Raw genomic sequence first — 50759 nt, 5'->3', positions numbered from 1 at the left:
ACTTTTATGCATTTCTTATTGAATCTTCCACTGTCCAATAATACAAATGGGCTAATTTTATATTGACAATCAAACGAAGCCCAAAGTTATTATTATGTATGATTATTTATATTTTTTTGCTTCTTTTTTCTTTACAAAATAATTCCTCCACATTTCTTCGCGACAATTGAATAATTAAGTAAATACTAAATAGATTGAGTTAATTATAATTTGTAGAAAGAAAAAAAAAACTATTAATGATGGAAAATCTCTTATATTATGGGAAAAATATAATCCAAATATGTGAAATTGCAGAAATAATTAATTAGAAAGAAGAATGAAACGTGGAGGGGTTGTTCTTTTAGGGTTTTCGGTTACTTGTTAGGTATAAAAGTTTGCCATAAAAAAATTGCATTTAAGATCTATTCACATGCATATGATAGTTGATGTTCTTCTTTTTCACTTTTCTTTTTCTTTTTCCTTTTTCCTTTTTAGCAATTGATGTATGCATTTAATAACTTCATATTCATGTATAATCACATAATGTGAACCGTAGTTATAAATAAATATAAATATATTATATATATAAATACATATATAATTGACTCACCATGCCATAAATAAATGCAAATCATTATCCATTCTTTAATTGGAAAACTACAATGCACTTCTTAGGAAAGATCGACAGGGAAATGGATACATTTTTGTCACAGCTATTTTGCTGATAAGATATATTAATTAATTAATATTGTAAAATTGTATATCAGAAAATGATAGGAAAATAAATATTAAATTGTATTATTATTATAGATTTGATGGCACAACAAACAAAAATTCACTTAGTAATTGATGATAAAATACCGACATGGTGAAACGACGTCGTATGTAATTTATGTTTGTAAAAAATAAAATGAAGAATTAATCCTAATTATAACGTCATCATCATTTGTCCAATTGCGTCTCAGTTTACGTTATGCATTTGTATTGTGTTATACGTAACAGGAAGCATTCAATCAGTTTTAAATAAATATATAATAATAATACTAATTATAAAAAAAAAAAAAGAATAATTCAAAACTCGAACCTGTGATCTTATCTGTGTATATATTTCAATTATCAATAAGTCTATTTTTGTTTTATATTGGCAATAAATTATCTCTAGAACAAGTGATACATAGTAATCTTACAAGTCTGACAAATTCAGTTTTTAATATTTAAATTCAAGATTAAAAATACTAACAATATCATAACGAATGATGAAGAAATTGTATAACTACACTCAACTACAATAAAGTGTTTGCTTTTTAATTAATTATGCTTTATTAACATAAGCATTAAGGACTATGAAATTGTGATAGTAGAAGTGGATGTAATTAACTGTGGTGGGTGAAGACTAATGACACAATTAAGGCTCACTAAGCCATGGACTCATGATTACGTCTTGGTGTTAGTCCCACTAAAGTTTCTTCTTAATTACACTATAACTTCCCAAAAAACATTTGACAAATGAAAAATAAAAAGAATCATTTTGTAAAGTTTAATAATAATATTATATATAATCAAACCCACTCATCAATTATAAATTCTCATAAAAATAATTCTGAAATAGTTAAAAACTAAAAAATAAATTAAGTAATTAAAATTGGGTTGGGTAGGTGGTTAGCAATTAAGCCCCAATAATTAACGGCCCACATCCAATTTGGAATAAAGGGAACGCGTGGAGAGCTGTAATTTGACGGTAACCGTAGCGCCCGATACCGACACTTCACTTTTGGCGGTGCACACTCTATTCGTACAGCCACGCGTCACACCCTCGTCTTCACCTAACAAACTAAAAATAATAATTAAATTAATAATAATAATATTATTATTATATTATTATTGGTTATTCATTAGCCGCAGCAAAACGAATTCGGTGAGATGATGATTAATAACCAAGGGAATGTTTCAACACGGACAGAATATTTATTTGATTATTTGTGCAGCTGTATATTTGTATTAACCACCTTTTTCTCCAAATTATATTTATATATTTTTTTTGAAGTATGATTACCAATGTTGATACTTTAAGCAAATGATAAACTATATTATTGGTTATTAATCATATGATTAGACATAAGCCGGACTTTAGATCTCAATTTAGCAACCGACACACGAAAAAATGGTTTTGATACTCTAATTATTTTATTTGCATCTCGGAATCACGAGTTTCTACTTTTGCCGGACTATGTTTCTTTCTTGTTCTTGCTTCTTACTAATTTACATTTTATTTGTTTTAACTATAATTAAACAACATTAACAAAAAAAAAAATTAATGGAGTCTGGTCTCGTTACGTCTCTAAGTCAAAGATAAATGGAAACATAAAATTTGTGTTTAGAATTGAATACTTGAATATTAATCGATTATTGGAAATTAGAAGTGGCGAACAAACTCTAGTCTGGTCAACTGTGTAAGTCATTGAATTTGTGGAAAACAAAGTGCCGACTAAAATCTCATAAATATTATTTTGTTATTTATTTAAAATATCAGAAAGATATTAATTTGAAGACAAATGGAGATTAATGTTTTTCATCAAAATCACCGTACAAATGCCATCTGGTGATATCTTTTTGAATCCTACCTATCATAGAATTGATGCGGCGGTGGACCAACATAATTATTATAATCAGGGTAAGTTACAATCACCCCTTGAGATACGGTCAAATTACGAGACCCTCCTCTTGTTTGGATAATTACAACCACCCCTCAACTCCTCAAATTTAGTGGAATCTTCGAAATTATATGAAATATTATTACTTTTGTACCCGTTTTATCCCATTCGAACTTTACATTTTGAAGTAAGATGATCATAATATGTATTTTTTGGCTTATATATATCAGATTGTGGTGCATAAGAAACTGTATTTTTACACAAAACGAGTACAAACTAGAGCACATTTCACGAAATCTAGATGATTATGTTGAATTTGACACCATAAACGTGGACGTGTAAGAAAAAACATAGTTAACGGTAGATATAATTATCCAAACAAGAGGAATTTTTTTCGTAAATTGACCATACCTCGGGGGTGTTTGTAATTTACCCTTATTAATATTATTGGATAAAATATTAAAATTTAAAAACTAGCAAATTGGGTGATTTAATTTAATTTTAATTTATAGTGGGCCAGGCCAGTGTAATAGTCCAGTCCAAATGGTATTGGCCCGTTACATACATGTATATTTGCTTTAAGCCCAATTATCAGTTTACACTTAAAAATTAAAATTAGGGTTTGCCCCCACAGTCGTCTCCATTTCATTTTCTCAGAGAGCGAAGCTTTGTTCCAGCGGCGGCGATGGTGAAAGGGAGGCAAGGTGAGCGAGTCCGGCTCTATGTCCGTGGAACAGTCCTCGGATACAAAAGGTACAATTTTTGTTTTTTCCCGATTTTCATTTTTAAGCTGTGTTTGGTTGAACGATGTAAAATTGACTGATGCCTTCGTTCGATTTTGTGATTTTAGGTCGAAGTCGAACCAGTACCCAAACACGTCGCTGATACAGATAGAGGGAGTGAACACACAAGAGGAAGTGGCGTGGTACCTTGGGAAGAAAATGGCGTACATTTACAAGGCCAAGGTTAAGAAGAACGGATCTCACTACCGTTGCATTTGGGGCAAGGTTGCTCGCCCTCACGGTAACAGCGGCGTCGTTCGCGCCAAATTCAAGTCCAACCTCCCCCCTAAATCCATGGTAACTTTTAATTTCTGCAGAAAGAGTTAATTTTTATTTTGATTTATTGATTTCATGGTGAGATAATAATCTGTATTTTGCCAAACAGGGTGCTAGAGTGAGGGTGTTCATGTACCCGAGCAACATTTGAGGTGAGTGTTCGTTCTCAAACTCTGTTTTGTTAGTCCTTGTTAATTGTGATTATGAATGATAGTTATACATCACTATATCTCGATTGTAAAATGGATAATTGAATTGCATTGTGTATGATTTTCGCTACTCTTTTAGTTTTGTCTTGTTGAACAAATTTTAAAATAATAGTAATGAATTAGCTTGGTTTTGACCACCAGTTACTCTTTTTTGTTAGTTCTGGTTTAAGTGATTATGAATGATAGTTATACATCACTATTTCCATTGTAAAATGGACAATTGATATGAATGATAGTTATACATCGCTATTTCGATTGTAAAATGAATAATTGAATTCCACCATTTTGGATTGTTGTGCATGCCTTTTTTTTTTGTGGAGACAACCTATTTCATATTATAATAACTGAATTAGCTTTTGACCATCAGTTGCGGTTTTGTATCTAAATAATTTAAGAGCTTTTTTTTAAGCTGAATATTTTACGAGTTGAAAAATACTAAACTCCATTCCTTTCTTCTTTGCCTTGTATTGGTTTTCAAAATATAAGTGCGAAAGTGATCAGAGTGTTGAAAGTAACGCACGTCTTCTGATCCAAATGTAGCCACAAGTATCGAGTTATATATGTTTGTCAATGATGTATAATATGGTCATTCCATTACGAGTTTTGTGTTAAATTATCTCCACAAGTTAACTTTTTGCTTCATAATCTTGGTGTTAGCATCAAGTTTCTAGCTAATTTAGCTTTGCCTTCTTATTTCAGTGACTGGGCGTCGTGTAGGCTTTACCAGGAGCACTGCATGAAGAGAGACCATCGAGATTTTAACTTTTTTCTTTTTTGTTTTTTTGGGTAAGAAAATTCGTATAACGTGAAGTTATGTACACTTTCGGCCGGTAAAGCTTGATAATTTATGATTTATTTGTCGGATAATATGTTAGCTTTATATCTTTGAATGGCGATCCGCTGCTCTCTTATGCTAGTTCGTATTTATTTTTACCTTACCTCATGTTGATTGCACTTTGTTTGGTCTTAAAGTTGATTTACGAAAGATTGAAACTGATTTAAACTATGTTAAGTACTTGAATTTTAAGAGAAGTGAGGTTTCATCTCGAAAATAACCATTACATAAGTACAAGTCACTTTTTTAAAGTCGGATTTCCGAACACACCAAAACAGCTTATTATTCTTAATTTAAATAAGTTTACAGACTTAGTTTACAGACTTAATTAAAGGATAACCAATTCCACGTGTTGAGGTACTCGGGCTTCAATTTGTTGCTTCGCATAACTCCTTGCAGTTTGTAGTCTCTCCAAATCGTCTCTCCAAATCTTCACCGCATAGTTGGAAACCGCACATAATTGGATCGAATGTATCGATGATTATTTTCTCAAGCACAACGGAGTTCTTTAAAATGTATGTAACTAATTCGACATCACTCGAGCGGCCGTAGTAACCACGTAACTTAAACACTCTAAGGTGATGGTGAGGCAACTCTGTAATATTCTTCTTCACTTTTCTATCTGATCTTGAAGGTTCCATTATCAGTAACTGCACATGCGAAAAAAACCGAGACAATAAATCTACTGCTGCCAAGTAAAAGAAAGAAAATATAGGTCTATTATGGACAGACCAAAACGAAAGAGGGGAGATGAGTTAGAAATACGAAAGCAAGCTTACCTCTAAAACAAATTCCTGCAAGTTTGGAGATGCCTTTATCAAAGGGGTGAGTCCCATAAGACTTTCGTCACCGTCTGTTCAATATTCTACGACCAACTTCTTCAGCTTAGTCAGTTCAGGAAATGTGGGTAGAACAATTTTCTTCAAAGGCATCCCGAACTAAATAAATCATTGTACACAGCATCATTTTATTATTATTATATTAAAACGAAAAACAGGAAACAAATAACAAAACTCAATTCCATTGTCTAACCTCTTTCTGGTGGGACTTCAGCATCAAGGTAAGAATCTCCAATTGGGAATTGCAGCAAGAAAATGTAGGAAGAAATCTTCCGATAGAGTCGTAGTAATGCATGCAATTAACATATACCTCTTTAAGCATCGGAACATTCTCAAGCAAGAGAACCTAGATATTCGGGCCAATAAGTGAAATAAGATTTGGCGTCAAAACCTGAACATATTTCAAATAGCTGCAGTGCATCAATTCCAAGTGTTTTAGAACGAGGGATGGCCCACAAACTTCAAGTATTTTCGCCTCTCTTCACTGCATAAATCATAGTTTTCTCTAATCCTGGCTAGTGCAGCGTCTGCACGAAAGTCGAGAGAAGAGGTAGTGTGTTTCCACAAGTTCATCCAACGAGATGAAAGAACACTAGTTTGTGCAGCTTCCTTCATCGATAGATGAGATAGGATATTGACGAGAATATCATCCGGCAACTGACTAATCCGGTCATCATCACCTTTCGATCTCTTGTTACACTATCAAAACAAACATAAATTGCAAATTGCAAATCATCAGAACTAAGGAACAGCAACAAGAATTTTGCAACTCACTATCCCAATTCTAAACAACCCTAGCTATAATAATCCCTAATCACTTTCTCATTGGCTAAGTTATAATAATCAACACAAAACCTAATTTATTGTTGCAAATTATTGAGGAAAAGGAAAAAAACAAGCCAATTGAAATTATAATTCATCAAATAAGATTATTAGGGATTTCATGCCGAAGAACACATACAACATATTATGTTATGAGAAAATACAAAAATAAAATAAAAGTTGCGATGAGCTAAACTAAATACAAATTACCTTATGAGTTTAAATTATAAACGGATGCTCCGTTCTAAGAAAGAAAACGAATTCCATTAGTTGAAAGACACGTGTTATCATGGTTATATTAATTTTTTTTTTGTACTTTTTTCATTTTTCTTTTTTCTAAAAATCTTGTGAATTGATGAAATTGCCCCTCCATTCTATCGCGTGTTCAAATCTCATTCCTGACACATGGTTAATTTGTATGAAGTCTTTCTTTATTTTATAAATGAATTGATACGAAGGGAGTATCGGTTCGAATCTGGATCATAATATTTTATCAATCTTGGTGAGATAGACCCCATCTATTTTATAGATGGGTAGAGTTTCTGAAATTTGAAACGACTTATTCCATGGCTGATCCTCCAAATTGTACTCGTTTGTACATTCATCTTCAAAAACAAACAACGACTTATTCGATGGCTGATCCGAATAACTTTTATATGGTAAAAAGAAAGAAAAAAAAATTAAAAAATGGTGTAATCGTGCTATACAGCACGAGAAGTATCAAAAAAAGAAAAAAAAATGGAGTTACCCGTGCTGTACAGCACCGGAACTTGGGTCTGAAGTTTTAATTTTTTTTTTTACTTTATTCCTTTGTATTATTAAATTTTATAATTTGGTAGGGTGATGATGGTGATTTTGACGAAAAAATTGAAGATGAATGTACAAACGAGTACAATTTGGAGGATTCAAGCCGTTTGAATCTCCCGTTCTGCATAGCACGGAAACTCGAATGTTCTTCGAGTTTCCGTGCTCCATAACACGGGAGCTTTAAATTTTTATTTATTTTTTTTCGAAATTTTGCTAGATCTAATCCTAAACATGTGTTTTTACCTAAATTCGAAATAAAATTAATTAAAGGTAGTAGGATATTGAAAATTTACCGGAATCGAGCCTCATTTGCTACGGTTAGAATGTCGAAAAATTTACGAAATTCGAATTTCTAGAGAGAGTTTGGGAATAGGAGAGAGAAATTGAAAAAAAAATTAAATGAAAAAGGTACCGCTGCAAATAAGCCAATTTCAGTAAAAGTCCGGCTGCAAATAGTAACACCCTTACTTTTTTTATCCCAAATTTGCCGTCAACCTAAATCCATAAATTATACGCATTTCTTCCAAATCTATTTTTCTTATTTTCTTTTGTTTTATGTTTCTCTCTCTCTCTCTCTCTCTCTCTCTCTCTCTCTCTCTCTCTCTCTCTCTCTCTCTCTCTCTCTCTCTCTCTCGTCTCTATTTCTCTCGCTCTCCCTCTCCATCACTTCTCACCATTGCTGAGGGGGCGATGACTATGGCGTAACTATGGTGGTGGAGGCGGTCTTAATAAGGGGATGGTGATGGAGGCAGGAGGGGACGAGTGACGATGACTATGTGGTGGAGGTCAGGTCTACGACAGATGGTGGCGGCTATAGCGACTAGGTTTTAATTTGGTCGACAGCTAGGGTTTAATTTAGTCGACGGCTATGGCGGCTAGGGTTTAATTTGGTCGATGGTTAGGGTTTAATTTGGTTGATGGTTAGAGTTTAATTTGGTCAGATCTACGGCGGATTGTGGCTGGGTTTTAATTTGGTCGACGGCTAGGGTTTAATTTGGTCGACGGCTATGGCGGGGTTTAATTTGGTCTATTGCTAGGGTTTAATTTGGTCGGCGGCTAGGGCTAGTGGACGACTAGGTTTTTGCAGGTAGGGTAGGGTTTAATTTAGTCGACGGCTATGGTGGCTAGGGTTTAATTTGGTCGACGACTAGGGTTTAATTTGGTCGGCGGCTAGGGTTGGTGGACGACTAGGTTTTTGCAGGCAGGGTTTGGCGACGGCTGAAATTTTTTGGCTGCTATGATTTAAAGCTGGCTGGAAGATGTTGGAAGTTAGGGTTTGGCGGCGGCTGGGAGTTGGTGAATGATAGAGTTCAGAAAGTACACCACGGAATACCGAAGTATACCATAGTGTACCATAGCATACCATAGTATTTTTTAAAATCCGTATATTATTTGACATAAACGAAACTACGGGTGTCTGCAGATGACTACGATCGACAAAAAATTAAAAAAAAATCATAATTTTCAATATTATGTAAAAAAAAATAGAAAAAAAAACAGATTCTTATAGTAATGAAAAAAACAAAAAAATAAACGTATTCCACGTAAAAAATAAAATAAGAAAAATGATAGATGCAAATTAAAAATGTTAAATAATACCATAGTACACCATAGTACATTATCTGATGTAATTCGAATTGTGAGTGGAAGGACATTTTTGGAATGAGTTTTGATAAATGATGTGAAGCAAATTTTAGTTATGCTTGTCATTTAATTCTAATAAGTTTTGTAACACAGGACTTATATCTTAAGACCCCTTGAATTTATTAGTATATGGCCATATGGGTAACAACGTCAACATTATAACATGAATTTAATAATACAAACTCATTTTAGAAAAAAAAAATTATATACACTTAATTGTTATAATAAGAAATTGGCCATTAAATAAATGAAGCAAATAAGAATTAGAGAAAATAGGCTGAAAAATAGAAGATAAAAAATAATAACAAGTTAAAAATATATATAAAAAAGTGGATAAGAATTGCTCTAGTCGAGATTTGATATGAAACTAATTAGGAAAAAAATAGTACATAGTAATTTGTTGAGTCATTTATTGGCTGAAAATATCGAACAACTTTAACTTAAATAAAAATATAGTAAAGCTTGTTGTGGCGCGATCTCTCCCTTATTGGCTAAAGGGGATGACAAAAGTTAGCGGGAGTTTTTACCATGCATGCATATTAATTATGGTAAATTACGAATCCCCTAAACTGAAATCAAAATTATGAAAAACAAATCCATTTATTTGTAATTATTAAAATCTTATCATATTTGTTGTCGTCATAAAAAAAATTTGACTTGGAAACTTTATATAATCAGGCCCAATTTGGAACCCATTGGACTGCACGTAGGACTCAAGACTCACAAATTTAAGTGTACCCGTGAATGTTTTACTTTTATTTATCATTTTATATTTCAATTAAAATGTATTAGTTCGAATTTTCTTATGTCAAAAACAAGTAGCGAGAAATATATAAACTTAAAAGACATTAATTGAAATCGAGAAATAATAATTCATATATAATAAACTGATTAAATGGGCCCGAAGTTATCAAAATATATCTGGGATTGTAATTGTACATCACATATTCCACAAACTTGTATTATTGTCTATTTGTTTATTGATTAAGAACTATCCAAAATCATGAATTCTTATAAGATCAAAATCCCACTCACTTTTTTTCTTCTGATATATTATTATTATTATTATTATTATTATTATTATTATTATTATTATTATTATTATTATTATTATTATTATTATTATTATTATTATTATTATTATTATTATTATTATTATTATTATTATTATTATTATTATTATTATTATTATTATTATTATTATTATTATTATTATTATTATTATTATTATTATTATATCACACAACTTATAATATGCATTTCCAAATTTAGATTTTGATTAATCTTCAATTAATAATTTTGGGGCTAAAATGTCGACAAAATTAAAATGATTATTAAGTTTCTAATAGGAGCATCAATCAAACACACACTATATACATTCATCAAAAAAACACACAATATTTGATCCGACTATGAAACAGTAAGATAGGAAATAAATTTCCTACAGCATATATGACTCAGACTCAGAAAATGACTCTGTAAATGACTCAGACTCAGAAAATGACTCTGTAAATGACTCGACAGAATGAATTTGTAGTCAGCAGCAATCTGAAAGAGGACTTCAATCTGAAAGATTGAGCCTAGCAATATGAGCCTCATCAAGCAGATGGCGAGCAGCAATCTGAAAGAGGACTTCAATCTGAAAGATTGAGCCTAGCAATATGAGCCTCATCAAGCAGATGGCGAGCTATCTCGTGATCCCCAACTCGACCGGGGTCAATGTTTACACTGCCTTGAAAACCGTAGCCATTGTTCAGATATATGACGGCCCTCAAATCGTCGAGCGTGTCGACAGTGATGACCGAATATTGCTGAAGCTCGCCGGCGAGCCTCTTAAGGCTCTTGCGGTGCCTCGTGCATTTGGTTCGCATGTTGTCGCGCTTCTTCCACCTCCACACTTTCTGATGATCTCTGCAATTAAGGGTTGTCATCCATCATAATATATCCAAATTTATTGAATCATGGTTCGCCGGGAAGATTGTTGAGGCTGCATGGAGACCACTGTTGCAGAACAAATGCAATGTCGTTCAAACATGATTCATTTCAAATCTCACTCTCAATTTATATTATTCTCCTTATACTATGTCATGGTTGGTCTACTCGTATCTATATCACTCCACCTTTAACGGAGGATGGTGATTGATTTAATCATACCGTTGTCGGTGGCTCTCTAAATTATTCCATAAAAGTTCTAGGTACATTTTAGAAAATAATTAACTGCATGAAATGTTCTGAGGAGTTTCTTTAAATTTCTCTAACTTTGTAATAACTTTGTACATATTTCTAGAAGAAGTATACCTCGGAGATTTGTTTTGTATAGCCGCAACAGACATTTTTTCATTTACAATGCAATAACGGAAACAAAAAGTTATTGCAACTCAAAAACAAATTAAATGCTACATTAATTTTTCATTATTATATTAATATTTTGGATATGTTTCTCTCGTTGTACATTACATCCTTTCGATACAAATTTACCACTCTGATTTTCATAGGCAAATGACTAGAGTATATGTAACACACTAATGTAACACACTAAGTGAATTTTTATTTTTAGCCGATTTATTTTTCGTTCCAGCCGATTGATCACCCGTTCCAGCCGTTCCGACTAATTTCCCCTATTTTATTATTTAGCAATGAATTTGTATTGATACCTGGATTTCCCTTATATATGGGTGAATTACCTATAATTGCGGGCTACAAATACGAAATATGATTTCTCCCTTATTGTAAAATGACACAATCAGCCCTCTCTATCTCCTCTCGTCTATTCATCATCATCTCCACCTGGAATCTGGATATATGCCAATTGAATTTCTCTTACTTATGGAAAAATTACAATCAAGTCCCTAACTTAAGTTTATAAAACTTAGCATAAATTATAATTTGGCCCTATTTGTTTTTTATTCAAATTGGCCTCTATGTTATGTTATTCTGATTTTATATAATTTTATTGAAGGGTAGACTTGACCTTTTACCTTTGGTCAACAAGTAAATTACAATGGGTCAACTGTGTTATTTAAAAAAAGGGGCAATTTGCTATAGGTCCTCCTATAAGAGATTATATGTGTTAAAATCCATCTAATAAACTCTAATTTTCAGCAAATTTTTGTATTTATAATTTGTCAAAAGTACCCCTATCAATATCTCTAGTAATATACGGTAAAATATATCTTCAAAATCAAATCCCCCATTTCTCTCCCTATTATACTGCAAATCCGAAATTCCAATTGCAAAAATCTTGAATTCGATTTCTCCTCTTATTCTTCAAATCGAAAATCTCACCACGAATTTTGATTCCTTCAAGAGGTTTTGGGTGTTTGGTCGTTTGCAGTTTTACCAGGTCGTTTGCATTTTGTCTTCGTTTTCGATTTGCTGTTCAATTTTTTGGTTCTTGGTCGTTTGCAGTTTTGGGTGTTTTGGTTGTTTGCAGTTTTCGATTTGCTGCAGTTTGCAGTTTTCGATTTTTGGGTTCTTGATCGTTTGCAGTTTTCGATTTGGTCGTTTGCAGTTTTCGATTTGCTGTTCAATTTTTCGATTTGGTCGTTTGCAGTTTTTGATTTGCTGCAGTTTGCAGTTTTCGATTTTTGGGTTCTTGATCATTTGCAGATTTCGATTTGGTCGTTTGCAGTTTTTGATTTGCTGTTCAATTTGCTGTTCAATTTTTGGGTTCTTGGTCGTTTTACCAGGTCGTTTTGGGTACCAGGTCGTTTTGGGTGTTTGTCATTAAATATGTGTTTGAAATTATTTTTGTTATTTTACATTTATGTTTATTGATCCAAGTCAATTAGAAAAATGCATAAAAATATTAAAAAGTAGAATAAAAAATAATAAATGTAAATGTTTATTGATCCAAGTCAATTAGAAAAATGCAGAAAAAAATTAAAAAGTAGAATAAAAAATAAGAAAAATGAAAAAGTTGGGAAAGAGAGAGAGAGAAATAGACGTGAGAGATGAGAGAGAGGAGAGTGAAAGAGGGGGAGAGGAGAGAGTGAGGAGAGTGATATGTGGGATTTGCTCCGTAATTTTCAAATTGTATTGCATATAAATATTAATTAAGGGTATTTGTGTCTATATAATAATATTTTAATTTAATTAATATTAATTATATTGGCCAAAGGACCTACACCTATATTCATCTAACAATTTGGATATCCACCTATATAAGTCCAAAATTAGGGGTGTCTAGCCAATTTCCCCTTAAAGAAGGTGGGGATTTTGCTAGTTTAACTAAGTACAATTACCCTAATAATAATTCATGAAAAACATAGGAGTAGAACACCATATACACAAAACACACAAAACAATACGTTAATATAATATATTAAAATAAGTTATACCAAATAATCTTTTGATATTATCTTTTAAGACGTGTTTTTTAACATATTCAAAATAAATTTTATCATTAATAATCAATTTGCAATTGATCACTAAATTATGAAAATTATTAGGGAAACAATAAAAATATTTGAAAATTCGTTATTCAAATATGTTTCTAAGTTTTTAGAAATTAGAAAATGAACCATAAAGTTTTCGACATGTGTTTTCGAGTTTCCGACACGAAACGTTTTCTAAATATGGAAATTGTAAGAAGGTGAAGTTTATGTGGTACAATAGCATATACATAGTGTGGTAAGAGGTAAAAATGTCCAGAAAATTAAAATTTGTCTACGTGCCACATTAGCGTTGACTAACATAATAACTAACAATAGGGGATTTTTGTAATTTTCAATACCATAGAGGGGTAAATGCAATATTTTCTATAGTATATGTGTGCAAAATTTATTTTACCCTTAAATTTTATTTCAATCTCGTGCATCTACTCAAAAAATTAAGAAAATGCTATTTGCGGTCACAAAATTGCTATTCGCGGTTTCTAACAAAACCCCCAAAACTTTTAAAAATATCAAAACCCCCCCAAAACTGCAAATAGCAAAAAAAAAGAAAAAAAAAATTCGAAAATTCGAAATCAAGCTTGAAGAAGGGTTGGGCTTCGATTTTTTGATGTAATTTCGACTCTTATATGTGTAATATGCATTGGGTAGGTCGATTACGGGACCAATTTCATGTTAAAAAGCCCTACAAATCGATTTGTAGGGCTTTTTTTTTTCGCAAAAAAATGGTCGAACGCCCAAGATGGGCGCCCAAGGCGTGTACGAACGCCCGTTCCGGGCGTTCGTACACGCCTTGGGCGCCCATCTTGGGCGTTCGACCATTTAAAAAAAAAAAAAAAAAAAAAAAAAATTTTTTTTGCACTGGACGCCCAACTCGGGCGCCCAAATGCAACTTGCACGCCCAACTTGGGCGTGCACTGCATAAATGGGCGCCCAAGTTGGGCTTTTACGCGTTTTGGGGGGGTTTTTGAATTGTTTTGGAAAGTTTTGGGGGTTTTAGTGTAATAAAATATTTTTTTGGGGGGTTTTGTTGAAAACCGCAAATAGGGCTTCAATTGGGGGAATTGGGAAATCTGACAGCAAACGGTGACGTATTGGAAGGCTGACCTGGGCTTAGGGGTAAATAGTAGTTATTGGACCTTTACTTATTAATAAATTAAATGGACTAGATTTGGACTTTTATGGGCTGGAGAATGTTTTGTGGGTTATCTTTAAATTTTCTTTTAATTACAAATTGAATTTAACTCGTTACAAAATATTTTATTTTGCTGCCCAAACTATTTTTAGAAAAAAAAAAAATAATAATAATAATAAGCCAGAGATCATGATTAATTGATTATTGTTAATAATAATAATAATAATAATATTGGAAAATAATCACATTCTTTGGAATGGAGTAAATCAGCTTTATTAGCATGGATTTGTGAAATACATTAATTTAATTTATTTGCCTTAGCATATTATTTGTGTAGAAAAATATCGCATGTAAAAAAAAAAAAAAAAAAAAAAAAACACTAGAGATTCAACCAGTCGAAGCACGAGCAAAGCCCCCAGCAAAATCTCGAAGGGTAAGAGTCCTTAAAATAAACCTGTTTGCCAGTTCCGACGATATAAAAACTGAATGAACGGTGTACGTTAGTCATGATTACCTTAGTTATTGGAATAACGGAGATATTATGCCTTTCGCGGATTGTCTTTGCAGTAGCAGGCAGTGGGGCCCTCGCAGCAATTATTTCCGATGAAAACTGATTGAGGAAATTCGAGTCAGCGAAAGTAGCAGGACTACACTTGCGTGATTGAGTACTGAACAACTCCAATCCTTTTGCCTTTTCGAACACATTATCCGGAACGAATGCTCCTCCTCTAGTTGCAATTACTTTTCTTGCTACTAACGTTTCCCTGTCAACGCCAAAAAAATAAAATAAAAAAAGTTTGTTTCCTTGATGTGTTTACGAAAAACTTATGTTCTAGATGTATTCACTAAAGCCGTAGCAAGTGAATCAATACGTACCACCTAACAACAGCCACATTGCGTCTCCGAACATAGCAAAGTCCTAGACAGGTATCACAGTCGATCAATCCTAGGTTTTCACATGTTGGACAAGTTTGTACAATGGACCCCAAAAACTTACATTTTTTACATCTGCAAATAAAATTCGTACGAATAGCAATCATGAAAAAGGGGCACATTTCTTTTACTTTTTTAAACATTATCCCGTATTATTAGTTAGTAAAACTTAATAAACGCATCAGTTGTGACTCGAGCCAAAAAAAAAAAAAAAAGAAACATAAAGGCCATTCTTGAAACTTAAATTCATCCAGCCGTAAACTATACGAACAATATTTAGACACTTACACATAATCCGATCCATCCACACCACTCCCATTACAAGCAGGGCATTTAACCTTCAGCTCCCTGAAAAGTTTGTCAGCATTGCAAGTGGGACAGAACTTTTTTCCTAATGCTCCACAAGAAGCACAAGCTACACCACAAAATGAAATGAATAATTAAGAAAATACAAAAAAAAAAAATACGATTTTTTTTCTTTTTTTATTTTCGATGGAAAACACGAGGAGCATATTTATCTAGTTTAGTAGTTGCTCGTACCTGGACATCTGACACACTCTTCAGACTCAGGAATCACTGTCCTTGACTCACCACGAGGTGTAAATAGTACAGGAGCCTCGGACTTTGTGTCTACGGCATTAGGTAATAGCCGATCTGGTACAATTTCTGTTACTGTTTCTCTCTCTACAATAAAAGTTTCCAGTGTTCCTATATAAACATTGCAGTCTTCCACCGAATGAATATGCCAAGTCCTAGCTGGACGACTTCCCCAACAACAACGATGCCCGACGTGTTCTATTAGCAGCTCTCGTATTTCTACCTCATCCAATACTTGCCTGTTTAGATTATTAAAAAAAAATATTGGGTTGCCAAAGCTATTTTTAGTGGTATGCTAATAAAAATTACAAGTATCATATAGTTAACTGTTGAAGCAGTAAATTCAAGACTGACCTATGTACATTAGATACATGCTCTGTATAAAATCCGCGCAATACGCCCACAATATAACCAGTCGTTTGCTCTGCAACAAGGTAACTATGTCTCACAATACAACCAATATTGCAAAAAGTACGGATCGAAAAATGAAGTAAGTAAGCAATTGAACCTTTTGAATGACTAAAATGATTACACAAATACGAGTTAGTTTTCAATTTTTTTTTTTTTTTGTTCTCGAATTTTCCACAATAAAAACAACTCAAGCGATTGAGACGATCTTGACAATACGCCAGAATGCACTGTTTGACTACTTCCTACACAGATCTGGATAAAAAAAAAAAAAGTCAACTTGAAACAACAGTACAACACAAACTAAACAAAACAACAAGGCGAGTACTAAATAAATGGATCTACCTGCATACATAATTTCTCGGATAATTGAACTAATATTTCAGGGAGAAAAAAAATAAAATATAATATGATAGTGAAATTACCACCAGGACGAAGACGGAGTTCAGGAGAAGACAGATAAGGGGCACCAAAAGAGGAAAGATAGAGGTCGGAATCATAGGGTATTAAACCATGTTCATCGACTACGATATTAGTTCCGCCGACGGAAATCGTTTCAATCAAACGTGATACCTCACTTACTACGTGTTCCCGGATAGAATCGTCGAGATCAGAAACTGGATCTTCACCTGCTGAAACATAAATATTATCAAGAACACGTCATACCCTGCTTTCTAGGAGGTGCCGGGTATAAGCTGGGAGATCGGAAACTGGATCTTCACTCACTGAAAGCAAAGGCTGCTCCATTTTCTTTGGTTTTCTGATTGACTAGTGAAAGTGAATATCTGAGATATAACAAATGAATAGCTACATGGAGTTGTGTGTGTGTGTGTCCCACTCTTCTTCTTTATCCGTCGTAGTGGTGTACGTACAAACCTGTCTGTCTGTGAAAAAAAAACAAATTAAACTCCACACCAATTAGATTAACACCTTTATTTTATTTTATTTTGAGCCGCCTTGCATTTCTCTCTCTCTCTCTCTCTCTCTCTCTCTCTCTCTCTCTCTGCAGCCCTTTTATATATATTCATGCTCATGCAGATTCTTGAAAATATATACAACTGTACGCGTGGGTGGAAATCCACTATTCTCTCGTAGATGCAAAAACTGGTTTGCTGGATGATCGGCCCAAATCGTAAGGAATCCAGTTGATATATATTAAATAAGTTGCTATATCATACAATCTTTTGATATTATCTATTATCATGTGTTTTTGAACATTTACAAATAATATTTAGAAGTATATTACACTAAATCTATATACCGATTTATTTCTGATTTATCTCGATTAATCAATCACCACCGCACCGATTTATCGTCGTGTGTCAGTTCCTAACCGCCTCGGAACTGATAACCATTTTTTTTATTGAAAGTGAAAAAATTCATCCCAAAAGTATACAGAAACACTCAAATGTTAATAGAGAAAGAATATATTACATAACAAAAGCACACCGACAGCCACAAACCAAAAAGAAAAAAACTTTGGTAAGAAAATCAAACAAACTTACAGATTCAACCAGTCCAAACAAGGGCAAAGCCCCCAACAAAACCTGGAAGGATAAGAATCCTTCAAATAAACCTCTCTCCCGGTTCCAATGATATAGAAACTGAACGAACGACTGCGGTTAGTCATAGTAACCCTAGTTACCGGAACTACCGATATAATATGCCTCTCACAAATCACCCTTGCAGAAGGAGGCACCGGGGCTCGCTCAGCGATTATCTCCGAAGAGAACTTGTTGAGAAAAAACGAGTCAGCGAAAAATGCAGGAGTACACTGCTGTGCTTGAGTATTGCACAACTGCACACCTTTTGCTCTGTGGAACACCTCATCCGGAACCGAAGCTGCTCCACTTGTTGCACTTACTTTTCTTGCTTTAAATGTTTTCCTGTCAATTAAAAAAAGAAAATTGAGCATTTACAAATTAACCCCCGAAAGATTCTCTAAATTCCATCCCTCAAATCAGTATCCATGTTAACGGCGTTTGATGGATATTGTATTCGACTGAGGTGGCAACGGAAACTAGATAGATATATGTAAGTGGATAGATACGTACCATCTAACAACAGCCACTTTGTGAGACAGCAGAGAGCCGCTACCTCGACACGTCTCACATTTGATTAATCCACTGGATCCGCATGTTGCACAAGGAATCTTCCCCTTACCATTACACTGTTTACATCTACAGATAAATATTCGGGCATCTCGTGTGAATAAGACTCACCTAAAGTTTTGATATATTTTTTTTCCCTTTCATTTTTGAACCGAAATTAAGATTTGATATAAGAATCAGTTATGACTTAGAGCTATAAGGGCAGACAAAGTACGAGTCGATATAAACAAAATAAAAAACTCACATTTGAGTAATTTAGCACTGTAGACTATTTATTACACGTGTAATTCCGAAATTTAGAACACTTACATTGAATCTGATCCATCATCATGCGCAATCAAACCTCTCCCATAGCAAGCAGTACATGGATTCATCTGATTCTCCTTATACAACCCGGATTCTTTATCTGCATTACAAGTGGGACAAGCAATATTTCCTTTTCCTCCACAACCTACACAAATGACAGAATTAGAGTATGTCTATTTTTTTCTTTTCTTTTGGTATACAAAACAAGGTGATAAAAAACAGGCTGCATATATATTTTGACTAGCTCATTACCTGAGCATTTCTCAACAGCTTCTGAATGAGGAATCACAGTCCATGACTCTTTATGAGGTGTAAATAGCACCGGAAACTCAGACCTTAGATCCAATTCCCATATTCCGAGTTCAGGGCCCTGTTCTTTTCCATCCACTTCGCCAGAAAGGTAGGGTTTCTTTTCGGTTACTGTTTCTCTCTCTTCAACGAAACTTTCGAGTGTTCCGACATATACATTGCAATCCTCCACCGCGCGAATACGCCAAGTCCTAGCTGGACGACTTCCCCAACAACAACGATGACCAACGTGATCTATCAGTAGTTCTCGTATTTCTACGTCATCCAATACTTGCCTGTATTAGTAACTTGAAGAATTAATGACACTGTAAGAGATAATCTTAACATAAAATTTGACCTTTTAAGGGTTTGTATATTTGAATTTGTGATGTAATACAGATGATTTAGAATAACTGCACCAATAAGTTCTTTTGCAACATACGATACCAAGCAGAAGTTAAAAAATAATACGATTTCAGAAGCTGCTTAAGAATTTCCTTTCTTATAATTCAATATTGAACAAGCTTCCAAAACCAAGTGGCTTTCAGGTAGAGCATCGAACTACAGTTTCAATTTTGAAATACATAGAATCACACATTATGGAGATGAAAAATGCAAGATACGTGCATTGAAATATTTGAAGGATTTTATTGGAATTCTGCGGTTGGACTCACATATTAAGGTTCGAGTTAGGAATTGTGCATTCCTTTGTTATTTATGTGGAAAACATGTATTGCATCACAAATATCAATCCATGAAATTATATTATTTGTTCGAGTAAAAGATCAAACTTCAAGCACTGATGTAGCAAAGTAAAAGCAATGAAGCCTTGCAGCACCAGGACAAAGTATGCATATTAGAGTAGCTTAAATCAATTGCAATACCAATAAAATGCTATGACATATAACATCAGAGCATACTGAGTGGTATGTTAATAGAAAAAGAAAAATCAAGTTTCAACTAGTAAAATGCTGAAGCAGCAAATTCAAAACCGACCTTTGTGTGTTAGCAGCATTTTGTGTTAAATGCCCGTAATATTCGTCCCCGTGATTTCCAGTCACTTGCTCTGCAACAAAGTTAACCACAAACCACCACAGAATCAATATGCATTGCCACTAAAAAAAATGCTCATAAAACGGCTCTACATTAGCCACATATTAACCATATGTAACAACTGAAACGAAAAAATAAGAAAGAGGAAAAAAATCTCAGCTAGAAACAACACAAACAAGAAGAACACTAAATGGAGTTGCACACAAGTAATATCTTGGACAATCGAAAAAATAATCGGGGAAACAAAGTTTCAAAATTCAAATTACCAGTGGGATAGAGGGGTTCAGGAGAACTGAGCAGAGCAGCATGAAGAGAGGGGGGGTAGGGATTAGAATAAGCAGCTGCTGACCGAATTTCATCGACGTTGACTTCAGTTCCGGTGAAGGAAGCTGTCTGGATCGCTGAGCCTGCACTTCCCACGTGCTCGTACGAACTCCATATCTTACTTTCTTCAATGAATCAATAAAAGTAGTGTTAAGTTTTTAAAATAATCTGCATAAAACAGATACATACATACATGTATTGATTACTAATTTTGAATTCGAATTTGACAACACCAACAAAATCAGGAACAGATAGACCAAATTAAAGCAAATCATAAATCAATATTTGTATCCAAAATGCAAAGTGCATTAGTATATTTTCATTTCACAGCTCCAAATCAATTAATCAAAACCAAAAAAACAATCAATTAGAGTAAGAATACACGAATTAAAACAACGTTGACAAAATTTAAAAAATGCTGCGAAAATGCTTCAAACGGAAATTCTAGTAATTTTGCAGAAGTTGTTTAGCGATCAAAACTCCTATCGATACAAAAACAGCAAGCCCTAGATTTCTAAAATTAGGATTTAAATTCAAAGATTTATAATCCAGAAACTCAGCGAAAGACACGATTTTTCCGAAGCATAGAATTGCTTGAAAATTGGAAACGCGACTATACCTGGTGATATCAAAGGCTGCTCCATTTTTTTCTCTCTCTAAAATTTCTCTTGATTTGAATTGAGTTGATGATCCGATTGATGAAGGCAAATGAAGGTATTAAAAATGGCAATTTCTACCTTAATGAAGAAGGAAAACGCAAGACTTTGTTTGTCTTCGACTGGGTCGGGGGTGGGTGGGGGGTGGGGGCATAATTTTGGCAGCCTGGATTTTATTTGCAAAACGTGAAGCTAATAATTTCTCATTTACGCGCTAAACACACACCTTGCTTATAACCCCCTAAACTACCATTAATATCATTTCGTACCCTATATTTTTGAGTCGCAGTAATAATCGACAACCAATTTGAACTTAATGTTCACTTGCTTCAACTACTAAACCACGAGTTCACTTGCTTCAATTATTATAGGGTAAATTACAATAACCCCTGAAGTATGGTCAATTTATGAAAAAACTCATTTTGTTTGGATGATTGCATTTACCCCTTAATTATGATTTTTTCTTACACCTCCACCCTTATAGTGTCAAATTCAACATAATCATTTAGATTTCGTGGAATGTGCTCTACTTTGTAGTTTGTACTCGTTTTGTGTAAATATACAGTTTATGGTGCATCACAATCTGATATATACAAGCCAAAAAACACATACTATGATCATCTTGCTTTAAAACGTGGAGTTCGAGTGGGATAAAACGGGTACAAAAGTGATAATATTTCATATAATATCGAAAATTCTACTAAATTTAAAACCGCAAGAGTGGATGTTTAAGAATATTTATATTTGATGGGTGGTTGTAATTACCCAAACATGATGGGAGTTTTCGTAATTTGACCGTAGCTCAGGGGTTGGTTTTAATTTACCCATTATTATAATTACATGTTAAAAAATAGGGCAATGAACAACCGTGCATGAAATTATTTCCACATTATTTATCGAGGAAGAAAGATAAATTAATTAGGATTACATTATGAATTTTACATGATTTTCCACATCTACTATAAGCTATAGTGGATTTGTTGACCTTAAATTTTATTTTGTTGACCTTCATTTAAGGTTTATTTATACTGGGCCTGCCCTAACAAAGCCCAATGTTTAGTAGACACAAAAAAAAAAATTAAAAAAAAAAAATCAAAGATTGTTATTTGGGCTTCGAATATATATATGCCCAATATCCTTCTTTTATAACCGTGAGAATTAGGGTTTAGCTACAATCATTTAATTCGACACCTCAGTTCTCAGAGCGCCGTAGAAGCTTTTTCGTTCAGCAAAAATGGTGAAGGGAAGGCAAGGCGAACGCGTCAGGTTATACACTCGAGGAACAGTTCTCGGATACAAGAGGTAATTATAGATTTAATTTATTTTTTGGGGGTCTGATTTTCGTTTTTTTAAGCCGTGTTTGGTTGATTTTACAAAATAATAATGGCGTGTTCGTTCGATTTAATTTGAATTGATTGTAGATCGAAGTCGAATCAGTACCCAAACACGTCGCTGATCCAGATAGAGGGAGTGAACACACAAGAGGAGGTGCAGTGGTACCTTGGGAAGAAAATGGCGTACATTTACAAGGCTAAGGTTAAGAAGGACGGATCTCACTACCGTTGCATTTGGGGCAAGGTTGCTCGTCCTCACGGTAACAGCGGCGTCGTTCGCGCCAAATTCAAGTCCAACCTTCCCCCTAAATCCATGGTAACTTTTAATTTCTGCAGCAAAGAGTTGATTTTTAATTTTTGATTTATGGATTTCGTGGTGTGGTAATAATCTGTATTTTGCCAAACAGGGTGCTAGAGTGAGGGTGTTCATGTACCCGAGCAACATTTGAGGTGAATACTCATTCTCAAACTCTGTTTTGTTAGTTTCGACATTTCAATTGTAAAATGGATAATTGAATTGAATTTGATTGTGTATGAGTTTCTCAATTTTTTGACAGTTAGTTTTTGGATTGTTGCAACAATTATCCGTAATCTCTTTTTTCGAGAGTACACATTTTAAACCACTGAATGAACTTAGTTTTGAACACATTGCTGTTATGTATCTGGCATGTTATGAGTTGAATGTACTTTTAATCCCATTCCGTTCGTCTTTCTCGTGTATTGGTTTCAAATTAACTACAAGTTATCCCTTCGACATGGAAATCAGAGGGTTGAAATTGTAATGCACGTGCCATAACTTTGGAGTATTCGATGTTTGTGCAAGATGCATACTCTGGTTTTTCAATTAGAAATTGTATGTGTTAACTAGCTTCGCCTTCTTTTTTCAGTGATTGGTCATTGTTTAGACTTTTTCACGAGCACTTAATGAAAGAGTTATGCATACTAATGTAAATTTCTTTTTCGAGTGTAACTGAGTTTCTTGTTGCCAAACCCACTGAAATGGTTGTGTGTGTAGGCATAATGAACATCATCAATTAAGCTACTGCATGAGAAAGTTGCATTTGCCTTCGTTATAGTCTTTGTAATTTTCAGCTGATTTTTTGTTTCGTGTTGTTGCAGGGTTTGTGAAGCAGAAGATTTAGCCAAGTAGTTGATTTTGAAATTTTGTTGAGTTGGAAACAGTTTGTATTGGATAATTGAAGTACCTTTCTTTTCATTTGAGTAATTATAAGTGTTTGAACTTGCATTTTGGTATAATTATTCAATTGCTTTTCATTTGCTTTACATTTGAAGTAGTTTTCATTTGGACCAATACTCCCCATTTCTTGTGATTACATTTTTGTTTATTGTTCTGGATAATTTTTGAAAGATTATAAAATTTCATGCGCTAAATGCAATTAGTTTTGAGAATAATAGCCCGTTCGGTTACCTATCTTGTATTAAATGATCCTATTCGGTGTATACGAAAGGGATCTATATTAGACTATATATAGTTAAATTTATAAATTAATACAGTCGGGGCTAGTAAAAAAAAAATTAATTTAGCAAAATATTAATTAAATTATGGAACTAATAATTTAGTAAGTTTATTCCGAGTCGCGACAGAAAGAAATTATTATTTTAATGGATTTTATTGTACTTCAAAAATTAATTTAGGTGCGTGTGTTGCAAGGTCGTTTAGACACGACCACGGGCCACGTCGGGTCCGGGTCCGAGTTCGAGTCGGGTCCGGGTCCAAAACCGGTCTTTTGATTTTTTATTTTTTTTTGAATCTTGACCGTTGGGAAAAAAAAAACTGAATTTAGTCAGACCGGGTTCGGGTCGGTTCCGGGTGGACCCGAGTTTCTAGCCGTTGAAAAAAAAATTGAATTTACGGACCGTGTCCGGGTTGGGTCTAGTTCGGGTTCGGTTTATAGCCGTTGCATTTCCAAAATAAAAAAAAAACATTTTTTTATTCGGGTGGACCCGACGGGTCCTCGGGTCCCCCCACCGGGTAGACCCGTCGGCTCTCGGGTCCAATAAATCGAGACCGAAACCGACCCATGTAAAGTCGGGTCAAGGTCCGGGTACAAAGGATGCCGGTCGGTTCCAGGACGGGGCAGGTCCAAATCCGGGTCGGGTCCGGGTCTAAGCCGGCCTGGCCGTGTCTAAGGTCGTGTATTCGTGTAATAAAACAATTTAAAATAAATAAATAATAAACTTGAACACTCGAGTTTAAGAAAAAATAATAGTTGTTACATAAGATAAAATGTAAAACTTGTTAATATTCCTTAAGTTAAGGGTTAGGACCCAATTGCAGAGGCTAAAAGCCCATCTCCTTATAAATCGAGGCCCATCAATCCTGCGTCATCTCATATCGTTAACGAAGACGAAATAACGTGATTATCAATTTCCCCCCTTTCTCAAAATCCCTAGGGCTAACCGAAAACTATTTGGTTCTCGATTCAAATTTCCTTTCTGGTAATGTATTCTCATGATTGTTTTCAGTTATGGATTTCTTTACTGCTATGTTTATTTCTTCTTCTTTTTCATTGTCTGTTTTTTGTATTCCGGAAGAAATTTAATATGCCTGAATCCCGAGTTTATTTCTTGTCAAGTAGATTGATTAACAAAGTTCAGAATCATGTATTGTCGAGTGTATACCTTTCTCGTAGAACTTACTGCTGTTCGTGTATGTTTGATGTGCCGTACGATTGATTTCATCGGGAAATGAATATATATACTTCTGAAATATCTGGATGGTGGCTTTTCCTGAATATATCAATTGCTTTCATGAATTTCTTTGCCCATGGTAAAACTGCGTAGTTTTATATAATCAGTTAACTATTTTTATTCGTTTTTTCAAGTAGTTGATAGACACGAATGTGAGCATTGTGTGCATTAGACAAGACCTTCGTCTCCTCATATGTATCCTAGTCAACCTAGTTTCTGAAGTTTGACGAAAATGTTGCGAGGGCGTTTTTTTTTTTCTTTTTCTTTTTTGTCACTTTGGATCTGTGTGCGATAAGTTAGATTTTGACCCCATCTGATATTTCAAGTTTAGTAGATCAATATTAATAAATAAGCTGGGTCCATCTGCAATAAAACCAGTTTTTCGTTGTTTCTTGTTCGGCTTTGTATTTCAGAAATCTTGACGTGTGTGTACTCCTAACTCTCTACAGGAGGAAAGATCAACATTTATTTTCTGTTGAGAAAAAAAAATAGTGAAAGCCACCTAGATTTCTGCAAAAGAAAGATGCTGCAAATTCGGCTTAGCAAGCCAGCTAATGAAACTGGCGTTAGTGCAAAACCTGCGCCCACGGATAGTGTCACAGTTGCGTGCCCTGATCACCTTGTCTTAGCCGATCTTCCAGTAGCCAAGAGTCTTGGTTCAGCAAGTGCCAATGCTGTTATAAAGACTATTGGCCGTAGGTCCCGCCGCCATCTTGGGGAACGTGTACATTTTTGTGTCAGATGTGATTTCCCTATTGCTATCTATGGCCGTCTCGTAAGTGTTACATTTACTAAACATTGTTTATCTTGTAATATACGTTCGTACCCTTTTGCATGATTTATACCTTCCACAATAATACATGGCTGGAGAATGAATTTACGGTGGTATGGCATGAGCCAGAGGAGGATCTCTTGTTGTGTATATTCTCTCAGAAATATTCCATTAGGCTTGTGAGTGTTGATGTGTGATTAATCTTCCAGCTTTGATACCAAATTACCAATACTTGTGGTCAACTGTGTCTATTATATACATGTTTCCGTTCCAGAGTTGGCTTTGTCGTAAACTACACATCAGTGCCAATATCACTTCAAAGCTAGATTTCTTCGTACATGCTTTAGGATTTTGTTATTTATCGTTGCTATTGTAGGGTCGTTAGTTACTGGAAGATATTTTAGTGATAAGTTAATAATTTCTTTCAGTTGTCTTCATTGCAAGCTTATATAAAATTTATGCACAAGTACCTATTTTTCTGATTGAAGCCATCAAGAAAAAGTAAACACATTTTCCACATGCAGTTATATATCCTCAGCATGGTTATTTCATTAGTGCATTAACAAACTTATCTTATTGCAGAGCCCCTGTGAGCATGCTTTCTGTTTGGATTGTGCTAGGAGTGATTCTCTCTGCTACCTGTAAGGCTCTTACATATTCATTCTGTTAGTTATTTTATCATGATAGTGTTATGTTCGAGTTTTAGCTGCTTGATTTTGTATAAGATAAAGAAAATCCAGCGTAAAAAGCACAATTTATTTATTCAGTTGTCCGGTAAAGAAACAAAAACACAGTTGGCAGTTGCCATTACCGTATTGAATTATGTTGCATTCAATAGCATCCAGGAAATAAATTATGCCTGTCTTGTGATGCTAACTTGTACATGCATCAAATCATTAATGATTGAAGCTAATGAATGTCATCCGTCTTGCTACACAGCTGCGATGGACGTGTACAAAAAATCCAAACAATCAAAATGATGGAAGGGATCTTTATATGTGCAGCACCTCACTGTCTCAAGTCTTTCTTAAAGAAGAGTGACTTTGAGTGGCATATAAACGAGACCCACGCCGACCTTCTTCACCCTGGCAAGGAGAGAGAAGGAAACGAGACAGAGGCTATAAGTGCCAGAAAATCTTCAGCATCAGATTCCACAGTTCAAGCACCTTTAAGGCAGGTTTTTTCCCCTGGTTCGAATTCTCAGGTTCATGAAGACAAAACACAGCAGAGACCCCAAACGAGGGACCCACAACCACCTTTAAGACCCGTCATGCAGCAGACGAGGCCAATGCCACCTTTTTCAGGACAAGCTCCAAATTATCCATCAGAGCAACAACAACAACACACCGACACCAATCAACCCCATAACCGCTTTCCTCAGCAAACTTTCGATCCCCAAGGGCAGGGTGGCTTACGTCAAGAATCAGGTCAGTTTCTTGATTTATAAATAAATAAATAAAATCTATATCTGAAAAATCTGTTAATTGATCCTTTAATTATTTTTTACCAGTTAATAATCCAAATTCAGCTATGGTTCCCACTCAATTCGGTTACCCTCCTTACGGAGGCGATGGAGCACAACAGTTCTTTGGTGCTCAATACGAGATGGGAAGAACGGATTCGACACCAGAAGCTGGATCTGGACAGGGTTTAATGTCAGGTTTCATGCCGGGTCCCACTGGTCCCGTGAATTTCGGACAAAATTACCCTCAGCAGTGGAACATGGCCCCCACTTCTTTGCCTATGAATGTGGATCCACCTCAAGGAGCTAATACAGATGGGTTTATGAATGTTGACCCTCAAGGAAGAGGGTTTTATCGAGGGGATTATGGACAGAATGTGGGGCCTACTCCTCCGACAGGCAATTATATGGACACGAGGGACGGGAAGGGAATTTTGGCACCACAGCCAATGTCTAATCCTCCACCACCTCAATCGGCACAGATTCAGCGGGACAGGTCGTATTCTGGTGATGGGAATCATGATGCTCCGCCTGGCTTCGGGTGGCAACAGGATTAGCCTTTGTTTTAAAAATAAAAATTGGTTTGCTGATATTTGTGCCAAATTGAACTACTTAGAACAGTCCTTGCATTTGATTATTTTGTTGATATGTTGTTGTGCTACTTTTTTCTTTCTTACTGTTGTAGGGCAACACTGGTTGGTGGTGATTCTAATGATAATACACACAAGATTTTGATGTTTAAATTATGTTGTCTAAAACATCTGAGTACATTATATTAGGTTTGTAACATATATTATTACAAGAAAATGCCATTTTATCCGTCTCAAGAGTTCTACTGCAGATTAAATATTGCTTTTGGCACTGGCAAAGGCAGCAGAATAATGAGCAGCCTTTGTTCCATCAAAAATCAAACCGCAATCAAAGCGAAAAGGGAGCCAAAAAATGAGTAATCGGATCAAATCTTCGTCTCCAAAATCCATCTACGAATATTTTATCACTCGTCAATTCAATTTCTTCGTCTCCAAAATCCATTTATGAACCTTTGTGACACATTCTTCATCAAATCTTACATATACGTGCTGAAGTTTCCTGTGCCAAACTTGACCATATCGACAAATACAATCTTTGTATCTTTCACAAAGTGCTGGAACTGTAAGAACGATAACAAGGCCTGCCACAAAACAAAGAGGGATGTAAACGGATTAGCAAAAACGGATATTGCAAAAAGAGATTCATGCAAACAAATTTCTGATCTTAAGATGATATATATATCTATCTTTTTTATACTCACAAGTATAGCACAAGGTGAAGAAATCGGTTAGGCTCCCGATTACGGAAATCATCAAAAGACTAATAGCCACTTTTACAAACATTCTCGAGTCCCTTCCATGGGCAATATCCTCCGATACAGACAGCACTACGTTTATATGACCGCGAATTGTATTTGCTGCTTCGTTCACGGTTTCTTCTGAGAGATGGAAATGCGGTAAAGGTGGAGCCGGTCTGTTTCGAATTATTCACACGAAAAATCCATTACAAGGTCTAATCTTAACATATTTAAGTCATAAAAAAAGAAGAAAATAAGGTAAGTCACCTGTTCAAAATTGCTGCTGATTTTGCCCATAGAAAAAGAATTGTGAAGAGGAGAAAGAACACACTTGAGAATAGTGATAAAAGAGTATAACCAGATATCTCAAATACAACCCAAACAGCCAAAGCTACAACTAAAATCCCCACTGTTAGATTCTTCTGTCTCCATAGTATTACATCTGCAACTGTTTCTCAACAGGAAACAGATAATTCAAATTCTTGGATCCAAATATCAAAATTTCAACTTTTCTTATATGGATTGTTTGGATTGAAAAAAAAAAAAAAAAAAGATTAATGATGAAATTTTGGTCAAAATAGACTTACCAAGACCTCCTCCAAAAATCTGATGAATTTCTGTACCCCTGTTAGATAACTTTTCTGATGAACCCATTTTCAAGAATTCAGAAACAAACAGAACCCATCAACCAATCCAAATGTATTCACTTCTTTAACAGAAAAAGGAATGATCTTTGTCTGGAAAAGAAATTAAAAAATTGATCTTGATATTTTTTTAAATGGAAGTAACGACCAGTTTTGTTCTGTAAAGCTCTCAATATATCTTTTTTTGATTTAGTGTTTGTGTTGGTGCTTTTATATATACAGAATATACATTTGTGTAGAATGATGTTGACATGTGGGGTTAGTGGTTCTCAAATTACAGCTTGAAAGATTGAATTTTTTTTTATAAGCTTGAAAGATTGAAATTACTTTTCCATTGTTTCTTCTTCAAATCCACAAATTAAAAAGCTTTGATTAAATAAAGTTGCCACTGGGCCCACTGGGGGTGGGGGGTGGGGGGTAGTAGTGGACTAGTAGTGCTTGGGCTTGAGGTATTTGGTCGGTGTTTCTTGGTCTTGAGATAGAGACATTAGCTGGCATTTCGTTTATCTTCTTTACTGAAATCTATGTTTTGAAGTAATGTTTGGTGTGTGAAAATAATTATTCAAACAGAGATATTAGTGAATTGCGTAATGTGTAATCTTTGACTGCAATTGTAAAGAAACTTCTTTCAAATATTATGTCAGCAATCAAATAATGTCAATCAACACTAAATTAATAATTATCAACATTCAATTATGATGGGGCCATTTATTACAAAAGAAATGTACTATAATCCCCAGTAATCAAAACAGTAAAATCTCCAGTTCTTTTTTGTCCAAACAAAGGAGAAGAAAATTGTACATTACACACAATTAAGAGGGGAGGTAACTATAAATAACCTTAAAACATGTCTCTTTTCCTTTTTCACGCCTTCTCTGCGCCGCTGTTCTTGTTTTCCTCGGACGAAGTACCAGGTTGCTCACCGCCAATAGTTGGTGGTGGTGGTGGTGGTGGAGCAGAATCCAACAAACTCGCAGCTATAGCAGCTTTCAAATCCTCGTCTTCATCGTCCGGTACAGCTTCCACGTCAGCGTACGGAACAAGTGCTCTTCTAGAAGAAGCCGAGTTGCACGATTTGGTGATCCTCTCAGCGTCTTCGGGCGAAAGCCACTGCCCGTATCCATTGGAAGCTTCCGAAGAAGAGATGGGGCATTCCTTTGGGAAATTCCCCCTAACGAGAAAAATGCTCCAGCCGAAGCTCTTGAGCGAGTCCAGATAGGCTGAGAGGTAGAATCTCGAAAGGTGCTCGGGTGCTGCTAATAGGCTGTCGAAATTGTACCACTCACCGTTCAGTTTTCGGATGCAGAACCAATGGTCCTGTAAATGGCAGATGAATGCGTTTTCCTTTTCGGGATCTATCTGAGCTGGCTCGGCCACTGGACTGTTCATCGGAATGACTTGCAAATCCCATACTTCTAGAGCTTTCTGTAGAACCTGCACGACGAATTTAAAAAAAAAAACAAATCATATTACTAACGAAGCTGTATTTTCAGAATCAAGAATCAGAGGCACTTTCGGTTAAACAGGGATTCCCGGGCATAGTTTGACGTGTAGCTTGTTAAAACATGCTTGTCCTAATTAAAGTTCGACATACTTATCCCTGAATCTATCACATAATAATTTAAATATCGAGCAATCTCCTGAAAACACAAAAAAATAACAGCTCCATAGGAATGAAGTTTCCGAGTTAAAATGCGTGTTTTCAGCTACTTCTCAGAAAATGTTATCCAGACAAGACAACTGGCGACACTGGTTCAAATTTGAAGTTAATTGTCTACAGTGTAATAATAACAACAGTAACAGATTAAATGCAAGGCCGCTATAAAATTAAATTATCCGAAAATTTTAAGATTCTTTATCCATATTCAGACATGTTCCTTGCCTTTGGCAGAGGTCTATGAATTGACTAGGCGTTAACCAGAAAGTTTGACGGAGGTGGATCTTAGTAAACGGGGTATGTTTCCTATAGAGAGATCTTACGAGTAGTTGTGAATACTAAAGAACATCTTCATGGCACATGCATTGATGAAAATGGTTGTTCTTGCCTCAGAACATAACACATTGAAGGGCACTGAAAATGATTTTTAAGTATAAACAAGAGCTTAAAATTAATCCAGTCATAACCAAATGTTAAAACCCATAAAAGTCTCAGCTTTTCACATGTAACGGTACCAATATCGTATAATATCATACAAGTAAGGATTCACATTTGCAAACTACCTACTCTATGTCATATGAAGGCACACGTCAAATCATTATTACACGATAATGTAAGTTAAGCTCGATGCACGTATACATTGCTCAACATGAATTCTAATTTCCTAGCACTTTAACTTGCTCGTTATGCTTCAGAAACTACTTGAAAATAAAATATCCAAACCCCTTTGGTCAAAAGCCGTAAACGGGAGCTCGTTTAAGTTGAAATGCAATGAAAGTGGAAAAAAGATAATTCCTTTTCCAAGATACACAGCTCAGATGTATGCCCACACTTGCAAAGAAGCAAAATAAACTCATGGTAGTAACGGCGTACATTAAAAATTTCTTGCTTAAAGGTAAACCGTAAACTATAACAAATTAATTCCTAATTCGATCAGCCACCAAAAAACCCTAATTATATCATTTTTCTACCACTTTGTACTGTGTGTTTTTCAGCTAAAAATCCATTCTTTCGTGAAACACCAAAAAAAAAATAAAAGAAAATCACATTCTTGGAAAAAAAACAAAAATCATCCTTTGCAAGAATAGAACGGCAATTCAACTTCAGAAATAATAGTGTACCAACATAAACACTCACACATAAATTAATTCGTTAAACTAACCGAAACAATAATAATAAAAAAAAAATAATAGAAATCGTGAAGAAACTGAAATTAAAATTAATGTTAAAGAAACTTAAAAAAAACAAACCTGGATGCTGAAGTCTCCATCTAGAGAAACGTTGTGCGAAAGCTCCGGGAGGTAATCTCCGGTGACGGAGCCGAGCATCATCTGCCGCTCCGTCCGATCGAGATCCGACGCCAGCGCCGCCAAATCGAACTCCGAGAAAAACGGCCCCTGCAACACCGTATTCACGCAATGCACCGCGCACAGCTTCGACTCTTGTACCTCGTGGTACAATATCCCCCCATTGCTCGCACCTCCTCCTTCAGAACTACTATTCATTGCCCTATTTTATCAATACGCGCCCTAACCTCTTAACTTTTAATTGGGATTTTTCCGCAGAAATTGGGGAGTTTGGTGGAGAAGATGAGAAACGATCGAGGGATTTCAGAACGAAAGTTGAAGTCTTGAAGAAAACGAAACGTCAGCGTTTTGTCAAAGAGTGGACCTTCTGTAATATAAGACACACCGGATATGTAATAAGTGGGTTCTTCTTTGGGCTTTTATTATTGATTTTTTTCAGCCCATCAAAATTACTATATATTTAGCTTTCATAAAAATAATAAATTAGATTGTGACAAATAAAAATAGGGTTTTGCTATTTGCAGCGGGACTTTTACTGAAATTGGCTTATTTGCAGCGGTACCTTTTTCATTTATTTTTTTTTTTCTTTTCAATTTCTCTCTCCTATTCCAAACACTCTCTAGAAATTCGAAGAAAATTCAATTTTCCGTGCTCTGCAGAACGGGAGATTCAAACGGCTTGAATCCTCCGTTCTGCAGAGCACGGGAACTTGAATTTTCTTCGAGTTTCCGTGCTCCAGAAAACGGGCGATTCAAATTTTCGTGCTCCAGAAAACGGGACCTTCAAACTGTTTTTTGAATTTTTATTTTCGGAGAAAAAAAAATTTGAATATGAATCACCCGTGCTGTAGAACACGGGAACTTGAATAATCTTCATGTTCCCGTGTTCTGCAGAACGGAGGACTCAAAAAATATGAGGTTCCCGTTCTGCAGAACACGGGAACTTGAAGATTATTCAAGTTCCCGTGTTCTGCAGAACGGGAACTTAAAGTTTTAATATTTTTTATTTTTTTTTTAATATTTTTTTCTAAATATCGAATTTTCTAATTATTTAAGGAACATGATAACACATATTCGGATTATTGTACTCGTTTGTACATTCATCGTCAAAATCACCATCATCACCCTACCAAATTATAAAATTAATAATACAAAGGAATATAAAAACTAATAATACAAAAAAAAAAAAAAAAAAAAAAAAAAAAAAAATTGAAAATTGATACCCAAGTTCCCGTGTTGTACAGCACGGGTAACTCCAACTTTTTTCCCTTTTTTGATACTTCTCGTGCTGTATAGCACGATTATACCAAGTTTTAATTTTTTTTATTTTTTATTTTTTCCTTTCTTTTTACCATATAAAAGTTATTTTGATCAGCCATTGAAGAAGTCGTTGTTCGTTTTTGAATTTGTCGAACGAGCTTCAAATTCTAAGTTTTCGATTTTTTTTAGTTGAGAGCGTTTCGGTTTTTTTAGAAAGTTAAAAAATTGACAAATGAGACTACCGCTGCAAATAAGCCAATCTCGATAAAAGTCCCGCTACAATTAGCATTTCAGATAAAAATAACAATCTTTGAAGAAATCAACGTGTCTGTGGAATAAAATGAGTTTGTCATAACGAAATATTATTAGCATGATTTGTAATAACTACAAGGATAAATGACGGCCATCCTATAATGTAAGGTTAAATTACGAAAAAACCCCTTATTGTTTGAGTAATTATAGTCACCTTCATTAACTATGAATCTTCTTACATGTCCATCTTTATGGTGTCAAATTTAACAGTTCTGGATTTCATGAAATGTTCTTTAGCTTGTACTTATTTTGTGCAAAAATACAGTTTCTGATGCACCACGATCTGATTTTTACAAGCCAAGAGATACATCTTATCATCTTGTTTCAAAATATAGAGTTCGGATAATGTAAAACGGGTATAAATTGGAGACTATTCAACATGTCTAGAAGATTCCACTAAATTTGAGACTTTAATGGTGGACGTATAAGAATATGCATAGCATAGGGGATAGTTGTAATTACCCAAACATGAAGAGTTTTTTCGTAATTTGACCCCGCCTCAGAAATGACTCACTAATTTAATATTTCGAAGGTTTATACTAGTTGTAATAATTTGGTAGGATCGTAATAAATGTCACCTAACCTGAGGAAAATTTGTTTGACTATCCAAATCTATTTGAAAAATCAACTGATGAATTTTTATTTATTTTTATTTATAAAATATTATTCAATTCAAGTATTAATCTGAATAAATAATGTGCTTCATACAATCAAATGAAACAATTCCTCAACAAATTCAGTGGAACAAATTTCCAAGTCATCATTTATAAATTTTAGCTAATTGAAATTATTAAATATAAATACTAGTGAGAACTTACCAATCTGTGTTACCAAATCCCAATCGTCGCGGTCTGCCCTAAGAAGCATAACATTGAAATTATCGAGCCCAATGGCCCAATACTTCTTTTTTTTTTTTTTTCATTTTTTAATTTTTAATTTTTATTTACTAAAAAAATAAAAAAATAAAAAAAATTATAATTTTATAATTTTATTTTTTATTTTTATTTTTTTTCAATTTATTTAGCATAGAAATCATCGAAAATTATGCAAATCTGTAATTAGTGACGATCTTTCCTATGCTCCCTCTCCCGTATTAACCTCTCTTTCTCTTTCTCTCTCTCTCTCTAACTCACTCTCTCACTCCTCTCAATTCCTCCGATCGGCCTCTTCGTCATATCCATTATTATATGGTTGTTTCCCATTGTTGCTGCATTCGGTTTATTAGGTTTGTTTTCCTTTTCTATTTTTACGCGGATGCATATGTTTTTTTTTTTTAATTAATTGATATTAAGCTCGAATTGCTTCAATGCTGGATGCATGTGTTATACTCTTTGTTGATTTGAATCTGCGCTTGTGGTTTTGGGTTATCGGCGTGATTTGAGCTAATTGGGGTTATTAATTTTTGTTTATTTTTAGTAATTCAGCTGATTAGTGAAGTTTACCTCTCTCTGTTCGTGAATCGAGTAGTTGCTGTGTAGAAATTATTGATTGCTCTTTTTTTTTTTCGCTTAATTTTGTTGTTGTCTGATTCACGTGTTGTTGGAGCTTGTTTCTGTTAAGCTTCCTTCCTTTCATTCATTTGCTTATTGGATTAGTTATGTGTCCTATTATATTCGTTCACTTACAGCGGTTAAGACCGAAAAATCACGAACTTTCAGCTCGCCGAATTACTTAATTGAGAATTTAATGCAATCTGTGGATAAATTATTTGCTCCTGCATTCAAAGTTAAAGAAAGTATGCCAATAATTATAATTTTTTCTGAACTTCAATCCTCAATTTCTAACATGATTCCACTATCTATTTTTCTCTGGGATTATCTATTTCCGCAATCCAGATTATTCTGATTAGAAGGTGGAAATATGGCTTCCGTCACCCAGCCTCCAGCGTCATTCACTGGGAATTTGGCTTCGAAACCAACTGCTTCAGATATTCTTAGGAGCTCGAGTAATGGTGCCTGTGGTGTACCCCTAAGATCCCTTGGAAGGTCCCAATTAGGGGCGAAAAGGAGAGACTTCACTATATCTGCCAAGGTCAGGAAAGTTAAAAAGCATGAATATCCGTGGCCGGAAGATCCCGACCTAGATGTTAAGGGTGGAGTCCTTAGCCACCTCTCACCTTTCAAGCCTTTGAGAGAGAAGCCAAAGCCAGTCACACTCGATTTCGAGAAACCTCTAATGGATCTGCAGAAAAAAATAATCGACGTACGACCAATTTAAACCTTTTTGGTACAATTTATCAACATAACTCTTCACATAAAATATGTGATCCCTCGGTTTAGTCCTTTCTCCTTTCATGCTACAGGTGCAAAAGATGGCAAACGAAACTGGCCTGGATTTCAGTGATCAAATTATCTCACTAGAGAATAAATATCAACAGGTATATTCAGCATTAAGTACTCTTTGCCATATCAACTAGTTACTTCAAACTCATGTGTTAATGTGACGCTAGCTGCCAATTTTATTAATTTTTTGTCATGTCTCTTGTAGGCTCTGAAGGATCTTTACACACATCTGACCCCTATACAACGTGTGAACATTGCACGGCATCCCAACAGGCCGACATTCCTTGATCATGTCTTCAATATTACTGAGAAGGTCTTTGATCCAATTTCTTATTTGCAGATTCTGTTTTTCTAAATAAATGCATTTTACTAGACATAGTTGCTAGTGAAGTTATACTATTCGATAAAAAACTATTAGTTAAATAAAGAAGACTATAATTAATCTTTTCATTTACATGCATCCAGTTTGTAGAGCTCCACGGTGATCGAGCTGGATATGATGATCCTGCAGTAGTCACTGGACTTGGTACCATAAATGGCAGAAGTTACATGTTCATGGGCCAACAAAAGGGAAGGAACACAAAAGAGAATATCCAGCGCAACTTTGGGATGCCTACCCCTCATGGGTATGCATATAGAAAATTATTTCTTAATTTGAACCTTCTTCATGAACTTTTGCAATGTGAAAAGTAGCAATACACCATGTCCTAGATGCAATCTGCGCACTATCATTCATAATGTTTTGCAGTCTGATATTCCATTCAAAACATTTAACAAAATGGGGAAATTCTTTTTGGATATGGTACTGACAATAACATATTGGTCTGAACAGTTACAGGAAGGCACTACGCATGATGCATTATGCTGATCACCATGGATTTCCCATCGTCACCTTCATTGATACTCCAGGGGCGTATGCTGACCTTAAGTCTGAGGAGCTGGGCCAAGTACTGTATATATAGTCATTCTGTAATGCAAAGTCCTAGAGATGACTGAATTGTGCAAGCTAATCGGGTGTTATTTTATATGTAGGGAGAAGCAATAGCACAGAACTTGAGGACTATGTTTGGTCTGAAAGTACCAATTGTTTCAATTGTTATGGGTGAGGGTGGCTCTGGTGGAGCTCTGGCTATTGGTTGTGCTAACAAGCTGTTAATGCTTGAAAACGCAGTCTTCTATGTTGCCAGGTGATTTTCATCACATTTTTATGCTGATACTATCTATGTTAAGATGCACTTCGTGTCTTAATGGTCTCATTACATAATAAAGGATTGCAACAAATTTTTTTATTATCTAAATTGTATTTACGGTACAATATTTTGACGGTGTAAATTCCTTGAAAACGGCCTCCATGAGAACATTTTCTGTACCACATCCTATAATGCTCCCGCGTTTGTTAGTCTATTGCTTCCCCGGGCCTGTAACTTCTTATTATTAATTTTGCAATGAACATTTGTAATAGCTGCAAAAATGCATGTGGTCCATCATCAGTTTGGGTTCCTTCTGCAATTCTATATCTTTCTCAACTTTCTTCATTTCAAATACCTTTTGTGGCGTCTTGGTACTTGGCCTCACATCTTGTATGTGAAGTTACGGGGCTAAAATCCTTTCCTTCACCTCTTTTTTTCCCTTTTCCTGATTTCTGAGATTTTGACTTGGGCCTTTCCATTTCCATGTGACAGTCCTGAAGCATGTGCTGCAATCTTATGGAAAACTGCAAAAGCTTCTCCAAAGGTGATTTAAGGATATGTCAAATCTGGTATGCATGTCAAGAACGGATGTCATAGTTGTAACCTCTTTTTTTGCTTTTCTTGTCAGGCTGCTGAGAAGCTGAAGATAACAGCTACAGAGCTGACCAAGCTACAAATATGTGATGGTGTTATCCCTGTAATACTCATTCACCTTCCCTTTTCTGGTTTTATATTCCTTGCAACTGCATTATAATTTCTTCTAGAACTAGCAAATTGTACTTGTTCCTTGAGCATATCTTCTCTGTTTTCCTGCCATTATCTTTCTTCCCGGTTCTATTTTTCTTTTAACTGCAACATCATAATTTATTCTAGAAGCAAACTGTAAATTGTTCTTTGAGGATGGAATTCTCCTTTAAACATATTTTCTCATTCTCTCACCATCTATGAACGTAGACCAATTAATAAATCGACCTCGTATCATTATTTGCACCATCTATCTTCAGGTTCAGTGAACTGATTTTAATTTGCATTTTTGAAATCTGTCGCTTCTCGCAGGAACCTCTTGGTGGTGCACATGCAGATTCTTATTGGACTTCACAACAGATAAAAACTGCAATTATTGAATCGATGGATGTGAGTGGCTCTTTCTTCATTTTCCATTTTATTGAGTTTATTAGTTTATATACATTTTGTGAACGAAAGAAACTCAAAAGATACATTTCTGATCGGACAGGAACTTACAAAGATGGACACAGAAACACTTCTAAAACACAGGGCTCAAAAGTTCCGGAAACTTGGTGGATTCCAGGAAGGAATTCCAATCGATCCCAAAAGAAAGGTCAATATGAAAAAGAAAGAAGAACCCATAATGCCTATAAGTATGACTTCGGAAGTGGAGTTAAGAGATGAAGTTGAAAAACTGAAACAACAGATTCTAGAAGCCAGTAAGTCTTCTTCAGGGTCTGCAGATACAGGGTTGCAGGGTATGATTGAGAAGCTAAAAATAGAGCTCGATTATGAATATGACAAGGCTGCAAAATCTCTGGGCATGGAGGAAAAGATTCTGATGGTGCGTGAAGAAATTGCAAAAGCAAGGAATGTGAACGACCAGCTCGCACATCCTGCTGCTTTACAGGAAAAAATCGAGCACCTGATGGAAGAGTTTCAGAGAAACCTTCCCACAGCACCTAATTACTCCAGCCTGAAATACAAGCTCGATACTTTGAAAGAGTTATCCAATTCTTTAAATCCCTCGAAGAAGAGCGCCACCAAAGATGAACTGAAAATCGAAATTAATAAGAGATTCAATGAGTTTGTTGATCGGCCTGAAATAAAACAAAAGATTGAGACGCTGAAGTCTGAAATAGCAAAGTCGGACGTCGATGCAAGCCCGGAATTACAGAGAAAGATTACGCAGTTGAGCGCAGAATTAGATTCGGAATTTAAGGATGTCCTTAACTCATTGGGGTTGCAAGTTGTCTCATCAGACAGAGCAGCCAAGGCGAAAGTAGATGCTTTTCATGAGGAAGTTACTATGATTATAGACGATTTCGTAAACTCTTCGGATTTGAAAGAGAAGATCGAGGTTTTAAAGGCAGAGGTGGCAAAAGCAGGAGATACACCAGATGAAGAATCGAAGAGTAAGATCGAGGCTTTAGCTGCAGAAGTGAAACAAGTCATAAAGGAGGCTGTAAGTTCAAAGGAATTAAAGGAGAAGCATGAGAAGTTGGTGGCTGATATATTAGAAGATAATGAAGATGACGACTCTGAAGTAGATGAATCTGCAGTAAATGTCGATCTGGAAGTTAACCGAAGCTTTGTCTGAGAAAATTCTACTACAGGTGAAGATTGTTGTTCGAACTATATTCTACATGCTTTGTTGTTTCTAAATTTTATTTTATTTTTTACTTTTAGTTTTGGGGATTTTGATTTGGAAAAACATTAGGTGGCGTAGAGAATTTGCTTGGATGTTTGTTTCTAAATTATTTTTTTGATTTTAGTTCAGTTTGATTGTTGAATGTAATGTTTCAGCAGATGAAACTGCTGGGTATTTTCGAAACTCGAGTACATTTGCGTAAAATAAATATCGAGTTAAAATGGAGTCTGGCGAAAAGGCAAATTACGAAAACAATTATCCTTATCCTGCATCGACCGATTTCATAGTAGGTGACCATCAAATTTTGAAACTGATGGCTGAACAAATGAGACTGCTGCTTCTAACTTTGAACTCCATTCTTATTTAGATTATTCTTTTACTGCATGGGCTAAAATAAAATTCAAATCCGAAAAAAATAAAATTCAAAAATAAATCTAAATCGGGACATTTGGGGTAAACCACATAGGTGATGGTGAAATCCTTTGTATGCTCCCCACATCACACGGATAATAACACGGTGACACCGTACCGTCTTCGTAGCTGAAAATACCAATATCATGCCCACCGTACGTGTTTCCACACCTATCCGGTGGGCTATACGTATCGGTAAAATAAATAGAGTTAGGCTTCAATCCGATATAATCATCGGCGCACAAAGCAAACCCATGATTAATACCGATAAAAAACGCCAATCCATCCAACGAGCCCTTATCCATGTACTTGAATAATCTATCCTTTGGACAATATCTATGAACATCGAAACCAATAGTCTTGTACGGAACATCATCCGAGTCATCATCTGAGTTCACTCGCTCCATGACGAAACGCCTCACTAGAAAGAGTTCGTCGGAGTGGTCGGATACAACGAGGAATCTCAGGTAGCCGATCTCGGCTTCGTTGTTGTCCATTGAAGAGAGGAAGGTTTGACCGTAGTCAACTGCCACGTCATCCATTGGGATCCTACGTGGATACCTGTGGTCGCGTAGGTCCCACACGTCGAACTCGTCTTCTGATGTGATTGAGAAGAAGAGTTTTTGGTTTGTGGAGTAGACACATGATTTGTATGACCTGATTTCGGAGGTGGTGGTGGTGGTGGAGGAATATTTTCCGATGGGAGTCCAGTCCAAGCTCCGGCCAGGCCAGCAGAACGCCAGCCTGTCTTCGACGCCGTAAGTCATCATTGCGCGGCAGTGTTTTTCTTCTTCGTCGGGGGAGGAGGAAATGATGACGTTGGTTACGCAGCCGTAGTTGTTAATTGGGGGGAGTTTTATGTGGCGGCCGGAAATTGGATTGAAGAGAAACAGATCGGAGTTGCTGTTGTCGAACAAAGCGATCCAGCCGTGCGAGCATCCGACAAACTCCGCATTTTCGTACGGCAACGGCAGTTCTGATTCTCCGTCGCCGGCGAAACTCAGTACCTCGTTCTCCGCGAGGCTGTAGAAGTTATAAACCATGTCTCCTCCTCCTCCTCCTCCGCCGCCTTCTTCTCCGAAGGAAGGTGGCAGCATCAGCCACGGCGAGGTAATCGGAGGCAAACGAGGGACTGATTCGTCAGAAATACTCGTCGTACGGATCCCAACACCACCGCCGGCGAAAAAATTGGGAGACGATTTCGGAGAAACACTCATCCGGTGAGAAGATCGGAAATCAATTCTCCGATTAATCCGAATCGAAAACTGCGCATCTCGGTTTCGATAGATTAAATGTATCCGAGAGCCATAACCATAACCGCCGAAGAGATTTGGAGACGGTTGCAGAAAAAGCAAACTCGGAGATCCGGCGGAGCAGGAAGGCATGATTAAGAACCTAGTAGTCTACGTCACTACGGAATTGGGATTCTAATTTATCTAGGGTTTTCCTGTACACAAATCAATCAGACCTTATAAATAGACGACGAATCTTATTTGTTCATGATTAAAATTCCATCACCTTCTTCAATGTTGTTTATGTAATATTGACAAATATATTTTTTCTTAAATTATTTATACTATTATTCGATGAGAAATATGTTCTTGTTTTTAATTATTCGCACTGGGTACCCAAGCCCAGTCCAACTACTAAAACATAGCTTCTTTCAAGCCCATAATAGGTTTCGACGTGCATACATTAGGGGTGAAAATTGGAACAAAATTACGGTGCAAATTCCTCCATTCTGATTTCAAATTTTTTTTGTTTTTGATTTTTTTTTCTGGAACGAAATTAGGATACATATTTCAGTATCCTATCCCATGTTAATTTTCGGTAAATTCAATTTTTCTGTTTCAAGAATTACATTTATAATATCAATATTATTATGTGTTTTATATTATATATGACTAAAAATTTAAAAATTCCGATTTCAGAATAATATTTTTCATTCCGATTGCGTGGTAAAATGATTTAAATTCAACTTACATCTTGTTACAAGAATTAGCAAAATAATTCAAACATTAGATGTTCATGCAACGCAATAACATAAGCATAAACAATAATCAAACTAAAGTTTACAAATAAATTAATTAATTAATATAAAAAAGGAATAACAGATTTCCTAGTCTTGGGATAATCCTCCCCAAATTTCTCCAAATACCAGTTATGATTGGCCACAGCTCTTGGCACCAAATTAGCACACGTGTACATAAAAAACCCGAGCCCGGCCCATGACCACGTCATCAAAGCCCAGCCCAACCACTCCATAATTTCACCAAAATAATTCGGACAGCTCACAAATTCAAAAAGCCCACCCTTAGGTATCTTATACCCACCACCGCCGCCGCCATCTTTCAAGCCCATCAACACACTGTCCGACCACACATTCGCCACCGCACCGCCGCCGAACACCACCGCGCCGCCGGCCATCCGCCACCAGAACCACCCATCTCCGTCAAGATCCGCGTACTCGGAAACCCATCTGCCTTGCAAGTAAGCATTCAGCAAATTAAACCCGAAAGCCAACAAAGCTATACTCACCGGAAAACCCGGTTTCTTGATCTGGTTTGTGGGGGTTCTGAGGAAGAGGCGGAGGGGGTAGATGAAACTCCGGTGGAGGTAGTGGAGGAGGAAAGGGGAGATGAGTACGACGGCGCGTGGGTTGGTGCTGTTTCTGCCGTGGGGGAAGAGGAGGAGAGTGAGCCATATAGTGGGGCTCTCCATCAGACACCAGGCTAGCGGCGGCGGGATGGTGGGCCCCCATCCGGGGCGGTGGTGCTTGCCGTAAGGGGCGGTGAGGAAGAGGAGAGAGAAGATAGTGGGGGGTGTGATGAGGTAGAGTGAGAGGAGGCTGTAGTGGAAGAAGTCTTCATCGGAAAACATTTTTGATGCGTTGACTTTTTCTCTAGGCCAATTAGCCTAAACTATTTATTGTTATTGTTCCCATTTAAATTGGGATGCATTTAATTGCAATTTATTAATTAATTTATTTATTTTTTGACAAAATCTAATTAATTAATATTATTTCTTTGTTGGATCCAATGTTTATTTCTGGCGTTATGACCTATGTGTTCTTTATTCTTTCCAATTAAAAAAAGAAAGGCCTTTTTCTTTAGGCAACTTTCTATTACTTTATAGTCCATCAAAATGATAATTTGGTTAGCAATAAGACACGTTTTCTTTTTTAATTTCAAATAATTATAATAAAATTCTCTTGTTCCTACACTTTACGAAAATACCCTCGTATTGGTATTTGCTAAAAGTTCTTAAAAGAGCGTGAAGCGTGTTTGTGAATAGTGCGGGACATGTATTACGACGAACGACGAGTATGAGGTGCGTTATGCTAACGTTTACGGTCGAGGTTCACTACCAATTTTGTAGAATGTACTACCATGTTTTTTGAAATACTAAATTCTCAAAGTTTACGTTCAACTTTCAGAAATTTATTGTCAATTTTTTTAATTTACTACCATAGTTTACCATGCATTTTTGTTTATTCTTCTCAAATTAACCAGAAAAATACTCGTATTGTGAGTGTTCAGAGTGAAAAAAGTTGTATTGAAATTCAAATGATATTTTTTTCTGTCAGATATTACATAAGTTTAGTAGGCCTTGTTCGGCTGTAAAAATAAAACTATATAAGATAAGATTAAATAATCTAATAAATACCCAATTTTTTAACCGGGACGTTCAATATAAAAACTCATTAAAAAGCAACATAAAACAATAAATATTTGGATGATTATAAATAAATTTGAGTCATTTGTCTTTCAAATGGAAGCCATCGGCCCACAAGTAGGAGTTGTAGATCCTATTGGGAGGCCCACGAAGCTCAAGCCCAATAGGGTATATGGGCCTTAATATTCAGAAATCAGAACCAGTAAGAAAATAAATTCGATTTTATTTTTTATTTTTTATTTTTATCTAAAAAAATTAGAAAATTAGCAATCGAATTTAATTTATGTAAGAATCTTCTAATTGTTTCTCAAAAAAAAAAAAAAAAAAAAGAATCTTCTAATTGAAACTAATTTAGATTTGGTTCAGATATTTTTTTTTTAAATTAATTTGGTTCTCCAATTATAATTTTATAATTTGATGGACTTATTACAGCCTGCAACGAAGTGCAAATATGCCGAAATAGAAGGGCATTTAAACAAATAAGAAGATTTTGGTTGGTTTAATGAAAAAAGAAAAAGAAAAAAGAAAAGGAGAAGAGAAGAAGAAAAATTAAAGAATGCATCTTCTGTAAATTCGTCGATGCTCCAAACTGCAAACTGCTTCTTTCTCTCAGATCTCCTAAACCCTCCACTGGGGCTTTGACTTGACACAATTTCTCGCCCCCTTTTTCCCTAGGGTTTCATTTTTCAGTTTCAGTCTAAGCGAAATCTTGGGGGTGTTTAATTCATGAAAACTTGGAGTTTTCTGTTTCTTTATTTTCTTGTTTTCACGTTATTATCGTGTTTGATTTTCGATTATGGAGTTTCTCAAGCGGAGGAGGAGAAAAAGAATAAATTTCGAGAGCGTGAGGCCACTGACGATGCCCTAGGTTACCCCAATTTGTAAGTTTTTTCTTAATGCTATTATTCTAGATCAACATTTTGCATTTCAATACTCTGATTGGATTGGGGCAAAAAAAAAAATTTATTTTTTTATTAAATTCATCTGAATTGGGTTGTTATGGGTAGAAGCGGAATTTTTTTATAATTGGGTGATGTCAGTCAGTTCGTTTATGATAGAACAGTTCAAAAATATATTTTAATTAAGTGATTTTGTATTCATGCAACTTTTTTTTTGGATCGGTTTGGTAAAATATTGTAATTGTTCGTTTTGTGTGTGGATAGTGATGAAGATGAATTGTTGAATACACAATGCCCTCGGCATTTGGAACTGAGATGGCAAGCTGAAGTGAGTTCTAGCATATATGCGTCGCCTTTGATTGCGGATATTAACAGGTGACGTAAAAATAGCTGTCTTAATTGAAGTTTCTCGTATATCTAAATGCTTTATTCATGTTATGTTTCACTTTCGTTTCTCTTAGATTTTATGTGATATTATATGTTACTGAAGAATATTGGTTATTGAAGAATTGAATGATAGGTCAAGTCAACCTATGGTAGTATATTAGATGGATAATCAGATGATCTTTTCAAGAGGGGATTTGCTTGATTTTTTCCGATTTTGATCTATGACCGGATTGTAATATAATGCACTTTTTCATAATTTACAAGTTTGTCCATGTTCGATTTGTATTGACTTAGAATCTTGATGTAAATTCTTTTATATCTTAGTGATGGAAAGCTTGAAGTAGTGGTTCCATCCTTTGTGCATTACTTGGAAGTCCTAGAAGGAACCGATGGAGATAAATTGCCAGGTACAACTAACAGTTTGCAAAACTACTAGTAGTTACGGACTCTATGTCTTGTTATGCACGTAGAAAATATTTTATTTCTAAGTTATCTTTTCCTATATATGTAAGCAGATGTATATAAATGAATATGCATAACGATGAGTTATTGTGTTTTTGTGTAATTTATCAGGGTGGCCGGCTTTTCATCAGTCAACTGTTCACTCTAGTCCTCTTCTGTATGACATTGACAAGGATGGAGTTAGAGAAATTGCTTTAGCCACTTATAATGGCGAAGTGCTCTTTTTCAGGTAACGTTCCATTCCGCTACGTCGTCCTAAATGATTGGCTTTGCTTATTGTGACTTATTTCATTTTATTTTCTGGAAAAACAGGGTTTCGGGATATATGATGTCTGATAAACTGGAGATTCCGAGGTTGAGAGTTAAAAAAGATTGGCATGTCGGTTTGCATCCAGATCCTGTTGACAGGTCCCACCCAGATGTTCATGATGACCAACTCATCGAGGAGGCTCTTATGAATTCATTAGCTCGTACGTTTTTTTTTCCTTCAGTGAACTTTTTCTTCACATGCAATTGGCATAATCCATTTGCTCCAATGATCTTATGTTTTCTTGCTTTGAAATAAGCACAATGCTAGTCTGTTTGCTACAATTGCATCCCCCCCCCCCTCTGTGTGTGTGTGTGTGTGTGTTAAACATGTATCTCACAGCTGAAATATTTGATCAGACAATGCGAGTACATTGGCAGCGAATATTACACACCCCACAGCAGGTCACCACGACTCACCAAATCCCAATCCAGAAAAACTTCACGACGACACATCAAAAAGCACAACTCCCGATAATATTCCACACAATCAGCTGAATGCATCTCAAGCGCAAACCGGGGTGGAAAATGTTACTAAACCAGGTGCAGACATCAAATTGTCACTAAGCACAAACGATACTGTAACTAACGTTGGCAATGGAGAAAGTGGAAACACTGTAAGAAGAAGGCTTCTTGAAGATAAAGATTCGAAAGAAAACGAGGATGTTCCTGCTGCAACAGTGGAAAATAATGGAGGTCTCGAAGCGGATGCTGACTCATCCTTTGAGTTGTTCAGGGATACCGATGAGCTGGCGGATGAGTACAATTACGATTACGATGAGTATGTTGATGAAACCATGTGGGGAGACGAGGAATGGACTGAAGCACAGCATGAGAAATTGGAAGATTACGTTCACATTGATGCACACGTCTTGTGCACTCCTGTAAGTATAGTGATGTATTTGGAGCTTTCTTTCTTATTGGCTTGTTTTTTTTTTTGAACTATAGAATCACATTTCGGTTTTTATTTCTCTCCAGGTAATAGCAGACATAGATAATGATGGTGTCAATGAGATGGTTGTTGCTGTTTCTTACTTCTTTGACCGCGAGTAAGTTTATTCTTAAAAGCAAATAATTCACCTTTTCTTTTTTCTTTTCTTTACAGTTGTTCTTGATAATGTCAGTTGATTAATTTATAATTTGGTCAGGTATTATGACAATCCAGAGCATTTGAAGGAACTTGGTGGCATTGATATTGGAAAGTATGTAGCTGGTGGTATTGTTGTTTTCAACCTCGACACGAAGCAAGTTAAATGGACTGCTCAACTGGATATGAGTACCGACACTGGAAATTTCCGTGCCTACATATATTCTTCTCCTACAGTTGTTGATTTGGATGGTGATGGCAATTTGGACATTCTTGTCGGCACTTCTTTTGGCTTGTTTTATGTCTTGGACCACAAAGGTATGCACAGAATTCTCATACAAACATTTATACGAGCTTTTCTCAACAGTATTGTACTTAACTGTTGATTTATTGGTTTAGGCAAAACTAGAGAGAAGTTTCCTCTTGAAATGGCTGAAATTCAAGGAGCAGTAATTGCAGCTGATATAAACGACGATGGGAAAATCGAATTAGTGACAGCCGATGCACACGGAAATGTTGCTGCTTGGACTGCACAGGGAGAAGAAATTTGGGAAACACATCTTAAGAGCCTTGTTCCTCAGGTAATACTGCAATATTTCTACTCCTAATTAAGCTATAAAATATGTTTACACTATGTTAACAATTACTATTTTGTCCCTAGGGTCCCACGATTGGAGATGTGGATGGGGATGGACACACAGAGGTGGTTGTTCCGACACTATCCGGAAACATATATGTTCTTAGTGGCAAAGATGGATCAATTGTACGGCCGTACCCTTATAGAACACATGGCAGAGTAATGAATCAAGTTCTGTTAGTTGATTTGAGCAAACGTGGTGAGAAGAAAAAGGGACTCACGATTGTTAGCACATCGTTTGATGGGTATTTGTACCTCATAGACGGGCCCACATCGTGTGCTGACGTGGTGGATATCGGAGAAACATCGTAAGATATTTGAAATCCTTTTAATAAATAACAATTCGTGATCTTGATCTGATTTTTTTTTTTTTTTTGTTTAATGGCAGATATAGCATGGTTTTGGCTGACAATATAGATGGTGGGGATGATCTTGATCTTGTAGTCACCACGATGAATGGCAATGTCTTTTGTTTCTCGACTCCTTCGCCACATCATCCTCTCAAGGAAAGGATATTTTACCGAACAATTACATGTGTTTTACACTTTTTCGCTTGATATCTTTTTTATATTCTCTAACAAAATCTTGCAATTTCCAGACTTGGAGAACATCAAATCAAGGGAGAAATAACGCAGCAAACCGTTTTAATCGGCAAGGAATTTATGTTACTCCATCGTCACGTACTTTCCGAGATGAAGAAGGAAAGAATTTTTGGGTTGAAATCGAGATTGTAGATAGATACAGGTTCCCTTCTGGCTCACAAGCTCCTTATAATGTCACGGTATGTAATTTTCTTCCGCTATTAATTTTTCAATTTTTTTCTTCTAATTGACTTTTTACTTGTGTACTTAATCTGTTTTTTTTTATTTTTTTGTAATAATAACAGATAAGTTTGTTGGTACCTGGTAATTACCAAGGAGAGAGAACAATTAAGCAAAACCAAATATTCGATCGAGCAGGGAAGCATAGGGTGAAACTTCCAACTGTAGGAGTAAGAACTGGAGGGACTGTAATGGTGGAGATGGTCGACAAAAACGGAGTTTATTTTTCGGATGATTTCTCACTTACTTTCCATATGTATTACTACAAACTGTTGAAATGGCTGCTTGTGCTTCCAATGCTTGGAATGTTCGGTATTCTTGTTATTCTTCGACCTCAAGAAGGGATGCCGCTGCCTTCATTTTCGAGGAACACTGACTTGTGATTTGTAGAGCTGATTTTAGTGAGAAATGTTCGATATACGTGTTTTTGGGATCGATTAGAAAGAATCTCGACTGTGATTTTGCAGAGTCTACTCGAGATTGGAGCTGAAATTATCTATTCTTTTGGTGTCCCAAAGCACAAATATATACTTGTTACAAGTTTGGGATTTTGAATTACGAAATCGAAGGCAATGCTTTGACTTAGGAAATTTGTTTACCTTCTTTTTCGTTTGCTCATGTGCAGTTCACTTCTGTAAGTCTTTTTTCGAAGAGCACTTTGTAAGTCAATATATTGCAAATGTTGATGTATGACAGCACGTTGAATTCGATTTTACTGGATCAGTATCCCGGGATATATGTTAATCTTCTTTTTCATTTAACATTGATTTTGTTGTTGTGCTTATATATTCTAAGTGTGAATTTTATATTATATATGCGCATGATATGATACAACTCGATGAAATTCACTAAAAGTTACAATTGACAAACAATATTTGCCGAGGCTGATTCAAGGCTGCAACTTCAAGCTACGCATTCATTCAATCAAATATCATTAGAGACAGAAAACACGAATATCTCGATCAAATATCATTAGAGACGTAATATACAGCCAAATTCAACCAAATACACTTTTCACCAGTATACCAAACACAATCAGGGGGGTGGGGGGGGGGGGGGGGGGGGGGTGTATATATACTGAAACAGAAGACATTGGGAAATCAAAAGGTCACTTTAGTTTATTACAAACAATGTTTTCAATAAAAAAAGGTTGAAATTGTAAGAAACATAAGAACATGAAAACATAAGCATTACTAGTATGCTTGCAGTATAGGTCTCTTGCCAAGCCTCTTGATTTCTCTATCCATTTGACCAGTAAGCATCAATCCGAACATTTTGTAGTCACATATCAGAGACCAAATCGGGTGTCCGAAAGTTGCGGGCACGTTCCCTTCGACAAAGAAGTGGCTGTACCATGCCAGACCATATCCAATTACAGGCACAAATATCAGAAACCACCAATTGAAGATCAGTGAGTATACCAAGCACAAAAAACTGCAAATTGTCCCTGCAAAATGCCAGCGCCTTGTTGCTGGTTTTGAGTGCTGGCTCATGTAGAACGGCCAAAATTCTTCCATGCTCCTGAAATTCATGTCTTTAAAGCAAATTTGAAGTGACCCCAAATTGCTAATTGTGATAAAAATTGAATCTTGATTGGGAAATAGAAGGTTCAAGAAAAAAAAACCCTAATTCGGAAATTCTTGATTCTTGAAATTGAAAAAGACCCGGAATTTCTATTTGGGCTTGATCAATTCTTTCGAACAAACAGACCCGACCCAGATCACCAATTACGATAAAAATTGAATCTTTGATAGAAAAAATAGACAATTCAAAGAAAAATCCCAAAATCGAATCTTTTTTATCCTTGAAAGTTCGATTTAGAAAAACCCGAAATCCCTATTGGGCTTTTATCAATTCTATTGAACAATCAGACCCGACCCAGATCACTAAATATGAAATTCTGCAAAAAAAACTGAAGAAGTCTGGAGAGAAAAAGAGGGAATCCCACCAAGATTCTGTTTAATTTGATTGTGGGAAAGAAGTAATAAAACTTAGTTAAGAAGAGAAAGTTGGTTGATAAAGGGTAATTAGTTGCTGTCTGAATCTTGAATATTTGTTGATGAACAGAAGTGTGATGTGTTTGTGCATCATCAAATGTTTTGGGGAATTGTGAAGAGAGAGCTTTGTACAAGATCAATCATTGGCCCCTCCTAATTTCCATCCACATATGATATATCAATTCTTTATTATTATTATTTTTACCTCTCTTTAGGTCAATGATCAGCAGCAATTGTACATTGTTCTTAACTTTTCTGCATCTACCTAACAATAAAAACTAACACATGACAAAAAAATAACAAATGCATTTATTGTTTTTTGTCTGGAATATTTCTGTGTCTGTGTCTGGGCCATGTAACATTTAATTATTTTAAAAAATATAAATTTGGCTT

At 35.6% G+C, this 50759-nt stretch overlaps 12 protein-coding genes and 1 long non-coding RNA gene across 13 annotated transcripts; 5 read left to right on the top strand and 8 right to left on the bottom strand.

Annotated features, from left to right (window-relative positions):
* The first annotated feature begins 3143 nt into the window (after positions 1–3143).
* LOC105953024 (large ribosomal subunit protein eL33y) lies at positions 3144–4808 on the top strand. Its single transcript, XM_012976638.2, has 4 exons — positions 3144–3383; positions 3481–3709; positions 3798–3840; positions 4597–4808. The coding sequence occupies exons 1-3, from the start codon at positions 3316–3318 to the stop codon at positions 3837–3839; spliced, it is 339 nt and encodes a 112-aa protein (XP_012832092.2). The 5' UTR covers positions 3144–3315; the 3' UTR covers position 3840; positions 4597–4808.
* Positions 4809–5156: 348 nt separating this feature from the next.
* On the bottom strand, positions 5157–5950 carry LOC148767235 (uncharacterized). The gene is made up of 3 exons (XR_016033843.1): positions 5765–5950; positions 5512–5670; positions 5157–5382 (listed from the first exon to the last, which is right to left on the bottom strand). It is a non-coding gene; the product is annotated as an uncharacterized LOC148767235 (long non-coding RNA).
* An 8769-nt stretch (positions 5951–14719) lies between these two features.
* On the bottom strand, positions 14720–16971 carry LOC105952803 (uncharacterized; the record flags this gene model as incomplete). The annotated part of the gene is made up of 6 exons (XM_012976382.2): positions 14720–15137; positions 15250–15381; positions 15595–15721; positions 15847–16142; positions 16258–16327; positions 16737–16971. Coding segments are annotated over 6 exons (1245 nt in total), but the record flags the coding sequence as incomplete, so codon positions are not given.
* A 685-nt stretch (positions 16972–17656) lies between these two features.
* LOC105953025 (uncharacterized) lies at positions 17657–21401 on the bottom strand. Its single transcript, XM_012976640.2, has 7 exons — positions 21013–21401; positions 20336–20518; positions 20013–20082; positions 18981–19312; positions 18732–18873; positions 18366–18491; positions 17657–18197 (listed from the first exon to the last, which is right to left on the bottom strand). Exons 1-7 carry the CDS (start codon positions 21035–21037, stop codon positions 17813–17815), a joined length of 1263 nt encoding a protein of 420 aa, XP_012832094.2. The 5' UTR covers positions 21038–21401; the 3' UTR covers positions 17657–17812.
* A 785-nt stretch (positions 21402–22186) lies between these two features.
* On the top strand, positions 22187–23667 carry LOC105953026 (large ribosomal subunit protein eL33y). Its single transcript, XM_012976641.2, has 4 exons — positions 22187–22351; positions 22471–22699; positions 22791–22833; positions 23503–23667. Exons 1-3 carry the CDS (start codon positions 22284–22286, stop codon positions 22830–22832), a joined length of 339 nt encoding a protein of 112 aa, XP_012832095.1. The 5' UTR covers positions 22187–22283; the 3' UTR covers position 22833; positions 23503–23667.
* A 1016-nt stretch (positions 23668–24683) lies between these two features.
* LOC105953027 (RING/U-box superfamily protein) lies at positions 24684–28072 on the top strand. Its single transcript, XM_012976642.2, has 5 exons — positions 24684–24843; positions 25545–25870; positions 26450–26508; positions 26807–27294; positions 27378–28072. Exons 2-5 carry the CDS (start codon positions 25619–25621, stop codon positions 27884–27886), a joined length of 1308 nt encoding a protein of 435 aa, XP_012832096.2. The 5' UTR covers positions 24684–24843; positions 25545–25618; the 3' UTR covers positions 27887–28072.
* Positions 28059–29647, bottom strand: LOC105953029 (Reticulon family protein). Its single transcript, XM_012976646.2, has 4 exons — positions 29244–29647; positions 28924–29104; positions 28621–28832; positions 28059–28500 (listed from the first exon to the last, which is right to left on the bottom strand). The coding sequence occupies exons 1-4, from the start codon at positions 29308–29310 to the stop codon at positions 28331–28333; spliced, it is 630 nt and encodes a 209-aa protein (XP_012832100.2). The 5' UTR covers positions 29311–29647; the 3' UTR covers positions 28059–28330.
* Positions 29648–29952: 305 nt separating this feature from the next.
* Positions 29953–32614, bottom strand: LOC105953028 (Josephin family protein). Its single transcript, XM_012976644.2, has 2 exons — positions 32208–32614; positions 29953–30734 (listed from the first exon to the last, which is right to left on the bottom strand). Exons 1-2 carry the CDS (start codon positions 32460–32462, stop codon positions 30165–30167), a joined length of 825 nt encoding a protein of 274 aa, XP_012832098.2. The 5' UTR covers positions 32463–32614; the 3' UTR covers positions 29953–30164.
* Positions 32615–34829: 2215 nt separating this feature from the next.
* On the top strand, positions 34830–39905 carry LOC105953032 (acetyl-coenzyme A carboxylase carboxyl transferase subunit alpha, chloroplastic). Its single transcript, XM_012976649.2, has 11 exons — positions 34830–35060; positions 35671–36037; positions 36138–36212; positions 36323–36430; positions 36583–36743; positions 36950–37064; positions 37150–37304; positions 37800–37851; positions 37936–38004; positions 38364–38441; positions 38542–39905. Exons 2-11 carry the CDS (start codon positions 35696–35698, stop codon positions 39631–39633), a joined length of 2247 nt encoding a protein of 748 aa, XP_012832103.2. The 5' UTR covers positions 34830–35060; positions 35671–35695; the 3' UTR covers positions 39634–39905.
* A 213-nt stretch (positions 39906–40118) lies between these two features.
* LOC105953033 (uncharacterized) lies at positions 40119–41480 on the bottom strand. Its single transcript, XM_088823878.1, has one exon. It carries the CDS (start codon positions 41478–41480, stop codon positions 40119–40121), a length of 1362 nt encoding a protein of 453 aa, XP_088680004.1.
* A 545-nt stretch (positions 41481–42025) lies between these two features.
* Positions 42026–43077, bottom strand: DET2 (3-oxo-5-alpha-steroid 4-dehydrogenase family protein). The gene has a single exon (XM_012976651.2). It carries the CDS (start codon positions 42973–42975, stop codon positions 42187–42189), a length of 789 nt encoding a protein of 262 aa, XP_012832105.2. The 5' UTR covers positions 42976–43077; the 3' UTR covers positions 42026–42186.
* Positions 43078–44205: 1128 nt separating this feature from the next.
* On the top strand, positions 44206–49130 carry DEX1 (defective in exine formation protein (DEX1)). Its single transcript, XM_012976648.2, has 13 exons — positions 44206–44651; positions 44934–45044; positions 45381–45463; positions 45630–45747; positions 45831–45988; positions 46185–46708; positions 46803–46873; positions 46973–47229; positions 47311–47492; positions 47573–47856; positions 47937–48054; positions 48147–48329; positions 48435–49130. The coding sequence occupies exons 1-13, from the start codon at positions 44497–44499 to the stop codon at positions 48750–48752; spliced, it is 2562 nt and encodes an 853-aa protein (XP_012832102.1). The 5' UTR covers positions 44206–44496; the 3' UTR covers positions 48753–49130.
* A 193-nt stretch (positions 49131–49323) lies between these two features.
* On the bottom strand, positions 49324–50038 carry LOC105953035 (transmembrane protein (DUF962)). Its single transcript, XM_012976653.2, has one exon. It carries the CDS (start codon positions 49899–49901, stop codon positions 49563–49565), a length of 339 nt encoding a protein of 112 aa, XP_012832107.1. The 5' UTR covers positions 49902–50038; the 3' UTR covers positions 49324–49562.
* Positions 50039–50759: the final 721 nt, after the last annotated feature.

Source organism: Erythranthe guttata, chromosome 10, assembly GCF_056151865.1.
Source record: "Erythranthe guttata isolate IM_541 chromosome 10, IM_541, whole genome shotgun sequence".
NCBI classification, from domain to species: Eukaryota; Viridiplantae; Streptophyta; class Magnoliopsida; order Lamiales; family Phrymaceae; genus Erythranthe; species Erythranthe guttata.
Note: the sequence above shows the minus strand (reverse complement) of the source record. Positions and strands in the feature narration are given on the sequence as shown.

Bases quoted from the DNA above. Each gene is read 5' to 3' on its own strand.
- LOC105953024 (XM_012976638.2), top strand. From the start codon at position 3,316: ATGGTGAAAGGGAGGCAAGGTGAGCGAGTCCGGCTCTATGTCCGTGGA. The intron at 3,384-3,480 runs GTACAATTTTTG...TTGTGATTTTAG, and splicing joins ACAGTCCTCGGATACAAAAG to GTCGAAGTCGAACCAGTACC. The intron at 3,710-3,797 runs GTAACTTTTAAT...TTTGCCAAACAG, and splicing joins ACCTCCCCCCTAAATCCATG to GGTGCTAGAGTGAGGGTGTT.
- LOC105953025 (XM_012976640.2), bottom strand. From the start codon at position 21,037: ATGGAGCAGCCTTTGATATCACCAG. The intron at 19,313-20,012 runs GTCGGTTTTGAA...TTACTAATACAG, and splicing joins AATGCTGCTAACACACAAAG to GCAAGTATTGGATGACGTAG. The intron at 18,874-18,980 runs GTAATGAGCTAG...TCATTTGTGTAG, and splicing joins AGCTGTTGAGAAATGCTCAG to GTTGTGGAGGAAAAGGAAAT.
- LOC105953026 (XM_012976641.2), top strand. From the start codon at position 22,284: ATGGTGAAGGGAAGGCAAGGCGAACGCGTCAGGTTATACACTCGAGGA. The intron at 22,352-22,470 runs GTAATTATAGAT...AATTGATTGTAG, and splicing joins ACAGTTCTCGGATACAAGAG to ATCGAAGTCGAATCAGTACC. The intron at 22,700-22,790 runs GTAACTTTTAAT...TTTGCCAAACAG, and splicing joins ACCTTCCCCCTAAATCCATG to GGTGCTAGAGTGAGGGTGTT.
- LOC105953027 (XM_012976642.2), top strand. From the start codon at position 25,619: ATGCTGCAAATTCGGCTTAGCAAGCCAGCTAATGAAACTGGCGTTAGT. The intron at 26,509-26,806 runs GTAAGGCTCTTA...CTTGCTACACAG, and splicing joins AGTGATTCTCTCTGCTACCT to CTGCGATGGACGTGTACAAA. The intron at 27,295-27,377 runs GTCAGTTTCTTG...ATTTTTTACCAG, and splicing joins TGGCTTACGTCAAGAATCAG to TTAATAATCCAAATTCAGCT.
- LOC105953029 (XM_012976646.2), bottom strand. From the start codon at position 29,310: ATGGGTTCATCAGAAAAGTTATCTAACAGGGGTACAGAAATTCATCAG. The intron at 29,105-29,243 runs GTAAGTCTATTT...GTTGAGAAACAG, and splicing joins GATTTTTGGAGGAGGTCTTG to TTGCAGATGTAATACTATGG. The intron at 28,501-28,620 runs GTGAGTATAAAA...GTTTTGTGGCAG, and splicing joins CTTCACCTTGTGCTATACTT to GCCTTGTTATCGTTCTTACA.
- LOC105953028 (XM_012976644.2), bottom strand. From the start codon at position 32,462: ATGAATAGTAGTTCTGAAGGAGGAGGTGCGAGCAATGGGGGGATATTG. The intron at 30,735-32,207 runs GTTTGTTTTTTT...TTCGTCGTGCAG, and splicing joins ATGGAGACTTCAGCATCCAG to GTTCTACAGAAAGCTCTAGA.
- LOC105953032 (XM_012976649.2), top strand. From the start codon at position 35,696: ATGGCTTCCGTCACCCAGCCTCCAGCGTCATTCACTGGGAATTTGGCT. The intron at 36,038-36,137 runs GTACGACCAATT...TTCATGCTACAG, and splicing joins TGCAGAAAAAAATAATCGAC to GTGCAAAAGATGGCAAACGA. The intron at 36,744-36,949 runs GTATGCATATAG...TGGTCTGAACAG, and splicing joins GGGATGCCTACCCCTCATGG to TTACAGGAAGGCACTACGCA.
- LOC105953033 (XM_088823878.1), bottom strand. From the start codon at position 41,480: ATGCCTTCCTGCTCCGCCGGATCTCCGAGTTTGCTTTTTCTGCAACCG.
- DET2 (XM_012976651.2), bottom strand. From the start codon at position 42,975: ATGTTTTCCGATGAAGACTTCTTCCACTACAGCCTCCTCTCACTCTAC.
- DEX1 (XM_012976648.2), top strand. From the start codon at position 44,497: ATGAAAACTTGGAGTTTTCTGTTTCTTTATTTTCTTGTTTTCACGTTA. The intron at 47,493-47,572 runs GTAATACTGCAA...TTTTGTCCCTAG, and splicing joins TTAAGAGCCTTGTTCCTCAG to GGTCCCACGATTGGAGATGT. The intron at 47,857-47,936 runs GTAAGATATTTG...GTTTAATGGCAG, and splicing joins GTGGATATCGGAGAAACATC to ATATAGCATGGTTTTGGCTG.
- LOC105953035 (XM_012976653.2), bottom strand. From the start codon at position 49,901: ATGAATTTCAGGAGCATGGAAGAATTTTGGCCGTTCTACATGAGCCAG.